At 43.8% G+C, this 61,122-nt stretch overlaps 1 protein-coding gene across 12 annotated transcripts; it reads left to right on the forward strand.

Annotated features, from left to right (window-relative positions):
• The first annotated feature begins 14,824 nt into the window (after positions 1-14,824).
• LOC139376619 (calcium/calmodulin-dependent protein kinase type II subunit gamma-like) lies at positions 14,825-55,223 on the forward strand. 12 transcript variants are annotated; one of them, XM_071119398.1, is made up of 23 exons: positions 14,880-15,053; positions 18,304-18,398; positions 21,755-21,814; positions 31,860-31,914; positions 31,995-32,060; positions 32,841-32,913; positions 39,359-39,461; positions 40,050-40,133; positions 40,655-40,749; positions 41,139-41,261; positions 41,914-41,997; positions 43,065-43,107; positions 44,658-44,717; positions 47,101-47,141; positions 47,353-47,436; positions 47,815-47,853; positions 47,948-47,993; positions 48,216-48,299; positions 50,299-50,448; positions 50,773-50,848; positions 50,945-51,039; positions 52,625-52,861; positions 52,976-54,442. In XM_071119398.1, exons 1-22 carry the CDS (start codon positions 14,986-14,988, stop codon positions 52,855-52,857), a joined length of 1,857 nt encoding a protein of 618 aa, XP_070975499.1. In that variant the 5' UTR covers positions 14,880-14,985; the 3' UTR covers positions 52,858-52,861; positions 52,976-54,442. The 12 variants fall into 12 exon arrangements, with proteins under 12 accessions (XP_070975503.1, XP_070975505.1, XP_070975504.1 ...); XM_071119402.1 differs by lacking the exon at positions 50,299-50,448 and having other exon boundaries at positions 14,825-15,053; positions 52,976-55,223; XM_071119399.1 differs by lacking the exon at positions 44,658-44,717 and having other exon boundaries at positions 14,882-15,053.
• Positions 55,224-61,122: the final 5,899 nt, after the last annotated feature.

Here is a 61,122-nt window from a genome sequence, read left to right on the forward strand (position 1 = left end):
CTTCAGCATCCTGAGGTTGAAGAGTCGCTGTCATGCCTTTCTCACCATGGTGTCCATGTGGTTAGACCATTTCAGCTTCTCTGAGATGTGGACACAGAGGAATTTGAAGTTAATGACTGTCTCCACAGTGGCCGCGTTGATAAGGATGCAACCTGGTTCCTCCTGAAGTCCACAATCAGCTCATTTGGCTTGCTAACATTGAGGGAGAGGTTGTTTACCTGGCACCACCCCGTCAGAGTGCCTACCTCCTCCCTGTAGGCTGTCTCGTCATTGTTGGTAATCAGGCCTACTACTGTTGCGTCGTCAGCAAAATTGATTATGGAGTTGGAACTGTGTGAGGCCACACAGTCATGTGTATACAGGGAATACAGGAGGGCCTGAGGACACACCCTTGTGGGGTCCCCGTGTTGAGAATCAGTGTCGAGGTGGTAATGTTGCCTACCTTCACCACCTGGGGGTGGCCCGTCAGAAAGTCCAGGTCCCAGTTGCATAGGGAGGAGTTCAGACCCAGGGCTGTGGGCTTTGTAATGAGCTCAGCCTTCAATACCATATATCTCTGTCCTCAAGGTTTAACCCTTTTAGGGCAGGTCTCTTCAACCCTGTTTCTGGAGAGCTACCTTTCTGTAGGTTTTCACTCCAACCCCAGTTGTAACTAACCTGATTCTGCTTCAGTCAGCTAATTATTAGAATCAGGTGCGCTAGATTAGGGCTGGAGCTAAAACCTACAGGACAGTAGCTCTCCAGGAACATGGTTGGAGATCCCTGCTCTAGGGACTGGAACTTGAGAATATTTTCATAATGTCCTCCCACAAAATTACCTGCCCTATCCAGTAGCCTTTACTGACAGCTGGAGCTGCAATTTCACTGTTATGTACAAATGCATTTGGAAACTGTTTTACATCATGATAATAGGAAGTTAGCTAGCTGATGAAATTTAATTAATTTAAGTAAACAGTGTATGAAGTTAGAAACCTAGCTAGCTAGCTAGCAGCTCAGTTGAGTTAGCCTACAAAGTGGCCAACTGTAGCCAGCTAGCTAATAATACATTTTTTAAATGTTAAACATTTTATTTACTTACTTGAATAGGTTATCCCACTGCCTCCGTTTTTTGGGGATCTTACAAAAACTAAATAATGGGCAATCTTCACAATATATTCAGTGGTTGCAAAGTGCAGCCAGCAGCCATGTGGACAAATGGAGAACTGGAAAAAAGTGTTCGTCATATCAAACCGGTGCACCTGGCACCTATTACCATACCCCATTCTAAAGCACATCAATCTTTTGTCTTGCTTATTCACCCTCTGAATGGCACACATACACAATCCATGTCTCAAAACAATCTAGTCATCTTTCATTGACTAGCTATAAGTGAATTATTGATGACTAGAGCTGGAAACCAATCAGATGGCTTCCACAACATGTGAACAATATCAGACAAAACAAATGGGATTGATAGACCTAACAACTAGAAATGGGCAGATGTTTTAGTGGTGGTGTCAGGTGTGGTCATGGATGTTTCCAAGTTTCTGAGCCAGGTAGCAATAGCTCGCATTACGGAGGTTTAGGCCTTGCTTTGTCCCACCCAGTTCAACTGCATGTCCCTGGAAAGCTTATCTCGTTGACTACAAGACTGTCAAGGTGCCATAGTAGCCAATCCCCTCTGTAATGGATGCCTACAGCGTGTAAGCAGGCAACATCATATTTTTGATGTACAAAGATAGTCACTCGGTGGACATTCAGTGTTGCCATTAAGTCATACATCATCAGATAACATTGGCAATAGACCAATAGTGTCACGTTCTGACCTTTATTTCCTTTGTTTTGCCTTTATTTAGTATGGTCAGGGCGTGAGTTGGGGTGGGCAGTCTACGTTTGTTTTTCTATGTTTGGTTTCTGTTTCGGCCTAGTATGGTTCTCAATCAGAGGCAGGTGTCGTAAGTTGTCTCTGATTGAGAATCATACTTAGGTAGCCTGGGTTTCACTGTTGGTTTGTGGGTGTATGTTTCCTGTATCAGTGTTGGTGGGACTGTTTCGTTTCCATTTCACGTTGTCATGTTCAGTCTTTTCTATTAAAACATGGACACTTACCACGCTGTGTATTGGTCCGATCCTTGCTACACCTCTTCAGATGAAGAGGAGATCTGCCGTTACAAATAGACCAACCTAAGAATTCATTTTATACCCCCCCCATGTAGCTATAGCTCAAACACAGACCAAATCGAAGCTTACCTTTGCTGTTTGGTGAAAATGTTGTGTAAAATAAACATTTTGACTCTAGGGGCTGGTCAATAATGGTAGGTCACAGGCAGACAAATAAGATATCCTCATGATCTGTGGAGGCCCGGCTTTCGGTGTGTATCAGCGTATTCTGTGTTTATTTAGTTTATACTTCACAGTTGAAATAAGCTCACGAGGCATTTAATTTATTCAGAAGTCCAAAAACGAACAAAGCAACTGCATATTGCCCCTTTAAACAGTATATTACTGTAACCCCACAGCATTGTGGGATTGGCAACTTGCAACTTTTTCAAAACAATTCTGAGTAATAGGATTGAGAGACATCAAGGTCTGGAGTGAACCAACCGAACAATGTGTATAGGTGTCATAAACGTGTGTAAAGGTGGCAGGGAAGTCAGGCGCAGGAGAATCGAACTTGGTCAAATGGAGTAGTTTAATAACTTAAAAACATAGCTCCAAAACCATGACAATAATCAAAACAAAGTGGGTACGAGGACCCGTTGCGCACCAACACAAACAACACGATAAATGAACAACAAACAATCTCTGACAAGGACATGAGGGGAAACAGAGCGTTAAATACACAACAGGTAATGAATGGGATTGGAACCAGGTGTGTAGGAAGACAAGACAAAACAAATGAAAAATGGATCAATGATGGCTAGAAGACCGGTGACGTTGACCGCTGAGTACCGCCCGAACAAGGAGAGACATCGACTTCGGCAGAAGCCATGAGAGTCTCCCCCCTGGCGCGCGGCTCCAGACACCGACCTCAGGGACGACCCGGAGGACGAGGCGCAGAGCGATCCGGATGGAGATGGTGGAAGGCTCGCAGCAGGGAAGGATCTAACACGTCCTCCACCGGAACCCAGTACCCCTCCCAGTCCAAGAGGTACTGAAGGCCCCTCGCCCGATGTCTCGAATCCAGGATGGATCGAACAGAGTATGCCGGGGCCCCCTCGATGTCCAGAGGGGGTGGAGGAACCTCCCGCACCTCAGCCTCCTGGAGCGGGCCAGCCACCACCTGCCTGAGAAGAAAGTGCTTGTGCACATGGGCCAGCCACCACCGGCCTTTGTTTGTAAGTGCTTGTGCACATGTTGACTGGTGCTTGTCGGGTTTTGTAACCAAGTTGTTATTTTCTTGATGCTGTTGGTTTTGGAATTAAACTGCTCCGGCTATTACCTAGTTCTGCTCTCCTGCGTCTGACTTCCCTGCCACCAGTTACGCACCCCTTACAATAGTGTTGGCCAGTAGTGTAACTTGTTGCCATTTTTTTTGTCTTTTTCCTTTTGTGTGTCATATTGGAACATGCTAATCATGGGATTTATACAGAGCAAGGGCCAGAGTCAGTGGCTATCCATGAGTATCCAAACTTTACTGCTGGGCCATGTCACTAGGAGAGATCCCCCAGGGGAAATCACTTCCTTTCTTATTACCTTTAACACATCTGATGATGATAAAAATGAAGAGGATGATGATGAAAATGTTAAACAGGCCAAAGCAGATGCTGCAGCGGATCTGGTTCTGTTACAAGCACAGGTAGCTTCTCTTACTGCCAGTGGCATCTCTGAAGAATGATTACAAAGATTCACTAGACAGTAACATTAACAGAGAAGAGAGCTACAGGGACTATGTAGATCAAAAGGCGATATCTCTTGGATGGGTGTCCTCAATTATCTTATCAATGATGTAGTAAATTGTTTCTTATACAGAGATGAGTAAAGTAAAACAATCCAGCACCACTACCGTCCCACAGTCATTACTATACACCCCTGGTCTGAGTCGTATCCCAGTCATGACTCCCAGTAACCTGGCCGGTGCCGACCGTCTATATACTTACCCTCCGATCAGTCTTGAATTCCCTACCTTTGGAGAGTCTAGTGAAGCAGGTGCTCAACTTCATAGAGCAGTGTGATAACTTTCTCCATGTAAGACTGCTCGCTGATGCTGAACTAATGGAAGCACTTTCTGCTGTATTAAAGGGGCCAACACGCAGCTGGTGGTTGGCTGAAAAGACTAAAGTCCACAACTGGGACACTTTCAAAGAGGCTTTCAAGTCAGCCTTCTTGCCCACAGACTATGTGACAGAAGTGGAGGAGAAGTTGAGAAACACAGTCGAAGAGCCTAACCAGTGCCTCCATGTTTTCACCTATGATTATAGGGTTCTCTGTCTCAAATGGAAGCCAGACATCTCAGAAGATGACCTGGTGAGATACTGAATAACTGCAATACACAAGTGGCTGGCTGTTTGAGAGGTGTCGTGAAGACTGTGGATCAGCTGGTGAAGGTAGGAACCATGGTGGAGAAAGACTGTTCAGCTTCTAAAAAGTACTGGCAGAAAGTGGGCTACCAATGGGACAAGGATAGAGGGGACAAAAAAGGGGAGAAAGAACCAAGAAAAGGGAGGACACTGTAGACCACCAGCAGATATCAATATGGTGCATCAGGGGAGAAGTACCCAAAGTAGGACCGTAACTTTTATTGGTGCCTATGGATATGGGTGGATTGAAGGGAGAGGCTGTCTTGGACACTGGTCCACTCATACAAGAGTGCCTGTTGAAGAAGATGTCCACATACTCACTATCTGATGACCTGTGAACAAGAACTTTGTTGTGGAAAAGTACATTAAGCGCTAGGCAAGAAGAAGCTGATTAACGATGGATGTATTGGTCTATGGGTACATACATCATGTCTGATGTCTGACTTCCTCTCAAAGACTGGAGCCATAATCAACATAGGGGAGCATACCTATGGGGGTCAAGATGGATAAAGGGCATTCCTTTTTCACTTTCATCCAAAAGAGGCTGATGAGTGCAAATGGCAGGTGGAAAAACCCAAGATTCATCATCCCAATGTAAGTCTGTACATAGCATTGCCGTGTGAGAAAGGCCTTCCAACACTGACCCCTGTGGGTGTTACAGAGACGCTGCACCCCTGGGATGTGGACCAGCCAGATGAATTACAAGAGCTCATCAGAACATGGTCCACAGTGACCTCAGGTGTTCTGGGAAAGACCTCAGTGCGAAAGCACAAGATCTTCACCTTTGATGAAGTCCCAGTAAAGCATACAGGGTCTCTCTACTCAAGAAGAAGATCATCAATGAACAAACCAGACAGATGTTGCAACATCGTTGAGACATCCAACTCAGCATGGGCTTCGCCAGTAGTCCTGGTAGAAAAGCCAAATGGATCATACATGTTTTGTGTGGACTACTGCCGGGTCAACGCAAAAACGCTCCAAGATGCCTATCCAATGCCCATAATCCATGACATCCTAGAATCGTTACATTGCGCAGCCTGGTTCAGCTCACTGTATCTAAAATCCGGTTACTGGCACGTCACCATGTCAGAAGAAACCAAAGCTAAAACGGCCTTCATTACTTCTGACAGCCTATTCCAATACAAATTGATGCCGTTTGGATTGAGGAACACCGGAGCCACCTTCCAGCGCCTAAAAGAACGAGTCCTGGGTAAACTATGAGGTAAGAATTGTTTGTCTACATAGACAACATTATCATCTACTCCAACAGCCTCGACCAGCATATGGACCTGAATGCAATGTTATGCAATGAATGCAATGTTATTTAGCCTGAACATGAAAAAATGTCACTTCTTCAAGTCTCAGCTGAAGTTCCTTGGACATGTAGTGTCAGGGAAAGGGGTTGAGATTGACCAAGACAAGACAGAGGCAGTGAAAGACTATCCAAACCCCAAAGACATCAAGTAGACATCAACAGGCAGTGGCTCGGGTGGTTGTTGTCCTTGATGATCTTTATGGCCTTCCTGTGACATCGGTGGTGTAGGTATCCTGGAGGGCAGGTAGTTTGCCCCCGGTGATGCGTTGTGCAGACCTCACTACCCTCTGGAGAGCCTTACGGTTGTGGGCGGAGCAGTTGCCGTACCAGGCAGTGATACAGCCTGACAGGATGCTCTCGATTGTGCATCTGTAAAAGTTTGTGAGTGCTTTTGGTGACAAGCCGAATTTCTTCAGCCTCCTGAGGTTGAAGAGGCGCTGCTGTCTGTGTGGGTGGACGAATTCAGTTTGTCCGTGATGTGTACGCCGAGGAACTTAAAACTTACTACCCTCTCCACTACTGTCCCGTCGATGTGATGTTTCCTGAAGTCCACGATCATCTCCTTTGTTTTGTTGAGGTTACTTTCCTGACACCACACTCCGAGGGCCCTAAACCTCCTCCCTGTAGGCAGTCTCGTCGTTGTTGGTAATCAAGCCTACCACTGTAGTGTCATCCGCAAACTTGATGATTGAGTTGGAGGTGTGCATGGTCACGCAGTCGTTGGTGAACAGGGAGTACAGGAGAGGGCTCAGAACGCAGCCTTGTGGGGCCCCAGTGTTGAGGATCAGCACTACCCTCACCACTTGGGGGCGGCCCGTCAGGAAGTCCAGTACCCAGTTGCACAGGGCGGGGTCGAGACCCAGGGTCTCAAGCTTGATGACGAGTTTGGAGGGTACTATGGTGTTAAATGCTGAGCTGTAGTTGATGAACAGCATTCTCACATAGGTATTCCTCTTGTCCAGATGGGTTAGGGCAATGTGCAGTGTGGTTGCGATTGCTTCATCTGTGGACCTATTGGGGCGGTAAGTAAATTGGAGTGGGTCTAGGGTGTCAGGTAGGGTGGTGGTGATATGGTCCTTGACTAGTCTCTCAAAGCACATCACGTAGTCGTTTAGCTCAGTTACCTTAGCTTTCTTGGGAACAGGAACAATGGTGGCCCTCTTGAAGAATGTGGGAACAGCAGACTGAGATAAGGGTTGATTGAATATGTCCGTAAACACACCGGCCAGCTGGTCTGCACATGCTCTGAGGACGCGGCTGGGGATGCAGCCTGGGCCTGCAGCCTTGCGAGGGTTAACAAGTTTAAATGTTTTACTCACGTCGGCTGCAGTGAAGGAGAGTCCACAACTTTTGGTAGCGGGCCGTGTCAGTGGCACTGTATTGTCCTCAAAGCGAGCAAAGAAGTTATTTAGTCTGTCTGGGAGCAAGACATCCTGGTCCGCGACGGGGCTGGTTTTCTTTTTGCAATCCGTGATTGACTGTAGACCCTGCCACATACCTCTTGTGTCTGAGCCGTTGAATTGCCACTCTACTTTGTCTCTATACTGACGCTTAGCTTGTTTGATTGCCTTGAGGAGGGAATAGCTACACTGTTTGTATTCGGTCATGTTTCTGGTCACCTTGCCCTGGTTAAAAGCAGTGGTTCGCTCTTTCAGTTTCGCACGAATGCTGCCATCAATCCACGGTTTCTGGTTTGGGAATGTTTTAATAGTTGCTGTGGGTACGACATCGCCAATGCACTTTCTAATGAACTCGCTCACCAAATCAGCGTATTCGTCAATGTTGTTGTTGGATGCAATGCTAAACATATCCCAATCTACATGATCGAAGCAGTCTTGAAGCGTGGAATCAGATTGGTCGGACCAGCGTTGAACAGACCTGAGCGCAGGAGATTCTTGTTTTAGTTTCTGTCTGTAGGCTGGAAGAAACAAATAGTAGTCGTGGTCAGCTTTTCCGAAAGGAGGGCGGGGGAGGGCCTTATATGCGTTGCGGAAGTTAGAATAACAATGGTCCAGGGTTTTACCAGCCCTGGTTGCACAATCGATATGCTGATAGAATTAAGGGAGTCTTGTTTTCAGATAAGTATTTTTAAAATCTCCAGCTACAATGAATGCAGCCTCAGGATATGTGGTTTCCAGTTTACACAAGAGTCAAATAAAGTTTGTTCAGGGCCATCGATGTGTCTGCTTGGGGGGGAATATACAGTGCCTTGCGAAAGTATTCGGCCCCCTTGAACTTTGCGACCTTTTGCCACATTTCAGGCTTCAAACATAAAGATATAAAACTGTATTTTTTTGTGAAGAATCAACAACAAGTGGGACACAATCATGATGTGGAACGACAGTTATTGGATATTTAAAACTTTTTTAACAAATCAAAAACTGAGAAATTGGGCGTGCAAAATTATTCAGCCCCTTTACTTTCAGTGCAGCAAACTCTCTCCAGAAGTTCAGTGAGGATCTCTGAATGATCCAATGTTGACCTAAATGACTAATGATGATAAATACAATCCACCTGTGTGTAATCAAGTCTCCGTATAAATGCACCTGCACTGTGATAGTCTCAGAGATCCGTTAAAAGCGCAGAGAGCATCATGAAGAACAAGGAACACACCAGGCAGGTCCGAGATACTGTTGTGAAGAAGTTTAAAGCCGGATTTGGATACAAAAAGATTTCCCAAGCTTTAAACATCCCAAGGAGCACTGTGCAAGCGATAATATTGAAATGGAAGGAGTATCAGACCACTGCAAATCTACCAAGACCTGGCCGACCTGGCCGTCAGCTCATACAAGGAGAAGACTGATCAGAGATGCAGCCAAGAGGCCCCTGATCACTCTGGATGAACTGCAGAGATCTACAGCTGAGGTGGGAGACTCTGTCCATAGGACAACAATCAGTCGTATATTGCACAAATCTGGCCTTTATGGAAGAGTGGCAAGAAGAAAGCCATTTCTTAAAGATATCCATAAAAAGTGTTGTTTAAAGTTTGCCACAAGCCACCTGGTAGACACACCAAACATGTGGAAGAAGGTGCTCTGGTCAGATGAAACCAAAATGGAACTTTTTGGCAACAATGCAAAACGTTATGTTTGGCGTAAAAGCAACACAGCTGAACACACCATCCCCACTGTCAAACACAGTCCTGGTGGCAGCATCATGGTTTGGGCCTGCTTTTCTTCAGCAGGGACAGGGAAGATGGTTAAAATTGATGGGAAGATGGATGGAGCCAAATAAAGGACCATTCTGGAAGAAAACCTGATGGAGTCTGCAAAAGACCTGAGACTGGGACGGAGATTTGTCTTCCAACAAGACAATGATCCAAAACATAAAGCAAAATCTACAATGGAATGGTTCAAAAATAAACATATCCAGGTGTTAGAATGGCCAAGTCAAAGTCCAGACCTGAATCCAATCGAGAATCTGTGGAAAGAACTGAAAACTGCTGTTCACAAATGCTCTCCATCCAACCTCACTGAGCTCGAGCTGTTTTGCATGGAGGAATGGGAAAAAATTTCAGCCTCTCGATGTGCAAAACTGATAGAGACATACCCCAAGCGACTTACAGCTGTAATCGCAGCAAAAGGTGGCGCTACAATGTATTAACTTAAGGGGGCTGAATAATTTTGCACGCCCAATTTTTCAGTTTTTGATTTGTTAAAAAAGTTTGAAATATCCAATAAATGTCGTTCCACTTCATGATTGTGTCCCACTTGTTGTTGATTCTTTACAAAAAAAATACAGTTTTATATCTTTATGTTTGAAGCCTGAAATGTGGCAAAAGGTCGCAAAGTTCAAGGGGGCCGAATACTTTCGCAAGGCACTGTATACGGCTGTGATTATAATCAAAGAGAATTCCCTTGGTAGATAATGCGTTCGACATTTGATTGTGATGAATTCTAATCCAGGTGAACAGAAGGACTTGAGTTCCTGTATGTTGTTATGATCACACCACGTCTCGTTAATCAAAATACATACCCCCCCCCCTCTTCTTACCAGAAAGATGTTTGTTTCTGTCGGCGCGATGCGTGAAGAAATCAGATGGCTGCACCGACTCTGATAGCGTTTCTCGAGTGAGCCATGTTTCCGTGAAGCAAAGAACGTTACAGTCTCTGATGTCTCTCTGGAATGCTATCCTTGCTCGGATTTCATCAACCTTGTTGTCAAGAGACTGGACATTGGCGAGTAGTATGCTACAGAGTGGTGCAATGTGCCCGTCTCCGGAGCCTGACCAGAAGACCGCTTCTTTTGCCCCTTTTACTGCGACGTTGTTTAGGTTCGCAGGCTGGGATCCTCCGATCCATTGTCCTGGGTGGTGGGCAAAACACAGGATCCGCTTCGGGAGAGTCATATTCCTGATCGTAATGATGGTGAGTTGATGTTGCTCTCATATTCAGTAGTTCCTCCCAACTGTATGTAATGGAACCTAAGATTACCTGGGGTACCGATGTAAGAAATAACACGTAAAAAAACGAAATACTGCATAGTTTCCTAGGAACGCGAAGCGAGGCGGCCATCTCAATCGGAGCCGGAAGTATTATGGATGTGTAGATGTTCTGAATGGTGTCTTGCAAGTGTAAAAGATGTGAAATGGCTAGCTAGTTAGCGGTGGTGCGCACTAATAGCTAATATCGGTGACGTCACTCGCTCTGAGGACCTTGAAGTAGTTGTACCCCTTGCTCTGCAATGGCTGCTTTTTTTTTGTGGCGCGATGGGTAACGATGCTTCGTGGGTGCCAGTTGTTGATGTGTGCGAGGAGAGGGACGGAAGCAAAACTGTTACATTGATGCTATTGACCAGGATCACTGGTTGCTGCGGAAAAGGAGGAGGTCAAAAGGGGGATGAGTGTAACCGATGTGAAATGGCTATCTAGTTAGAGGTGGTGCTCGCTAATAGTGTTTCAATTGGTGACGTCACTAGCTCTGAGGCCTTGAAGTAGTTGTTCACCCACGATGCTTCGTGGGTGTCAGCTGTAGATGTGTGCCGAGGGTCCCCGGTTTGAGCTCAGGTAGGCGCGAGGAGAGGGACGGAAGCTATACTGTTACACAAGACCCAACTGTGTTGACTCAGTTGAACCTCAAGTGCATACTGACGCAAGTGAAGTGGGGCTGGGGGCCATCTTAACCCAGACCACACTAGAAGGAGAGAAGGTGATCGCCTACGCCTCCAGAGGTAGCCGTGGAGCGGAATGTAACTATTTTACCTCTGAAAAGGAGTGTTTTGATGTTGTCTGGGATGTAGAGAAATGGAGGCACTACCTTGAAGGAGTAGAGTTTGAGGTGTATGCTGCCCTCTCCTGGGTGTTCAACTGCCCCAAAACCACATCTCGCTTGACTCGATGGATCCTAAGGCTTCAGCAGTTCCACTTCAAGTTCCACTACCGGAAAGGTTGCCTTAACCTGGGCCCAGATGCTCTGTCCAGAGCCTTTGAACCCGCAACTGGGGCTGTCTTTCCATGTCTGGCTGTCGTCTCCAACAAATGTCGCTGTGATCTGCCCAACACACTAATTGAAATCAAAACAACAACCCAGAAGTGTGTGACATATGTCAAAAAACACCAAGATGGACAGCAGACCAGAATGCATTGGGTTTGAAGACCACCAAGGCATCTTCTATCGTAGAGTTCATTTGAAGGATGATGGGGCAAAGTAACAGTTGGTTGTTCTCCAAGCACTGATCTCCAGTTCTCTACACTACTGGTGCACCTCTCAAAACAGTGAGAGTATACACATTCTAAGGGGGATTTCCAGTTGAATACATTGTTGGATAACTGACTAGGTACCCCCCTTTCCCTTTCTTATCTCATGGTGAGATCAATATTTTTTTCCTTGTTGATTTTATTGCCACACTGATATTCTTTACTTTTTAAGGCTGGTTTGTGTTAGATTATAACGACTGAGTCTCTCGCTCTTGCAACCGTGTCACGGGGCGGATCGGGTTTCTATTGGACTGAGTTGTGTACAGGGCGGGATTTGGGATTATAAAAGGACAATTATTGGGTGTTTTTAGGGTGCGCTCGTAAATTCAGACTGGCAATCTACTCCGAATTCAGAGCAATCGATCTGAGTGTGGCAGAGCGCAGAATAACTGATGCATTTACGAACGCTCAAAACCGGTGGATATGGCCGGTGTCAGTAAACGTCGGCAAGAAAGCGTAATTAAATTCTTGCCAGCAGCACAGTTAGTCACCAATGCTCTGGATAACATGAAAGCAGTCTAAATAGCTCTGCTTAGGGCGCGTAAACTGGTCAGAGTGAGGCGTTCTCTCATTTGTTTCTGGAAGTAAGCCAACGAAAGCCAGTTTGCTTGGGTGCTTGACTGACGTGAGGTCAGAACGCTCAGATCAGCCCCACTCCTCCGCCAGAGCTTCCAGGGTGCGCTATGAACTCTCCGAGAGCGAAACACTCTGAATTTACAAACAATATTAACAATGCTTTGAATTTACGAACGCCCTGAGCGCACTCTTAACACGCACTCTGGCACTCCAGATTGAATTTACGGACACAACCTTAGTTATGGACTCACAGGTTTGGGTCATTGTGAAAATAGTGTTTTTTTGTTGTCTTTGCCTGAACGTTGATACAATATAATTTTGATTTTTGCTCTATACTGTTTGAATTTCTTAAGGTGTACAAAGAAATAAAGGCTTCAGTTTCTCTAGTTATTTTCAGTTTTTAATAGTTTGAACCTGTTTTATCTAGCTTTTTATTGCTGTGAATCAGACAACATTACAGGCTTATTAACATATTTTGAGGCTTAATTTGTGCAACCTGTTAGTGAGAGTGCTGTACCAATTTCACTGGTATGTGGTAGTAGTTCCCCAACAATTAAATGTGTATAGGGGCAGTAGCACGTAAATCTTGGTGGAGCAAACGAAAAAAAACGAATGTTTAGATGCATGCCAACAAAGCCACAACATTAAATCAAATCAAATCAAATGTATTTATACAGCCCTTCTTACATCAGCTGATATATCAAAGTGCTGTACAGAAACCCAGCCTAAAACCCCAAACAGCAAGCAATGCAGGTGTAGAAGCACGGTGGCTAGGATAAACAATATATTAATTGCACTACAACGGTGATAAAGCTGTCCCAACAGCAGAGTCCCAACAGCAGTCCCACCACCTTACCATTAGTACATCTGGCTACCAGCGGAGCCTTGTCTGGCAGTGAAACAGTTCAATCAGCCACATTTACTGCCTTTGAAAAAAACATAGCTGATATGGCTGACTTGCTTAAACAAATGTGCTTTCTACTAACAATTGAGATGTACAAACTATGGCATAAGGGGACTCCGAGCAGATAAGGGGCTATCCATAATTTTGATTAAGACATTTCTCTAAAACGTGTGCACCACCAAGTCAGAACAGTAGGCTAAGTTATGAGGGGAAAGGGACCAAATGATAAGGGTGAGGCACATGTGTAGTAAGCTGTTACTAGCCCAACAGACACTTAGTGTTACTTTCTTAGCTACAGTATACATATCTCCCTGGCATATTACATCATTTATGCAGCAGCATACAAGACATTTTTGGTCTCACCTATGATCGGTCCAATCAAAGCTATGGTATATATAATTTGATTTGACATAATTTTATCTGTGGCCAATGACCTTGAGCCTTCTTGGATGGCCACTTCTAATGTAACTCTATGGCAGCACCCAAGGGGCTTGAATTTTAAGCTCTCCCCATTGATTTTGCGGTGATGTAGTTTACCCTTGACTGACAGAACAGTGAGCCAGAACACTGAGACAACTAGAAAATATTACCAACCCCTACGCTCTGTATTTTCTGCTGGCTGCCCCACCACCACAGAAAGCACTGAGCTAGGCTGAAACACCTGCATTTTGGAGCTGCCTTATTCAAGAAAGCAAAAAAAGATAATGTTTGTATGCGGCTTTATTAACTAAATGTTTTAATATTTACTTATATTGTTTGCAAACTGATATGTGACATGTATTAATGACAAAATAACATGCAAAACAGGGAAAAATAAATACAAATGACGGGTTCCCACTAGAAGTGCACGTGATATAAAATACCAACATGTTGTATTTTATTTATATCACTTGCACTTGTAAAAGCCTTTAACAAAGGCTTCCAAACTGGCCTTCATGCTGTAATATGCAAACACATTACCTAGCAGCCAACCTGCTTGCACCAATCCCATGCAGTTATGGTAACATATTGTAAAATACAAAACCCCATCCCCCCTCAATGAATTTCATTAATCCATCCATTCATTAATTTGTTACAATTACTGTAAAAATGCCAGTTGCCTGCCTGTAAGTTACTGTAAAAACAACAATAAAAAATATTAGTGAGTATTGGACACCATAAAATACAGTATGTAACATACTGTACCTATTTCACAGTAATTTACAGGCAACTGGCTGCCTATAAGTTACTGTAACAAGAACAGGAAAGGATTTACAGTGCATGTAATTATTTTATGGGTAGACATTCACCGGGACTTGGGAAAAATATTTGGTAAAGACATCCATCTGCAAGTTTATGATGTTCTTTTTATGTTTGATAATCCAAGATTCTTCACTAAAGAACAGCATGTAATTCATTTGTTTAATACTTGCTAAATATTACATCTATAAAATGAAATTAAGAACACTATCAGTCAATATTTTTAAAGGTTTGAATTAAATTACTTTGCCACATTGAATAATAAGGTCAGTAAGAAAAATAATGTTGTTGATACTCTTAAGCTTTTCAAATGTTGGTTCTTTGAATGTAAAACTGTGTTCTTGTGTTTATCGGTTTGTGATGTTTTGTGTTCATTTTTAAGGATGTATAGATTTTTTTAACATTTGAATCCTTCAAATTTTGTACTGAGTGTACGAAATATTAAGAACACCTTCCTTATATTGGGTTGCACCCAAATCAAGGCGGGAGGGGAGGGGTTGTTATGTCTTCAAACGTTTTGCTAGAGCTCGCGAACCGCTGAATCACCGAATACTGCCCCACTCTGATTTACATGACTCCGCTCAAAAACCCTGCTCACATCTCGCGTGGTTCTGTCTCTGGCAACCCCTCCCTTCTCGCTCTCTCTCTCTTCCAGCCTGTCAGTGCCGTAGCTAGTACAGGAGGGTGACAGTCCTCCCCTAGACCCAGCCTGCCGTACCCTGACCGAGGCTTGGAGACCCTTCCCCCCCGCTCAGCCATGGCTACTACTATCGTTACATCCACACGCTTTACAGATGAATACCAACTCTACGAGGAGCTTGGGAAGTAAGCGACTGTCGCCGTTTGTTAACGTTAGCTTGCTAATGCACAGTGCCTTGCTCTCTGTCTTTCCTTCTCCCCACCCCCGTATGCTAACTTTCTCCTTCTTTAGCCAGCTAGCTAGCTGCGATAGCTTGACCCTATTGTGTTTTGCTGGTTGTTGACAGAAGGTAGCTAGCTTGCGTGTCGTAGGTTAGGGACAGAGTTTACAATGTATGTATTTCATGCACTTTGTGTGTATATGCGATAGCACAGCTAGCTAACAATGTAACGTTGGTGTGTCAACGCCTTGTCTTTTGGTCTGCTGAAAATTGCCAGGCAGGAAGCGTTTGAGCGAAAACACTGACATTTGCTGGCACGGCACGTTGCGTTAGCAGCCTGTTTGACTGTGCTGAATGTTAACATGTATGATTACTAGCTGTCTGTGGCTGTACAATATTAGGTAATTTGTCTAAACTGCGGTTTTAGCTAGCTGTGTATAAGTCTGCATCTGATGTGTCGAACATAGATCTATAGTTATAGCCCACACGGACTCCTCCGAAAGCGATATTGTTGGCACATTATGTAAAACCCTGCACCCCTTCATACAGCAGCCGTAAATATAAATGCCATAAGTAGCATTATAAGCCTCCTAACACACTCTGTCGCTGTGGCTTAAAAGTGCAAGGGTGAGCGTGATGCGGTTTCTCAGAATCTCGATGGCTTTTTTTTCTGAGAGAACCGGGACGTTTTATTATTATTATGGGCATCTGTCGGTGGCTCGATCCTCTCGACTGATGATGGTTGTTTTGTATTCCTATCTCTTTAGCCCCAGACCCTGGCTATAGTCGCAGTGTCTGGGCGTCTCCGGCATTCTATTGATCCATGATTGGTTTATCAGTTCACACACCTGGGCCGCGTTGAGTAGTTCAACGTTGTGGAACGTTCAGATAGCAGTGTATGTAGAACAGTTGCTTCTCTGACACGTATGCTACTCTTATCATGATCAACATAAACAGTCTAGCCATCTAGGAAGAACAACCAGAGTTGGCCACACTGCCATAAAGCCCCAGACCTCTTGGTACATACTATTATAATATAGCTATAAACATATGCCACTTAAGAGATTTGATCTACAGGTACTGCGCACATACATTTCTTATCGGTGTCCCTAGTGGGAATCAAACCCACATCTGGTGTTATGTTCATCATGCTGTACTAACTGAGCTACCCAGATACTGTAGCACTAACACAGGTAGATACTGGGCTACAGAGTGGCTGTTTCCAGTGAGAGCTGGGAGAGTAGTTAAACCTGCTTCTGTTTGTCCTCTAATTTAGGTGTGGCCAACCCTCCTGGAGGGCTACTGGCTTGGGTCTGCAGGGTTTAACCTGGTTCCAGCTCTGCTCTAACACACCTGCTACATTTTTAACTAGCTTGTATCCTAATCAAGACTGAGCTGCTGTGTGATAGAGCAGGGTTGGAGCAAAAGCATGCTCACCCAGTAGCACTCCAGGAGAGAGTTGGCCATCCTTGCTCTGTTGTCAAGTTAGGAGACACCTACTCTTTCAAGGGTTTTTCTTAATTTTTTTTTGAACGATTTTCTACATTGTAGAGTAATAGTAAAGATGTCAACTATGAAATAACACATGGACTCATGTGGTAACCAAAAGTGTTAAACAAATCAAAATATTTTATATTTGAGATTCTTCAAAGTACCCTTCGATGACAGCTTTGCACGCTCTTGGCATTCTCTCAAACAGCTTAATGAAGAATGCTTTTCCAACCGTCTTGAAGGTGTTCCCACAAATGCTTCTCCTTCCCTCTGTGGTCCAACTCATCCCAAACCATCTCAATTGGGTTGAGGTCAGGTCATTGTGGAGGACAGGTCATCTGAAACATCATCGTCACTCTTTCTTGGTTATATATCCCGTACATAGCCTGGAGGTGTCATTATCCTGTTGAAAAACAAGTGATGGTCACACTAAGTGCAAAACAGATGGGTTGGCGTATTGCTGTAGACATGCTGGTTAAGTGTGCCTTGAATAAAATAAAAAAATCACTGACAGTGTCACCAGCAAAGCACCCCCACACCATCATGTGCTTCACGGTGGGAACCACGCATGCAGAGATCATCCGTTCACCGACCCTGCGTCTCACAGACATTGTGGTTGGAACCAAAAATCTGAAGACAGATTTCCACCGGTGTAATGTTCATTGCTCATGTTTCTTGGCCTTGACCCAAGCAAGTCTCTTCTTCTTATTGATGTCCTTTAGTAGTGGTTTCTTTGTAGCAATTCGACCATGAAGACCTGATTCACGCAGTCTCCTCTGAACAGTTGATATTGAGATGTCTGTTACTTGAACTCTGAACTCTGATTTGGGCTGAAATTTCTGAGGTACGGTTAACTAATGAACATATCCTCTGCAGCAGAGGTACCTCGGGTTCTTCCTTTCCTGTGGCAGTCCTCATGAGAGCCAGTTTCATCATAGCGCTTGATGTTTTTTGCGACTGCACTTGAAGAAACTTTCAACGTTTTTAATTTTCCGTCTTGATTGAACTTCATATCTTAAAGTAATGATGGACTGTTCTGCCATACTGGTCTGCACTACTACTGGTTTTCTCTACTAGGCCTACCTAGTAGTTAGTTGATTTATTGACTAATCTAATTCCATTAATTAAACAAAGTCCTCTTGCTCACCAGGGATGTGTTCATTAGGGAACAAAGTATCAAACTTTTTGCAATGGGAAACAAATGTATTTTCTTATTGGAGTAGATCCGATAGTAGCCTACCTTTTCGGTTCAATCTATTTTTGGAATATGTTCTTGTGCCGACTGAACATGACCTCGGCGTCGTAGATCTGGATCAGTACCTGATTAGATGGGAAGGAACAACCAGCAGTGTTGTAGACCTGTATTTGAGAGCGAGCTCTGCAATCTCGGCGTCCAAACCTGTTCCTGGAGAGCTACCTTCCTGTATGTTTTCGTTCCAACCCCAGTTGTAACTAACCTGGTTCAGCTTATCAACCAGCTAATTATTAGAATCTGTTGTGCTAGATTAGGGTTGGCGTGAAAATACCGAATGGTAGCTCTCCAGGAACATGGTTGGAGAGCCCTGCAGTACACTGTCAATTTCATTTGTATGGCTCCTTGCTGTGTATCAGTGTTGAGTGCCAACCCCTCTGTGTGTGTTTGTTTGTGTGTTTGCCTGGGCGTTAGTATACTAAATGTCAACCCCCCCCGACCCAGAACTGATCATTGCTTGCCTTGTTTTCAGGGGAGCGTTTTCAGTGGTCCGCAGATGTGTGAAGAAATCATCAGGTCAGGAGTTTGCTGCCAAAATTATCAACACCAAGAAACTCTCAGCCAGAGGTAACACACACACACACACACACACACAGCGGTCAGTGGTAGATTTGTGGGGAGGGGTGCGATGTTCATCCCTGTGAGCTGTCAGTGATCTGCTGTACAAATTGGTGACTGTCAGATGTCTTCAGTTGACCATGAGTAGCTAATGTGTCATGTTTGTGTAATCTCTTGTGACAAATGTTATCATACATTCTAACTTTGATAAAATAGTCTGCTCAATACTCAAGATTTTGCTTCTGAGATTGTGTGGGGGGAGGGAGGGGGTGGTAGGTTATGTGGGAACTATGTTTACCAAGGAGGCCGAGCTCCACTGTGGGCTGTAGGCATACGGGGTCACGACTTTTCTAAGCATACAGACTCTCTCTCACACACACACATAGACAGTGTGTCTGGGGACTGTGTGCTGCCTCAGCTCAGAGCTGCCCTCCTCTGCAGTCAACACGCATTCTCGCTCGCCCGTTCTTTTTTTTTTTCTGTTCAGTTTGAGCAGTCCTGGCTTTTTGCTCGATACCCCTCCTGCTCTCTCTCACTTCCTCCCACCCGTCAGTAGCTAGCGGATTGGTCAGTATCGAGGCTAATCCAGTTAGCCCCTGATGAGATATATATTTAGTCTAAGAACCCACGGATCATACACACCTCCCTGTTAGCCCCTTCGTTCTCTGTGCCTGCGTGTGTGTTAATAGTGTCACATTAGGGAAGGTATTTGGTATTCTGAAACAATCTGGTCATGGTAGCAGTGAAATGATAAGCTTTGTACAGAATTTAAATGTGTGTGTGTCAGGATGGGAGGGACTCAGACAGTCTTGCAGTGATCTGTGTCTAGAGACGGAGAGGAAAGGTGGAGGGAGATGCAGACAGAGAGTGTAGGGAGGAGGAGGAAAAGTGAGAAGGGAAAATTTTAGAGATTATAGCCATAGATGGTTGGGTTGTTTAGCAACAAAACCGATGCGTGCGCAACCCTTGGGGGAAAACAGATGGGGTAGGCTTAGAATCAAAGGATTGTTGACAACATGTCAACTATTTCCTCTCAATGAATATTGGAAACGTGAATACGCTTTCACAATGAGCCCTTGTCTCTCAAATACATCATTACAGTTCTTGGTTAGCTAGCTAGTGAATTTGAGCCATATTAGCGTAGACGTGACATGAGTCAAAACAAGACATGTAATCAATAACAAGATACGACGAGCTACCCAAGATTCACCACGTCAGCTTCTTGCCGTCGTTGCTAGCTATCTGACCGTTCAGAATCATAACGCACAGCCTAGTGCCTGTGCGTTGCGCGGCCATCGTTTTTGTGACGACGTCAGGCAACCCGTCTATACGTAGTGTGTGTACACCGGTGGCAGTGTGCCTGGTAGGATTTAAGGATTTAAGTGTCGTTTTTAGCACCATTGGGCCTGTTTGACCTAGCGCACTGCCCCATGGGTAATAAGTCTCTTAAAGCTCCGCTAAACACTGTCATAATCTGAGGCGGGCTAGTGGTGTGTGTGTGTGTGTGTGTGTGTGTGTGTTTTGCCTCTCCTTCTCTCCCTGATGTAACATGGCTATAGGCCCGCCTCCCGGTGGAGCAGATGGCCAATTAGAGAACAGCAGGAAGTGCCAGTAATGAGTTAACCCTGCAGCACTCTCTGTCCCATCTACTACCGCCATACACACATGCATTGTGCACGCCCATACACAGACATGCACACATCAAGAAATAATCGAAAGAATCAGCAAAAGCTGTAGTATGCCGTGCTGAACACGCACCACACATGCAATGGGAAGTTGTGATCCTTTTTTCTAGGGCTGGGTGGTAAACTGTAAACTATATCCCGCTATTCATTCATTCATTCACAGACCAGATTGGAGTTTTACTTTACCGTCTACAATAGTTTTTTAATGTTTCATATTTTACGTTACATTAAATAATTCACTAATGACTCTAAAAGAGGACAGAAGATTGTCGCCAGTTAAAAAAACTTTAAAAAAAAACTGCTTACAACTGAGGGCTGCTAGCTAACACAAGTTAACAACTTCTGGAGGGCAAGCGTGCCAAATGGATCCCAGAAAATCGTCTGACTACCCCTAGTGACAGAAGTAAGAAGTGAAGTTGAAGCAAAAATGCCTTCTGAGGAGAATAATTATTCTGTCAAATAGAGGCATACAAAGACAAAAGAAGAACCTGACGGTGTGTAAATGTTAACAAATTAGTGCAGCAAATGAAGACATTTATTGAAATGCTTGAAGTGAATGCTGGAATTTAAAAAACCATTGGTTCAGTACCAGAGTTTGAGTCGTCTCCAAAAGAGGATTTTGATTCCTATGCAATGTTCTGCAAATAGGAGTACTTCACTGTCAGTTTTGTCCTATTTGTTTTTGGTTGAACAGTATAATGCAGTCAGAATGGAGAAAGCCCATTAACCACTTAGAATGAATTTGTTACCATGCAATACCCATATTCAGAAACACCAAATACCGTCAAAAATGAGAAACGCAGTGATGATATTTTGGCAATTACGCCCAGCCCTTACCTCTTTTCACAAATGAAAAGTTCATATAATTATTTCTTGCTCTCTATGCGCCAGTAGTGAATTGAGACAAGTTTCTGTACTTTTTCCCTTTGCAGAAGGGGGAGAGAGAGAGTCTATAGCCTACATGGGGAGGAGAAAAGGGAGAGGGGTAGTGGGAAAGATGGTAGGGGAGAGAGGCAATCAGGAATGGAAGAAGGCAGAGCAGTGATGGGGGAGGTGGAAGGCTTAAGGAATAGTAGGGGGGGGCGGAAAGGTGGGGGAACTGTGTGTTTGGCTGTAAGGCTGGTTAGCAGCAGTATAGGAGTGCCGCATTTGTTTGGCTGAAATGTATAATGTGAAGAGAAAGCAGGATGGGTGTGCATTGCAGTGTCTGTGCGTGGGTCTAATGTGTGTTTGTTTGTTAGACAGGGTTTCAGATGAAATTGGCAGTTCTTGAGTTTAAGATATTCAGTGTTGCAGTATCAAATACTCAGATTTAATTAATGCAAATAAGTGCTGTGTCTGTGCATGCTCTCCTTCTGTTTTGGAGCCCTGTAGCAGTCACACTTCTGACTCACTCTCTATGCTAGGTTTACCCCAGATTACCTCTGACCTCTCGCAACCTCCTTGCTAACAGTGACGACGAGGGGCGTGGGTGTGTGTGTTCCAATTTCATCATGTTTCCCCTGCTAGACAAAGTGCTGGCATAGCAATGTTCCACAGCTGGAGCTTCCAAAAAATTGGAGTCACCTCCACAAACAATCACACCTTACACACATACATACACACGACTGTATATTAGAGAATCTTTCTTTTACGTGAAATAAGATTCCCTAACTAAGTTTTTTTTGGTCTTCTCCACAGATCACCAGAAGCTGGATCGAGAGGCTCGCATCTGCCGTCTTCTCAAACACTCCAACATAGGTTTGTCGTCTCTATCTCTCTACACTCTTATTTTATTTTTGAATTATACCCCTTTTTCTCCCCAATTTCGTGAGTTGAAATTCATGCGTCCTCCGATACACAACCCAACCAAGCCGCACTGCTTCTTAACACAGCGCACATCCAACCCGGAAGCCAGGCACACCAATGTTTCGGAGGAAACACTGTGCACCTGGCAACCTTGGCTGGCGCGCACTGCGCCCGGCCCGCCACAAGAGTCGCTGGTGCGCGATGAGACAAGGATATCCCTACCGGCCAAGCCCTCCCTAACTCGGACGACGCTAGGCCATTTGTGTGTCGCCCCACGGACCTCCCGGTCACGGCCGGTTAGAGTCTCTGGTGGCACAGCTGGCGCTGCAGTACAGCGCCTTTAACCACTGCGCCACCCGGGAGGCCCCTCTCTACACTCTTAAAGGTGCTAAAAGTAGAACCATATAGGGTTCTTTGACTTCCTCATAAGATAAAATATTTTTGGTACTTGGTAGAACCGTTTACATAGTGTTCTACCCCTCTATGAAGGGTTCTACAGAGAACTTTCAGCTTATCTTTCACAGTAAAGTCTTTATGACATTACATATAATATAAGGCTGTTCTTTGAAGGCCAAGTTATACCCTAACACGGTGGTCTGAAGCTCCTGGTTTATAGGCCACATCAGGCCTGCAAGTCACGTCATGCTGGCTTGCAAAGTGATGTGTAATTCCAAATTGGAATCCAGCCAAAGTAAGGATATCCAACAAGTGGAACTTTTTAAATGTAGAGTCAGCGATATTATGTAGATGCACAAAGTAAGCCAACATTGTGGGCCAATTTCTGCAACGACTGAAAGCGTTGGAGTGCGATGCTAATCTCCTCCACTTGCTCAAATACTGTGTTTGACTGTGAGAGCGAAGTCTTGCATCTTGCGCATCGCAATAATGTTTTGCTGACTACCTTTAATCACCCGCAACCTGCATTCAGAATGACTGCCAGAGGGCAGATTGATTACTGAGACTACCTAAATCATCTAAACTGGAACAACTGTCTCAGTAACGGGTTTAATAAATAAAATTGCTAACAGATTGGATTAGAAAAAATCTATGTTATTGATCTTTGTGTTTCATAAGATGACTCAACCAATAAATGTACATGCAAAAAAAAAGATATTGAAAGAAACAATTCTGAAAATCAACCTGCAGTAGAGCATGCTGGGTAATATGATAATGCATGTGGTTTTGAGTGTATTACTCAATTCAGAGTATGGATGTTACCCGTTAATCCATTAGTCGCTTAAAACACATTTGACCAGTCATGCTTATCAGTCTATAGGTTCATTTTGCATAATTTTGTGGAATAAAATTGCTGCTTGTGTATTTTTGAAACCGACTTTTATAAGCCTAGTCATTGCGCAGCCAGTAACAATTCTAAATGCAATCGTGTGTTAACGTTGGTGGCCACCAATTTTAAAAGGAGCTATTTTTATTTCTCAATCTCCGCTCGTAATTAAGGCGCGCCTCCCATTCGCCATATGGGTGTGTAGGCTATAGTCTGCCTACTGTTTACTATCAGCGTGTCAACCACCACTTTACAATGTGAGCTAGAGACAGTATAATTGTTTGAAACGTGAACAGTTGACTTTACTTCAAATAATGGGGCATGTCTTGTCTTTGCTTCAGAGTAGCCTGGCCAAAATCCAACTAGAAATGTGGAGGCAATTATTTTATCAAGACTTCCTCCAGCCATTAACCAGCGTTTCTCTCCTTTTCTATTGGTTTTCATATCAACTTTCTTTCATTGTCCAGAAGCCAAAGGCACAATCCTTGTCATATCAGCAACACATCCTAGTTGCTGCGATTCGATTCCCTGTCTTTAGAAGTTTCTAACAGAGATTTATCTCTCACAACTGCTCGCATTAGGTGTGCTGTTTATTTTTTTTATTTAACCTTTATTTAACCAGGTAGGCTAGTTGAGAACAAGTTCTCATTTGCAACTGCGACCTATGCTATAAAGCATAGCAGTGTGAACAGACAAGAGTTACACATGGAGTAAACAATTAACAAGTCAATAACACAGTAGAAAAAAATAGTCTATATACATTGTGTGCAAATGCATGAGGAGGTAGGCGAATAATTACAATTTTGCTGATTAACACTGGAGTGATAAATGATCAGATTGTCATGTACAGGTAGAGATATTGGTGTGCAAAAGAGCAGAAAAGTAAATATAAACAGTATGGGGATGAGGTAGGTAAAATTGGGTGGGCTATTTACAGATAGACTATGTACAGCTGCAGCAATCGGTTAGCTGCTCAGATAGCAGATGTTTGAAGTTGGTGAGGGAGATAAAAGTCTCCAACTTCAGCGATTTTTGCAATTCGTTCCAGTCACAGGCAGCAGAGAACTGGAAGGAAAGGCGGCCAAATGAGGTGTTAGCTTTAGGGATGACGGCGCGTGCGACGGGTGGGTGTTGCCATCGTGACCAGTGAACTGAGATAAGGCGGAGCTTTACCTAGCATGGACGTAGATGACCTGGAGCCAGTGGGTCTAGCGACGAATGTGTAGCGAGGGCCAGCCGACTAGAGCATACAGGTCGCAGTGGTGGGTGGTATAAGGTGCTTTAGTAACAAAACGGATGGCACTGTGATAAACTGGATCCAGTTTGCTGAGTAGAGTATTGGAAGCTATTTTGTAGATGACATCGCCGAAGTCGAGGATCGGTAGGATAGTCAGTTTTACTAGGGTAAGTTTGGCGGCGTGAGTGAAGGAGGCTTTGTTGCGGTATAGAAAGCTGATTCTAGATTTGATTTTAGATTGGAGATGTTTGATATGAGTCTGGAAGGAGAGTTTACAGTCTAGCCAGACACCTAGGTACTTATAGATGTCCACATATTCTAGGTCGGAACCATCCAGGGTGGTGATGCTAGTCGGGCGTGCGGGTGCAGGCAGCGAACGGTTGAAAAGCATGCATTTGGTTTTACTAGCGTTTTAAGAGCAGTTGGAGGCCACAGAAGGAGTGTTGTATGGCATTGAAGCTCGTTTGGAGGTTAGATAGCACAGTGTCCAAGGACGGGCCGGAAGTATACAGAATGGTGTCGTCTGCGTAGAGGTGGATCAGGGAATCGCCCGCAGCAAGAGCAACGTCATTGATATATACAGAGAAAAGAGTCGGCCCGAGAATTGAACCCTGTGGCACCCCCACAGAGACTGCCAGAGGACCGGACAGCATGCCCTCCGATTTGACACACTGAACTCTGTCTGCAAAGTAGTTGGTGAACCAGGCAAGGCAGTCATCAGAAAAACCGAGGCTACTGAGTCTGCCGATAAGAACATGGTGATTGACAGAGTCGAAAGCCTTGGCAAGGTCGATGAAGACTGCTGCACAGTACTGTCTTTTATCGATGGCGGTTATGATATCGTTTAGTACCTTGAGCGTGGCTGAGGTGCACCCGTGACCGGCTCGGAAACCAGATTGCACAGCGGAGAAGGTACGGTGGGATTCGAGATGGTCAGTGACCTGTTTGTTGACTTGGCTTTCGAAGACCTTAGATAGGCAGGGCAGGATGGATATAGGGCTGTAACAGTTTGGGTCCAGGGTGTCTCCCCCTTTGAAGAGGGGGATGACTGCTGCACCTTTCCAATCCTTGGGGATCTCAGACGATACGAAAGAGAGGTTGAACAGGCTGGTAATAGGGGTTGTGACAATGGTGGCGGATAATTTCAGAAATAGAGGGTCCAGATTGTCAAGCCCAGCTGATTTGTACGGGTCCAGGTTTTGCAGCTCTTTCAGAACATCTGCTATCTGGATTTGGGTAAAGGAGAACCTGGAGAGGCTTGGGCGAGTAGCTGCGGGGGGGAGCTGTTGGCCGAGGTTGGAGTAGCCAGGAGGAAGGAATGGCCAGCCGTTAAGAAATGCTTGTTGAAGTTTTCGATAATCATGGATTTATCAGTGGTGACCGTGTTACCTAGCCTCGGTGCAGTGGGCAGCTGGGAGGAGGTGCTCTTGTTCTCCATGGACTTCACAGTGTCCCAGAACTTTTTGGAGTTAGAGCTACAGGATGCAAATTTCTGCCTGAAGAAGCTGGCCTTTGTTTTCCTGGCTGACTGCGTGTATTGGTTCCTGACTTCCCTGAACAGTTGCATATCGCGGGGACTATTCGATGCTATTGCAGTCCGCAATAGAACGGTGTATAACTCGAATTGCATTTTCGCAAATGGTTAAATTACGTTTTAATTTGTTGCTTCATTACAGGAGTTGCATGTTCAATAATAGTTTCCAATAAGCTCTTAATGAAAAATGTCTGGCCCTTGTATGCATGCATGTATCAGAGAGGAAGAGGCAAGGCGAGAGGTTTCATTCCCACCAAAATAAGCCCAATGCGTTTCTATGGGCTTATTTTGGGCCTAAACTTGTCGCCTGCCTTCGCCTTGTGACGACTCCCATTGTTAGTGCGGAAACATTAGCATCTCGTCATCATATACAGATCTCTGTTGATCACGTCATTTTACTATTTGAAAAAATGTGTTTGTTGACCGGTTAATGAGGGTCAGTTAGACGGCAGCAAAATGTACCAGAATTTGCATCCCTAATTCAGAGTAAAAATGTGTTACACTCAACTCTGGTTATTTACATCCACACTCTAACACCACGCAGTCACCTGAGTGTTAAATTAACTCCTGAAACGACACTAGACATGTTACACTGATAAACTGTTGGTAACACTGGCCAATTTGGTGTCTACCAAAAAATACACTTATTTATTTATTTCACCTTTATTTAACCAGGTAGGCAAGTTTAGAACAAGTTCTCATTTACAATTGCGACCTGGCTAAGATAAAGCAAAGCAGTTCGACACAACACAGAGTTACACATGGAGTAAAACAAACATACAGTCAATAATACAGTAGAAAAATAAGTCTATATACAATGTGAGCAAGTGAGGTGAGATAAGGCAGGTAAAGGCAAAAAAGGCCATGGTGGTGAAGTAAATACAATATAGCAAGTAAAACACTGGAATGGTAGATTTGCAGTGGAAGAATGTGCAAGGTAGAGAGAGAAATAATTTCTTGCAAAGGAGCTAAATAAATACAGTAGGGGGAGAGGTAGTTGTTTGGGCTAAATTATTACACTGCTGGGTCACTGACTCCCTTCTATTCTCCTACTCTCTGCTCAATAAAATTACAGTAAATATTTAAAGAGAGACATCATGACAAAGATATCAACTATGCCAGTACTGTCTGTATATGTAAAATTATTAACAGAATACCAGATATACCCATAACATAGATGTGTCAATGTTTTTAAACTACCTATCATTTTAAACTTATCAGAATACTTTGCCTCAATGATTAAACTCTAATATCAGGAGTTTAACACTAATGCTTAAGCACTATTAAAAAAAAAATATCTACAATTTAAAAAAACTGATTCCAAACGTTATGTAGAACCCTTTCTTGCCTTTCCAAGAATCATCAAATAACCCTTTCTTCCAAAAACTGTTCTTAGGATGAAAAAGGGTCTTGGTACAAACTAAAAACAAATGGTTCTATATAGTGCCAAATAAGGGTTCTTGACTTGTGACCATAGCAGAACCCTTTTTGATGCTATATGGATTTTCTTTTAAAGGTTCTATAAATAACCATGCTCATAAAGTTCTAAATGGAACCTGTATGGTGCTATAAACAACCATTTAAAAAAAAAAAGGTTCTATATGGCACCAAAAAAGGGTTCCGCTATAGTTACAACCCATACTTAGTCAAACGACCTCAATTGACCCAAGGCCATTCGTGAGTCTTTCACAAGACACCATCACATAGTCATATACAATGCATTCGTGAAGTATTCAGACCCCTTCCCCTTTTCCACATTTTGTTACGTTACAGCCTTATTCTAAAATGTATTTTATTTTTATATACACAACCCATAATGACAAAGCGAAAACCAGGTTTTTAGAAATATTTGCAAGTGTATTAAACATAAATACCTTATTTACATAAGTATTCAGACCCTTTGCTCAGAGACTCGAAATTGAGCTCAGGTGTATCCTGTTTCCATTGATCATCCTTGATTCTACAACTCGATTGAAGTCCACCTGTGGTGAATTCAATTGATTGGGCATGATTTGGAAAGGCACACACTTGTCAGTAGGCCACCGTTGACAGTAGAGGTCGACCGATTTTTCAACACCGATAGCGATTATTATTTTATTTTTTTGTAAGACTGATAATTTCAACAATGCAGAATAAACACTTATTTTAACTTAATACATCAATAAAATAAATGTAACCTCAAATAAATAATGAAACATGTTCAATTTGGTCTAAATAATGCACAAACAGTGTTGGAGAAGAAAGTAAAAGTGCAATATGTGCCATGTAAGAAAGCTAATGTTTAAGTTCCTTGCTCAGAACATGAGAACATATGAAAGTTGGTGGTTCCTTTTAACATGAGACTTGAATATTCCAAGGTAAGAGGTTTTAGGTTGTAGTTAATATAGTATTTATAGGACTATTTCCCTCTATACCATTTGTATTTCATATACCTTTGACTATTGGATGTTCTTATAAGCACTATAGTATTGCCAGTGTAACAGTATAGCTTCCGTCCCTCTCCTCGCCCCTACCTGGGCTCTAACCAGGAACACATCGACAACAGCCACACTCGAAGCATCGTTACCCATCGCCCCACAAAAGCCGCGGCCCTTGCAGAGCAAGGGGAATAACTACTCCAAGTCTCAGAGCGAGTTACGTTTGAAACGCTATTAGCGCACACCCAGCTAACTAGCTAGCCATTTCACATCGGTTACACCAGCCATTAGGCTGATAAGCTTGAAGTCATAAACAGCGCTGTGCTTGCGAAGAGCTGCTGGCAAAACGCACTAAAGTGCTGTTTGAATGAATGATTACGAGCCTGCTACTGCTCTATCAAATCAGACTTAATTATAACATAATAAGACACAGAAATACGAGCCTTTGGTCATATGGTTGAATCCGGAAACTATAATTTCGAAAACAAAACGTTTATTTCAGTGAAATACGGAACCGTTCGGTATTTTATCTAACGGGTGGCATCCCTAAGTCTAAATATTCTTGTTACGTTGCACAACCTTCAATGTTATGTCATAATTACGTAAAATTCTGGCAAATTAGTTCGCAATGAGCCAGACTGCCCAAACTGTTGCATATACCCTGACTCTGCGTGAAATGACACAATTTCACCTGGATAATATTGCCTGCTAACCTGGATTAGTAGTTGTAACTAGTGATTATGATTGATTGTTTTTTATAAGATAAGTTTAATGCTAGCTAGCAACTTACCTTGGCTTACTGCATTCGCGTAACAGGCAGTCTCCTTGTGGAGTGCAACGAGAGAGAGGCAGGTCGTTATTGCGTTGGACTAGTTAACTGTAAGGTTGCAAGATTGACAAGGTGAAAATCTGTAGTTCTGCCCCTGAACAAGGCAGTTAACCCACCGTTCCTAGGCCGTTATTGAAAATAAGAAAGTTAAGAACACAGACTTGCCTAGTTAAATAAAGGTATAAAAAAAATTACAAATCGGAAATCGGCGCCTAAAAATACCGATTTCCGATTGTTATGAACTTGAAATCGGCCCTAATTAATCGGCCATTCCGATTAATCGGTTGACCTCTAGTTGGCATGTCAAAGCAAAATTCAAGCCATGAGGTCGAAGGAATTGTCCGTAGAGCTCTGAGACAGGATTCTGTCTGCATAGATCTGGGGAACGGTATCAAAATAAATTCTGCAGGTTGAACACCGTGGCCACCAACATTCTTAAATGGAAGAAGTTTGTAACCACCAAGACTCTGCCTAGAGCTGGCTGTCTGGCCAAACTGAACAATCTGGGGTAGAAGGGCCTTGGTCAGGGAGCTGACCAAGAACCTGATGGCCACTCTGACAGAGCTCCAGAGTTCCTCTGGCGATGGGAGAACCTTCCAGAAAGACATCCATCTCAAGAACTCCGTCAATCAGCCCTTTATGGTAGGGTGACCAACACGTAAGCCACTCTTTAGCCCGCTTGGATGTTTGCCAAAAGGCATCTAAAGGACTCTGACCATGAGAAACAAGATTTTCTGGTCTGATGAAACCAAGATTGAACTCTTTGGCCTGAATGCCGAACGTCATGTCTGGAGGAATCCAGGCACCGTTCATCACCTGGCCAATACCATCCCTACGATGAAGCATGGTGAAGAATCATGCTGTGGGGATGTTTTTCAGCGGCAGGGATTGGGGGACTAGTCCGGATCGAGTGAAAGATGAACGGAGCAAATTACAGAGATCCTTGATGAAAACGTGCTCCAGAGCGCTCAGGACCTCAGACTGGGCGAAGGTTCACCTCCTAACAGGGCAACGACCCTAAGCACACAGCCAACACAATGCAGGAGTGGCTTTGGGACAAGTCTCTAATTGTCCTGAGTGGCCCAGCCAGAGCCCGAACTTGAACCCCATCGAACCTGAAAATAGCTGTGCAGTGACGCTCCCCATCCAACCTGACAGAGCTTGAGAGGATCTGCAGAGAAGAATGGGAGAAACTCCCCAAATACTGGTCTGCCAAGCATGTAGCGTCGTACCCAAGCTTCAACAAAGTACTGAGTGAAGTGTCTGAATACTTATGTAAATGTCATAGAAAAGGCTGTAATGTAAAAAAAAATATGGAAATAGTAAAGGTATTTTCGAAAACACTATGTAATAGCATAACAGATTAGTTATACTGGAATGACTCTCACTGTTGCACAAAAAAAGCTGTGCGCAAACCACGGGCCAATATATTCTCAGTCAGCGCCCCTACATTTGAATTATCACTAAAATAAAATAAAATTCTAACTGCGAAGAACCGTTGAAGGGCTTTTCGTTGTGTAGAAAACACATCGCACAGATTTGACAGTCTGACGTTCATTCGCTTGCTGACGACGCGGTGTGTTTTAGGGACCACCCGCCAGTGGGCGACTGACAGCCGCCATTTTCACCTGTGTGAGTTTCCTTTTGCGAGGATGGAGACTTCGTTTTTGATTGTACTCTCAATTTCTAAACTGTATAAACACAAGTTAATCAGGCTGCTGAGCAAATTACACTATTTTACTTCTTTGCAGTCTTCTTTTAGTGGTAATTAAAATGTAGGGGCGGTGACTCAGAATATTTTGGGCCATGCTTTGTGCACAACTCTTTTTGGGCAACTGTGAGTTGAGTCATTCCAGTTGAACTAATCTGTTATGCTATTACATACACTGCAGAACCTTATCCCTCTGCAAATAACCCTTCGGAACCCTTTTTTTCTAAGTGTCTGTCAATCTGTATGTATATACAGAGTGTATATCTCTCTGTCTGGATGTCAGCCTCTGTATTTGTTTGTCTACTGGTTTTATTTTCAAATTGAGGACTAGAAAAAGTAATCGATTTGAGGACAATAATTATTGTTAAAATCAGTTCGGGGTTAAACAAAAGATGACCAGGAGGAGAGAACAAAGGAGGTAGAGGAAGAGAACATATGAGAGCGGGTGGAGGCCTTACCAATGAGTCAATGACAATTTTGTCCTGTCTCCTTCATTTGTATCCCTCTATCATGTCTCCCTCTACCTTCTTTCTGCCTCCTTATTTATTATTATTTTATTTTTTTCTCCAGTGTCCCAGATTGCTCTGCCCCTCAGGCATGGTCTCCTTCCTTTTCTCACACTCTCCCTTTTCGTTCTCTTTTTTTTTAATATATACTTCTCCCTCTCTCACCCCCTTCTCTCATTTGGCCTATAAACTTTTGATAAAGAGAGCGGGACAGATAGAGGGGAGAGACGGAGGGGATAGTGATATGAGCACATGTACTGTATTTGCTGCAGGGTCAACCTGCTGCTTTTTGCACAGCAAAATGTACCTTTTTACATCACCTTTAACCTTGAAACCTGAACCCTTAAACAAACCATACAGTAGGTCAGATTTAGAATCACAAAACTGAGCCCTAGCCACTAGCCTGTAATATTCCACTTTTTAAAATCTCTCAATTCTTTCTCTCCCTCTTCTCCACCCTCTCTCCCTTTCTTTTCTCTAGTGAGGCTACATGACAGTATCTCAGAGGAAGGCTTTCACTACCTTGTCTTTGATCTGTAAGTATAACACACGTGTACATTTCAGGCTTGTGAATGAGCTTTATTATGTATGATAACAGTCATGTTCTCTCTTTCAGGGTGACGGGAGGAGAGTTGTTTGAGGACATCGTTGCTAGGGAGTACTACAGCGAGGCTGATGCCAGGTGGGCAATCCCTATTTACTGTTACCATGGTTACTGTGCCGCACAGCGCGGGTCAAAACCGTGGGAGAGTGGCGTGATTTCACGTGGCGTGCGCACACACACAGGCTGACTATGGGTTTCCTTGTATTCATGTCTGCTGCATTGTCATGTCTTGTTATCCCTCTCTCCTCCCTCTTCCTATATATCCTATAACCCATTCTCTTCTTCCCCTCTCATCTCTCCCTCTTTCCCTTTTGTTTCCTTCCTATTTCTACTCCCTCTCTCTTCCCTCCCTCTCACTCTCTTCTCCTCAATCTTGCTGTTAGGTGATGCTCTTTGTTGCATTAAGGGAAGTGTCCATGAAATAATTTGATTAATGCTGACCAGGGCTTTAGACACACACACACACACACACACACACACTCTACAAGCCACATGGGGTCAGCAACACGCCCTTCCCAAGACTGATTTGACCTTTCACCTCTGGGCCTCACAACCAGTCTTAACAGTATTTTTGCTAGCTGGCTTATCCATTTGGGGTACTTGGGAAGTCTCAAAAGAACATAGGCCAAGTTGGTCAAATGCTTATGAGGGGGTACTCCAGGCATAGCAAAATGTGATATGGGTACAGTAATGAAAAGTTTAAAGCAACTATTGTTATAAATCTGTCTCGTTACTTTGTCTCTTTCTTTGTCAGACCTGTTGAGCTTTCTGTACAAACCAGGCATGTGTTTAGTGATGAAAAGATGACTGATTGTTTTCTCATTTTCTCACGCTCAACCCCCTTCTCTCCCTCTCCAGTCAGTGTATCAACCAGATCTTGGAGAGTGTCCAACATATCCACCAGCATGACATCGTCCACAGGGACCTCAAGGTGTGTGTGTGTTTCTCTGTGGTGTGCGTGTGTGTTGCTTTAACTACCACACACACCTCTGTTCGTGGCCATGGCAACGCACTGCTCTCATCTCCCTTTTTATCCCCCTCTCTCTCTCTCCACTCGCTCCCCTCCCTTTCACAAAGGCCCGCTCTCTCTCTCTGTTGACCTCTTTAGCCCTCGTCTTTTCTCACTGCCTCTTTTTTTCACTCTCTCTTCTGCACTAGGGGTATGAACGTTTAAAATGAAATTGGGTTAACATTAAGAAGAAATCCTTAACAAAATTACATTCACAGTGCAGTTATCACAAAACTCCCACTAACAGGTCCCCATCATCATCATAAAGGGAAAATAAGAATGTAACATACGTAATGCAACAATGCTGTAATGTTATTAGAAGTTATTTGTATTTCTTTGCTGCTTTATTAACTGGATCTCTACTGCAGGGAGAGAAGCAACTCATGCAGGGAGTGGGGTAGGGGGCAGTGTGTATCTGAAGGACAAGGGGAGCAGGGAGATGGCAACCAAGTCCACTCGCACCGGTAGACTAACTTATTGCTAGTTATTTATCTCATCTTGTTACATAGTGCCCGTCTTGACTACATCAAATCGAGAGAAGCTAGCTAACGTTAGCTTCCGACCTACTGTTAATATCAACCACTCCATTCAGATTATTAAGTAGCAGCCTACCTGTTGGCTCTTGGTGTTGTAGCTTGTCCTTCTCTTTTAGTTAACTTTTAGTTCTGTCATTACAATTCCATCTTCCATTTATTAGCCTAGATATCGCCTAATAACTTGCCACACCGAGGCACTAGCTCTGACTGTAGCCTAGTGCTGGGTTAATGACTTGTGATTGGATGATAGAAAGCGGCACTCGTGAAAAGCAAGCGCAGCAGCATAAATTATAATGTTCTCTCTCTGCGTGAAGGGTGATAGAAACCATCTGCATTGTGAATTCACTGTGCTTGGAGAGTGAGTGCAACCTTGTGGTGTACTCTCTCCAATTTTGGAGTTTTTTTTAATTTTTTTATCCTCCCCCTCCCCCCTTTCTGCCATTTGGCAGTACGTTCAACTGCAGACCACAGGTAACCACGCCAGCCCAAGACTTCCACATCTGGTTAATCAGCTTCTTGGCAAAAGGATAAATGCTCACTAACAAAGATGTAAACAACCGGCCTCACAACCGCAGACTACATGTAGATGAGCAGTTTGCCAATGTCAGAGTTGTGATCAGAGTGCCCCATGGTGGGGTTATGGTATGGGCAGGCATAAGCTATGGACAACCAACACAATGCACAGAAATACCATGAGATTCTGAGGCATATTGTGAAGCACAGCTATCTGTATTCCCAGTTGTGAAATCCAAAGATATGGGCCTAATTAATTTAATTCGATTGATTTCCTCATATGAACGTTAACTCAGTAAAATCAATTAAATTGTTGTATGTTGCCTTTTTATATTTTTGTTCAGTGTGTATTTGTGTGTGTGTGTGTGTGTGTGTATATATATGACAGCTTGAATCGCTCTACTGAGGTTAGCTGTATTACCTATTGTGTGCTGTCTGCTTCGTTGGCCTTTTTTCCTGAGTGGGCTTTTACTGCAGTCCTTTACACACACACGCATGCGCATGCAGTCTGCAGTGCTGTCTAAATGACTCTCAAGTGGTTTCTATGGCTACCACCATATGTCAATATATGGCTGCAGAGATAATTGTAGGAGAGATGGAGACCCACACACTTTCAAATGTGGACAATTCCAAAACGGCTTAAAGGAAAAATCCACTCAAAGGGCTCTATATTTGGTTGGCGTTAAAGGGGCGCTGGTGTCAAAACGCACGTTAGTTTACAATTTCATCATGTAAAATCAGGCGTTTTCCAGCCCTAACGCCAGGTTTGGCAATTTTACATCAGCCCGCTTCAGCTCAGCTGGAAAAACATGATCTCAAGTGATAATTTCAGGCAGCACTGATAGCAATATTTAAGACTAACCAAAAGCGGGTTTTAGTGATAACTCAGCTGGTTATGGCATGGATTCAGCCGTGACACACACTGCCCATATGTGCATGAAACGAGTAGCCTAAAGTGCTTTTGGTGCACGTTTACTTCGTATTTAGAAACATAAAAACAAATGTTTTCCTACTTTTTCTTTCATTCTAAAACCAAGCATGGCCTCCCCTCTCGATGAAGGCTTCTTTATTTGTCTGCCGAATGCCAAGTAGTCAAGACTGTCGATTAACAGTTTGACTCCTGAGACCGCTTGGAAATAGATCTTCATCACCAAAGCTTTATTAAAATATCAAGTTTGAGAGGAGTACAACGGTGAGCTGACATTCCCTTTTTTTTAAATCTATGTATTGTAGGCAGGCCCACATTTATTTTAGGCATCCAGGTAAAAAAAATGTACGTGCATTACACCCTCTCCATGATGTAGACTATGTGTCCATGCCCACCGTGAAACGAGAGATGAGAACCTGAATACCGGTGAACCTCGTATTTAGAAGTTACCTGTAAAAAAAAATATATATATATATATATATATATATGTTTTTTTTAATTGCTTGTTTTCATATGTAAAACACCCAAGACTTGCCCTAGGCCTGCTATGGCAAAGGCTGGTTCAACAGCAATGTGTATTTTTAACATGTTTGTTTGTTTAAAAAAAAATGTATTGCTTGTTTTTCATTAAATTTGTATTACAATCCAACTTAGAATGATTCACCTTCATGGCGACAATGTCCGTGGCACGCTTGCAATGCCACTGCTGGAGATTGTGTGAATGTGATCTGATCTGTGAAATGGTTCTGATTTATGTTCATAAAACACAGGCCTATTTGGGAAATGTAAAGGTGAGTGGACATTCTCCCTTTCTCTTCATATTGGATCTTTGTCCAGCTCCTGTGAAAAGTTTGGATGTGCGTAAAACCCTCCATAGTCTGTGTTTTAATATTCTATGCCCACGGGGAGAAATGATGGTGCCTGTAAGTGTGACACAGGCTTTTTTTAAAAACAAGTTGTTGTGTTGTTTTTACATGTAACCTTTTATTTAACTAGGCAAGTCAGTTAACAAATTCTTATTTACAATGATGGACTACAGGGCAACAGATGGTTTACTGCCTTGTTCAGGGGCAGAATGACAGGTTTTTACCTTGTCGGCTCGGGGATTTGATCCAGCAACATTTCGGTTACTGGCCCAACGTTCTAAGTAATTGCATGGCTTCAATTCCATTCACACTGATATAGGGGCCTACTGTAAATTCCATTCACACTGATATAGGGGCCTACTGTAAATTACATTCACACTGATATAGGGGCCTACTGTAAATTACATTCACACTGATATAGGGGCCTACTGTAAATTACATTCACACTGATATAGGGGCCTACTGTATATTACATTCACACTGATATAGGGGCCTACTGTAAATTACATTCACACTGATATAGGGGCCTACTGTAAATTACATTCACACTGATATAGGGGCCTACTGTATATTACATTCACACTGATATAGGGGCCTACTGTAAATTACATTCACACTGATATAGGGGCCTACTGTAAATTACATTCACACTGATATAGGGGCCTACTGTAAATTACATTCACACTGATATAGGGGCCTACTGTATATTACATTCACACTGATATAGGGGCCTACTGTAAATTACATTCACACTGATATAGGGGCCTACTGTAAATTACATTCACACTGATATAGGGGCCTACTGTAAATTACATTCACACTGATATAGGGGCCTACTGTAAATTACATTCACACTGATATAGGGGCCTACTGTCAATTGCATTCACACTGATATAGGGGCCTACTGTAAATTGCATTCACACTGATATAGGGGCCTACTGTAAATTGCATCATGGCTGAACAAATAATTTGAAACAAATTTGGGGCGGCAGGTGTGGTTATGTGGACTACAAATGTTCAAGTTAACGTATTTAGCAAAGATAGGTCTACATTTTATTTTGTTTCTGTAAGCCATTTCACAAACTTAAACTAACATTGGAGTTGATTCTAAGGCAATGCATAAAATACCGTAAATATACAATTTGAAGCAAACAGATATTTCGCCGTGAAGCACGTTCTGATTGGCAAGTGAGGGCTAAGCCTCGACTTGTTTGTTCATGAAAACCCAGCCCTTTCACGCTAATGCTAGCAAGTGCCAGTGGTGAAAAAAGTACCCAATTGTGATACTTGAGTAAAAGTATAGATACCATAATAGAAAGTCACCCAGTAAAATACTACTTGAGTAAAAGTATTTGGAGGGAGGGAGAGAATCTCATGCCACTGTATATAGACTTTCTTTTTGTTCTATTGTGTAATTGACTACGCTTGTTTTATTCCATGTAACTCTGTTGTTTGTGTCACACTGCTTTGCTTTATCTTGGCCAGGTCACAGTTGTAAATGATGGTTCTCAACTAGCTTACCTGGTTAAATAAAGGTGAAATAATTTTTTTACAAATTTTAAAAAATCTCTCTCATATCTCAAAAGTATAAATCACTTCAAATTCCTTTTATCAAGCAAAGCAGACCGCACCATTTTATTGTTTAAAACATTTCCGGATAGGCAGGGGCACTCTCCAACACTGACATCATTTACAAATGCATTTGTGTTTAGTGAGTCTGCCAGATCAGATGCAGTAGTGATGAAAGGGGATGTTCTCTTGGTAAGTGTGTGAATTGGACCATTTTTCTGTCCTGCTATGCATTCAGAATGTAACAAGTACTTTTGGGTGTCAAGGAAAATGTATAGAGTAAAAAGTACTTTATTTTCTTTAGGAATGTAGTGAAGTAAAATTTGTCAAACCCACCTTCAGTAAAAATACCCTAAAGTACTACTTAAGCACTTTACACCACGGGCAAGTGTGCCGATTTTAATTGTGGTAGTGAAAATGGCACAAATATTTCTTACACACCCCTGAACCTACAGTGCTACCGCTTGTGCTTAGAATTACCATTGCATTAGTTTTGGGGCTCTATTTAACAAACTTATCTTTGGTATTTTGTTCATTAGTCCAAAAAATGTTTTGCATGTCGGCAGGGAAGTTTTCAAATATATTGGACTTTCAAGAAGCAAAGTGTCACCGGCCGGCCTCATGATGTAAAATACAGGGGTCAGCAAGCCGCGGCTCTTCAACATCCCCCTTGCGACTCCCTGGCTATTTATTTACTGAACATAAAATATAAACACAACATGTAAAGTGTTGGTCCCAATATCCCCAAAAGGTACCATACGAACACAAGCGTAATTTCTCTCAAGTTTGTACGCAAATTTGTTTACATCCCTGTTAGTGAACTTTTCTCATTTGCCAAGATAATCTATCCACTTGATAGGTGAGGCATATCAAGAATTTGATTAAACAGCATGATCATTATACAGATGCACCTTGTGCTGAGGACAATAAAAGGCCACTCTGAAATTAGCAGTTTTGTCATACAACACAATGCCACAGATGTCTCAAGTTTTTGGGGAGTGTGCTGTTGCCAGAGAATTGAATGTTAATTTCTCTACCATAAGCTCTACCATAGAGAATTTGGCAGTACGCTCTACCGGCCTCACAACCGCAGACCACACGTAACCATGCCAGCCAAAGACAGCCAGATTCTTGGCAAAGGATAAATGCTCACTAAAGAAGATGTAAACAAATTTATGCACAACATTTGTGAAGCGCTTAGTTCATATGGAATGTTTTTGATATCTTTTATTTCTGCATGTGAAACATGGGACAAGTTGCATTTTATTTTTGTTCAGTGTAGTTAAAGCAGTATAATAAATATTGAGGACAATCAAACCTTCTGTTTCCATTATAATACTTGTGTATGTGTGTCGTTATTCAATTTCTTGCAGAGCGTTATGCGAATAATTCAATTAATCACTGCAGAACAATATTTCCTTTGTTGGTAGTTTAATTATTATTATTTTTAAATCAATGTATGTTCACAAGATTAAATTCTCCCTGCAACTTCACCAGTCAGATGCTACAACTGCTCTGTGACCCTGAATGCTAGATTTCGTGGTAATGTGATCCGACCGATATCCGTGGTGCTGAATATCATATATTGCCACTATTGCACATGCAAAGGACAAACATGTATTGTGCGGCAACCTCAACACTTGTCGCTTCCAGTCATTAAAGTTTGACCCCTGACCTAGTACAATGTAAGGCCTTGTTTAGGTAGCTACATAAGAGAATCAAAAACTTAATACTCCTCTCCCTCCTTCATTTCTCTCTCTTTTTTTTTTCTCTCCCAACTGAATTGAATAATAATCTTTATTGACAGGATATGGATGTATAAATGTTGGCAAAGCCAAAGAGTTCGAAGCACATTTAGGGTTTACATATAGACCAATGCATCTCTGTCCCTCTCCACCCCCCCCCCCCCCCCCCCTTTACACACAAACAAACACACTTTCTCTCCACCCCTTCAGCCTGAAAACCTGTTGCTGGCCAGTAAGATGAAGGGCGCAGCGGTGAAGTTGGCAGACTTTGGCCTGGCCATTGAGGTGCAGGGAGACCAACAGGCATGGTTCGGTAAGACCGCGCGCACACACACTCTTTATGGACAGTGTTTTGTCATAAACACACACTGAGTGTACCAAACGTTATGAACTCTCTCCATGACAGACTGACCAGGTGAAAGCTATGATCCCTTATTGATTTCACTTTTTTAAATCTACTTCAATAAATGTAGGGGAGGAGACGGGTTAAAGAAGGATTTTTTTTGAGCCTTGAGACAATTGAGACCTGGATTGTGTGTGTGCCATTCAGAGGGTGAATGGGCAAGACAAAAGATTGAAGTGCCTTTGAACGGGGTATGGTAGTAGGTGCCAGGCCCACCGGTTTGTGTCAAGAACTGCTGCGGTGTTGTTGTTTTTTTCCATGCTCAACAGTTTCCCCGTGTGCATCAAGAATGGTCCACCACCCAAAGTACATCCAGCCAACTTGACACAACTGTGGGAAGCATTGGAGTCAATATGTGCAAGCATCCCTGTGGAACACTTTCGACACCTTATATAGTCCATGCCCTGACGAATTGAGGCTGTTCAGAAGGCAAAGGGAGGGGTGGGTACATTTTGAGTAACCTTCATCAGACCTAAGTCTTCTTTTTCTGCCTGGCAGGTTTCGCGGGCACCCCTGGCTACCTGTCCCCTGAGGTCCTGAGGAAGGACCCCTATGGCAAGCCTGTGGACATATGGGCCTGTGGTGAGCCTTTAACCTCTAACTGTAGGTGAAGAACAAATAGACGTGTTGGCTGACAACGTCACGAAAATGATGCGCGCACATCGATGGGGCCTGAAGCCTGCTTTTTGATTCTGAACAGTCAGATACTGTAGCTAGCAACAATGACAAGAATCTGCCATGGGGGGAATCGTAGGTGGCTCGTTTAAGCTAGCTTTATCATGTTACTGATACAATGTCTTGTTTTTAGGTGTTTTTGACTGATTTTTATGTCAATACTAATGTGACAAAAAAAATCGCTAGCTATCCAACAACTGTTATGGTGTATTTGCGACAAGTGCTCGTTGTGCAACTATGTTTTCAATAAACATTTGGAGACAAAATAGAAGTTGCATGTCAACAGTCTAAGCCATCCCTGTCTGTTTTGACCCATAGTTACGCACGCATCTAAAGCTGGGCTATGGTGCAGAGATCATACATCTTACACCAGTTTTTACAGAAAATCTAACTGCTCTCTTTCTCTCGGTCTCTCTCAACCGCTCCAGGTGTTATTCTGTATATCTTGTTGGTTGGCTATCCTCCATTCTGGGATGAAGACCAACACAAACTCTACCAGCAGATCAAGGCTGGGGCCTATGATGTGAGTCGGTTTGTGTAGGGTACAGTGTAGAGGTTGGCTGCACAGCTGGTGACTTTTTAATAGTGTCCGATGGAGAGCTGCACCTCAGCTATTGATCCCGTCAGCCTCCTGACGCATTGCAGAGGGGGGTGTGTGTGTGTGTGTGTGTGCGTGCAAGGGGTTATCCTCTCCTTGTCTCTAGTATTCCGGTTACACAGTTAATGAAGACTGGTACTGAGATTTAACATGGCAGACATTCATATACACACACATTTTATGCGTCTTAGCGTTCTGGGTTATAGGAAGACATTGTTTACATGATATGAAACATGAAGAAGTACATTTGTGTTGCGTACATAATGCAAATGCTGGTCTCTGTATTTCTGTTCCTTTTCCTGCCTCATCTCTAGTTTCCCTCTCCCGAATGGGACACTGTTACGCCAGAGGCTAAGAACCTGATTAACCAGATGTTAACTATTAACCCTTCCAAGAGAATCACTGCTGATCAGGCTCTCAAACACCCATGGATCTGCGTAAGTACACACACAAACCTGTATATGGCAACACCAAATCACATTCGCCTCACATACTGCTTTGTGTATTGTGTATAGGGTTTTATTGTAGTTAACTTTCAAAGTTCACCTGTACTACCAATATTGTTTAAACTTTTATGGAGTTTTATCACATGACGTCTAGTGCCCTTTTTTGGGTACTTCAGATTATCACAGGTGTCTGTAATTATGTCTGGCACTCTGTGGCCTCATCACGTTTAAAATAATCAAATAAGATGCTTTTAGAAATTAAACGGAATGATAAAGATGTAAATGTGTCGGCATGAAATGTCCTTTATTGTACCATGTCTGTCTTTTGTAAATGATTTGGCTTCAAACTGGTGGCAGTTGTCAGTCAGAGTTAATTGAAAATAATGTCATTGTTGATTAGATGCTTTTTTTTTCTTTCAGTAATTAGGTTATTTTCTCTTGAACCATATGGCCTATTAGAAAACCATGGATAATATGGGCACAGATATAAAAACCTAATACTATATGTTAATACATTTTTCATAAATCTTCAGCTATACATTTCCAAAATTGTCGTAGACTATTATAAATTCCGCTAACTTTGGTAAATGACCGGTAGTTTTGCAACCCTAATTGTGTAATACTTCTCTGTCCCCTCCTATAGCAACGTTCCACCGTGGCGTCTATGATCCACAGACAGGAGACAGTGGAATGTCTGCGCAAGTTCAACGCTCGGAGGAAGCTCAAGGTACACTACTGCTACTGACCCCTACACGTCTCTTTTTCCTGCTTTTCTTTCGCTACCTCCACCCCTTATACTGTTCCTCCTCTTCTTCCCTACACCTCTCCACCTCTTTTCTCATCTCTATTCCTTCTTTATTCACACTCATCCTCCTGCTCCCTATATACCTCTCCCCCTAGACCACATAATTTTCTCCTTATTACCCCCCCTAGACCACATCCCCTTTCTCCTCATTACCCCCCCAGACCACATCCCCCTTTTTCTCCTCATTGCCCCCCAGACCACACCCACCCTTTTCTCCTCATTACCCCCCCAGACCACATCCCCCTTTTTCTCCTCATTACCCCCCCTAGACCACATCCCCCTTTTCTCCACATTACCCCCCCTAGACCACATCCCCCTTTTTCTCCTCATTACCATCCTAGACCACATCCTCCTTTTTCTCCTCATTACCCCCCCTAGACCACATCCTCCTTTCTCCTCATTACCCCCCTTAGACCACATCCTCCTTTCTCCTCATTACCCCCCCTAGACCACATCCCCCTTTTCTCCACATTACCCCCCCTAGACCACATCCCCCTTTTTCTCCTCATTACCCCCCCAGACCACATCCCCCTTTTTCTCCTCATTACCCCCCCTAGACCACATCCCCCTTTTCTCCTCATTACCATCCTAGACCACATCCTCCTTTTTCTCCTCATTACCCCCCCTAGACCACATCCTCCTTTCTCCTCATTACCCCCCCTAGACCACATCCTCCTTTCTCCTCATTACCCCCCCCTAGACCACATCCTCCTTTCTCCTCATTACCCCCCCCTAGACCACATCCTCCTTTCTCCTCATTACCCCCCCTAGACCACATCCTCCTTTCTCCTCATTACCCCCCCTAGACCACATCCTCCTTTCTCCTCATTACCCCCCCCAGACCACATCCTCCTTTCTCCTCATTAACCCCCCCCCCCAGATCACATCCTCCTTTCTCCTTTTCTCCTCATTAACCCCCTCTTTTTAACTGCCCTTTACATATCATCTGTCTTTAATACTCATCTCTCCTGTCTGTCTTTCTCTCCTAGGGAGCGATCCTCACCACCATGCTGGTGTCCAGAACCTTCTCAGGTGGGTGTGTCTCCTCCCTCGCTCCAGTTAGAGTGAGGGGGGAGGACAGATGGAGCTCTACTCCCTCCTTCCCTCTCCTCCTCGGTGGAGTCCACCTAATGTAGGTTTTTAGGCCGAGTGTGTGTGTGTGAGTGAGTACTCAAAGAAGTGTGTGTTCAGGACACATGTTCTGAAGGAGAGGAAGAGATGAAAGGAGCTCCTCTGCAAGTTCTGAGCAGGATGTCATAAGGTGTCAGTGCACCGAGGTGCTAGAAGGAGGTCATTGATTCTAGAATTGCAGACTGTTTTCTAGATTCTAGAATTCCAGCAGTACTGAGTTTTAGATTCTGTGTGTTCTGTATCTGTCTCTAACGTACCTCTCTCTCCCCTTGTCGGCTCTGGAGTGTGTGCGTGAGCGGTTTACTCAGGAGTGGTGGATGTCTGTGTGGTGTCACAAAGGGCACTATTTTAAAGGCTCTACTTTCACTCTTCTGCTACTTAAGATGATTAGGAATATAGGCCATCAGTCCCCGATTCAAACGTTTAAGATTAGACTGCATCGTTCCGCGGACTCCAAATGAAGCATGCATCGGTCAGAAAAAAAACGATTCTTGTGTTACGCATTTCTTTCTCATATTAGTTTATTTCTGCCTTCTGAAAATACCTCCTATTTTATGACACCTGATGTGTCATCTCCTTCTGTGGAACTAAGCATGTAACTGCATTGACAGTCATTGATTTTACAAGTCATTTTGCGTGCCGAACAAGCCCAGGCAATGTCAGTGACCTAGTCAAACTGTGCCCAGCTTCGCACGGTAGGCGGCCTGTTCCTGATCTTGCACATCTACGCGGCACCTTCAGCATTCAAATGCTGAAATGGCTTGCCTGATATTAGGCTTTATTAGTTATGTGACAACCTTTTGTAATTTATCTGTGCGCTGTTAAAAGTAAGCCACCGGAGACTCATCTGGCCATAGGCTACCTGTTGAACGGGGCTTACAATAGATTTTATTTTGATTGTTCAGGTTCATCATCAGCAATAGTTTTGGTAGTTTGGTTTAAACAATCAGTGTTTCTGGTCGTTTTTAGATATACTGGGTGAAGGTGATGATTTCGATAAGAAGTCCTCAATCACTTCGAGGCGCTGCACGGCAAAAGCGGGAGGCGAAAAGCAGCTCACCAGACTTCAAATGGTCAAAAGCATTTGATTTTGAGATGAGGGTGGAATCCAAAGATGACTTATATAGTGATAGCTCATTCGTAAACTAATATTGATGCATTACTAGCTCAAACACTTAATCTGCAAAAATGGCAAGTTTAATTAGAGGGTGATGGTTATTTCAGAACCAAAGAATTGTCTTGAAATGGAAAGATGCTCATCCCTAGGGTGAAGACCTGGCCTTAAGGGAATAGGATTTTTGTGTCCTAAATGGCATCCTACTCCTCATATAGTGCACTACTTTTGGCTACTATATGGACAATAGGGTGTCATTTGAGATTGGTCACTGTATTGGGTTAGGCCAGCCCAGATTTGAATAGCTCCTCCCAACCTGAGTATTTCTGTCCAATAGTGGGCCGGCAGCATGCCAACCCTGCTGCTGTGTCCTCCACCGCCTCGCTGGCCCAGGAAGGTACGTCACAGAGACACGCCCTCTTACTTCCTCTACACACGCTTCCTGTCTAAGTCCCTCCCACTTCATTCTACAAGGGAGCACCATGTGCTTTTTTTTTTTTACTTCTAAAGAGGAGCACCAGGTTATCTGGACTCTTTATTTCCTGAATGCAGCTCACGTTAGCCTGAAACACATACACACTCATGTGAGACCATATGGATGTTTTTAAGGATGGCGCTAATACCATGGACACACAGGCTAAACACATCTAACTCTACACATTCTGTCAACAATACCACTTAGCCTCATGTCAACATCAGAAATCATCAAATTCATTAGCCTTACCATATCAACCCCCCTCCCCACCCTCCTCCTTTGGTTACGGCCATGAGGGGGTTGAGGGAGGTGGGGGGCGTGTATCTGTGGCGACTGACTGACTGGGGGATGGACAGGAGCAGGGGAGGCATGCTGCCATCGTCTGACCTGGGTAAAGAGGGGGGAGAGTGGGTGGACTAAGGTCAGCGATCCCATGCGGACTAGGAAACGGTATAATGTTTCTGGAAGGGTTGGATAGGTGCAAGCAACATAGCAAATTCCACCCAGCCCATCAGGCAAATTGGAGCTACTACCATATTATTTACACCTATCAGATCCTTTCAGATCTACACAAGTGTCTCTAGGAAGTAGGGTAATAGTAGTATTGACCCAATAACAAGGGTGGGGGAGTTAGTCTCCCCTGAGCATGCGATTGATGCTCTGGTTCTGCATGAGGATGGTTGACAGAGCTATACGCTAGAACCCTCCAATCACAGGTCTCTCCTCTGAGTGGACCAATCGCCTGCCAGTAAGTCCTGAAGACGGTTGACATCATCACCCTATGAAAGGCATCTGCAGCTTAGCCTCCCTGCGATTTCACTGCTTTCCCCTCCACTGTGTATGGCTGAGGCAGACTTTGCTCTCTGCTTATGACCCTCCGTCTTACCCAGTCACATCGTCACACTGTAGCCCAGATGAATTACAGTGTGAACAATGTTGCCTTGCTGCATGTGGACTTGTATTCCCTATACAATCCGTTTCCCTTCCATTCTCTACTCCCTGAAGTGTGCACTCGTTCACTTTCCCTCCCAGAGGTAAAAGGATTGGTATGAGTGCACACTTGGGACACTTACAAGTTACTTCCTGTCTTCCTTGAAATAGCCACTGATCTGAGGTGACTGGACAGAGGAAAGGGAAGATGTTAGACAATGGCCATGTTCTAGTTAATTGCATTGCAAATGCCTGTCTGCCAGATCTCAGGTTTTTAACATGTCAGCTAATCTGATGCCCGACTGTGAGGATTTGGCATGCAGCCATTGGTTGATGCAATGCACCATTGCAATGTAGTTGGCCTGTGACGTGACCGATATGTCCGATGAAGATGTTGGAACGGGGACAATGCTTGCCCGCCCTGTGGGTAGCTGGGTAGAAGACGTGGCAGGTGTCAAAGGTTAACCAATCAAGGCCCAGCTCTGTTTTGCTGTTTGCTGAATGGAAGCTATGCACCTTTGGAACCGTTGTTGATGTGGATGCTGCATGGCTGGTCCACTGCGTGTTCCAGCTGTTCCGCTGTGTGATATAAAGTGCATGGCATGGAACAGCTCTGATCAAGGCTGCAACCCCAAGTCGGAGCAGCTGTCTGCTCCGCCCCGCCGCTCCGATAGGGCGCAAGACTGTTCCCTGTCGATACTGCCACACAGTAAGAACACACACACCAGCAGTGCACGAACCACCACCGACAACTGATGCCTGCTGCCTAAAACATGTCTCCCACCCTCCCTCCCTCTCCTTGTTTCTCTCACTCTGATAATGCACCACTGAGACTTCTCTTTCCATCTATTTTCTTCGCCCTCTCTCCCACTTGTTAACGGAAGGTAAGGAAACCCAAGAGATTGCATGCATCCCAGAATTGCGTGCGTGTGTGTCAGTAATACTTAAAAAGCAGTTGGGACAGCAGCAAAGTGAAATGCTTTAGATGAGACCGGAGTGAGATGACTGACTGGAGCCTCCTAAAGGAAATCAATAGTTTACAGTAAGGTGACTAAACATCCGCCTCTTCTATAGCACGCTCATTCTCCCTGAAGTGTGCGCTTGTTCCCTCCCCTTCGTGGAATAGAATGCCTCTGGTGTCTGGAATATGGTGGGGATGCTCCCTTTAGTCCATGTTCACACCAATCCAATGCTTTTAAGTCCCTGAAAGGGTAGTTAAGTGCACACTGCCGGCAGAAGGCGTAGAGAAATCAGACTGCGGTCTAGGAGTGGTTGATGCTTGACTTGGACCAGGTTGGATGCATGTGAGGGAAGTGACTGGAGAGATGTTTGAAGTCCAGTGCAACTCTCTTATGTTGTATTCCCCTCTTTACAGCATGCAAAAGTTTACTGAACAAGAAGGCGGACGCTGCTAAGGTAATGGGTGAAATCTGATGTCATGTAGCTGTCACACACACTCCCTCTTCCTCTCTCTCTCTCTCTCTCTTTGGCTGACAGGGCTAGTGAAGAGATTGTTTGATTACTTGATTTAGAGGACAATTAAAGGCTGTTGTATTTATAGAGGTAAATGAAAGAGAAATGAAGAAAGATATTACTCTCTTCAGTTTGTTAATTTTGTGTGTCTCAGCCCACGACCAACAACAACAGTAAGAACAGCATCGTGAGCGCTATAAATGCCATGAAGGACAACAGCATGGCTGCCTCACAGATGGTACAGAACCTTAACCACCTCTCATCCCATGTTCCCCTCCTCCTAGTTCCCTAACCTTCTAGCACCCTAGCCTGCTCTCCTCCCTCCGTTACCCTCATTGTATCTCTCTTCCTAGCACCCTAACCTCCTAGCACCTTAAAGTCCATACTCCCTTCCTAGCCCCCTAACTCGGCCCCCTAACCTCCATTCTCTTCCTAGTGGTCTTTTGTCTCTGTTGGCTGGAGTCTTAAGATTGTTTCATGTTTGACCCTTCACAAACCTCTAACCCCTTCCCATACCGGCCTACATCTTAATATCAACTCGAACCCTAACCCCCAGGCACTTATACAGACCTGGGTGTGTAACCAGATTTGTAACTCTATGCTCCTCTTCTACCAGGAATCTCAAAATACAGTGGTTGCTACTGATGGGATCAAGGTGAGGGTGTTTGTGTGCAGAGTTAGGTTAACAACATATGAATAAGGCTCACTATGTGTTATTAACCCCCCCCCCCCCCCCCCTCTCTCTCTAGGGTTCTACAGAGAGTTGCAACACAAATGAGGATGAGGATATGAAAGGTAGGGAAATTACACTTATCTATCTTCTCCGCTTGCTTGCTCTTCTCTCTCTCCTTTTGCTTTGTTCTCTCTCTGTGATCTAACCATAGTTTCTGATAGATCTTCCTGTGCTCTATAGCTAGCAGTGTGTGTGTGTGTGTGTGTGTGACTCACCTGTGTATATGTGTGTACGTGTGTGCCTACGTGTTTGTGCATTATTTGCGTGTGTGGGTTCTAATCTAGGGGACAGCGTTGTGATGATGAGTCAGGGCAGTGCTACAGAGGAGATGCCCTCCCTTCTGACCTCGTCTGACAACTCGCCTGCCAGTAAGTGTTTTTCACGGCAACCACAACTTTTCGGGGATGTCCCTGACAAAGACCCCACTCTTCCTGACCTTTGTGCCTCTTTTCCGCTGTGTGTCTTCTGACCTGTGTGTGTGTGTGTGTGTATCCCTCTTTTTTTCTGAGCCTTCAACATTGGGAATCTCTCCTGTACCCCACTTTTTTTTTTTTTTTTTGCTGAATCCCAAACCATTCCCTTCCCCTTCCTCTCACCCCTCTGCCTTCCATTTGCACATTCACACTTGCCTACACCACATGCACAAGTGCTCCAAAGCTGAGTAGTTTTTCCACTATAGTCATTTAGAAAATAAAAACCTGCCGAGTCACTCTTATCTTAAAAAGCGTGACAAGTTACAACAAGTGACATATCTTCCGTAGATTTTCACCAGATTGTCAGAGAGAACTCCATTGGTAACTACCTAGCTAGCTTGTAATCCTTAGAAGTGTAGCCAGCCCTATGATAATAATTGTTAGTAGTGATGGGGAGAATCAGTACAGTTACATATCGCAATATTATTTTTGCATGATATATCGATGTTTGACTTTGGTGTTTTTCATCCTATAGCTTGTTTTCTTTTTTAAATCTTTTTGAATAGTGGGCCAACATGTTTTCATCACTTATTTCTCTGACTGATCAGAACTGGTTTTCTCATGGCTCTCTTGTCTCTCTGCAGCAGCCATATAGTGAGCATTATATTTAGAACTTCAAATTGCTAAAATTAAATCGCAGTATCGAATCGTAGTACATATCATATTGGCACCGAAGTCACTTGATAATATTGTATCGTGAGGTCCCTGGCAATTCCCAGCCCTAGTTGTCAGCTAAGAAACTGTAACGTTAGCATAAAAATGTTTGGGGTTAAGATGGAATTGGCTGATGTCATTGAGATGAACAGATTCAAATGAAACTCGATTTTCAGATGAGTTTCAAATGAAAATAACAATTACATTTATGCATTTTGGAGTAGATTTTCCTTTTTCTTTTTTTGTCAGCTGAAGTAACCTTCTCAGTCGTTCAACAAAAATAATCCCGGACCGCCCTAGGAAGCCCCCCCCCCCCCCCAATGACTGCTGTGAACCACTGCTGCTGAAATCAATCCTTGGGGAAACACTGCTCAGGGAGTGAGAATTATTGAGGATTTAGGGGCTAATTTGACCCTTAAGATGGACACTTCATGCAAAATAATAGAGGTGTCCCTAATCATGTCACTTGCATTTGTTTGCGTCCCATTTCAAGGCTTGGCACGTGACAATGTAATACCTCCCAAATGAAGTATTTTACTGTTACTGAAGTTTATATCTTGTAAAACGACAAGGGGAATTTATATGTATTTATTAATGCTTGATTATTATTTAAATGTAAAACATGAATTGCATCATTTAAGTCATGAGTGTGTCCGGAAGTTGATGGGTTTATTGGATTTCTCACCACTCTGAAAGTCACCCTCGCGTGTTAACAAAGGGCCCTCTGAGCGAGTTGGTTGGGGCGAGGGGCTGGTTTGATATTCAGTCTCTACTCTTATTTCTCATCTTCTCCTCTCTCGTCATCCTCCGGTGTTCTAGTGTTATCCTTCTCTCTTTTCATCTTCCTCCCACAGTGTTGCTCTTCCCCCCTCACAACGCTGCTCTCCTATTGGCCAGTGCTCGTGCAAGCGCTGAACCAATGGCAGGCATCGGTTCTGCTTCTCAAAGTGCTGCTTGGACATTCGTCCTTTGTGTATTGTCAGTTTTCATAGAGAAGTGTGTTTCTGCACTGTGATAGAGTATAATAGAGTGAAGTGGAGTAGAATGAAGGGACATGTAGTTTAATATCACGATCTAGTCAGTAAATTTCTTAATCAGCTGAGCTTCTCAGAGCCCCCCCCCCCACCCAACAGGCTGTCTGTTTCAATGTCTTAGCGAACTAACATCATTCATTACTGTTCATGTGTGCACGCGTCTGACTGCGTACGTGTGTGTGTTGACCGTGCGTTGTGTGTTCCAGCTGTTCCTCTGCATGATGTAAAGCGCATGGCGTGGAACAGCTCCGATCAAGGCTCCAACCCCGAGTCGGGGCACGCTCAATCTGCTTCCCCTGCTGCTCTGCTAGGGAGCAACACTGTCCCTGTCACAGTCAATACCACCACACAGCACAGTAAGAATACACACCAAGGGAGAGACACAGTTACATGCGCTCATACAAGGAAGATACTGTATGCACACCACATAGAACAGACACACAAACCCATGACAGAGTTGGAGCACCCACTAGTATGGAGTTGTCCATTGTTAGCTGTCAGAGAGAGAAAAGGGAGAGAGTGGAATACATAGAAAGAGTGAGGGAAGACCGTACAGCTATAGTGGAGGGTGAGTAGTGAAGTTGTTCCTATTTAGCTAAATCGCTGAACTTCCATCTCTCTTCTCCCATTTTTGTTCTCTTTCCCCCCCCCCCCCTTTCTCCCCCTCTCTCTCCCTCTAGCTCGTAAGCAGGAGATCATCAAGATAACTGAACAGCTGATTGAAGCTGTGAACAATGGAGACTTTGAGGCCTACACGTGAGTACAGCTATGTTGTTTCACACGTCTGACTACTGAATTACTAGCGTTAGTCTCTTTCTCTCTCTCTCGCTCGCTCTTCTCCTCCCCCATCAGGAGGATCTGTGATCCAGGTCTGACCTCCTTTGAGCCTGAAGCTCTGGGGAACCTGGTGGAGGGCATGGACTTCCACAAGTTCTACTTTGAAAACCGTGAGTCTCTCTCTCTCTTTTGTTCTGTCACACACAGTGCATTTGGAAAGTTTTCAGACCCTTTGACTTCTTCCTCATTCTGTTACATTACAGCCTTATTCTAAAACGGATTAAATCATTTTTTCCCCTCATCAATCTACGCACAATACCTCATAATGAAAAAGTCGAAAACAGGTTTTTAGAAAAAAATATTTAAACGGATGCCTTATTTACATGAGTATTCAGACCCTTTGCTATTAGACTCGAAATTGAGCTCAGGTGCATTATGTTTTCATTGATCATCCTGGTATGTTTCTACAACTTGGTTGGGGTCCACCTGTGGTCAATTAATTTCACATGATTTGGAAAGGCACACACCTGTCTCTATAAGGTCCCACAGTTGACAGTGCATGTCAGAGCAAAAACCAAGCCATGAGGTCGAAATAATTGTCAGTAGAGCTCTGAGACAGGATTGGGTCGGGGTACAGATCTAGGGAAGGGTAAAAACTATTTCTGCAGTATTAAAGGTCCCAAGAACACAGTGGCCTCCATTCTTAAAAGGAAGCAGTTTGGAACCACCAAGACTCTTCCTAGAGCTGGCTGCCCAGCCAAACTGAGCAATCTGGGGAGTAGGACCTTGGTCAGGGAGCTGACCAAGAACCTGATGGTCACTCTGACAGAGATTGAGAATTCCTCTGTGAAGATAGGAGAACCTTCCAGAAGGACAACCATCTCTACAGCACTCCTCAGTAAAATGCACATGATGGCCTTCTTGGAGATGCCCAAAGGCAAAGGACTCTGACCATGAGAAAAAATATTCTCTGGTCTGATGAAACCAACATTGAACTATTTGGCCTGAATGCTAAGCTTGTCTGGAGGAAACCTGGCACCATCCCTACAGTGAAGTGTGGTGGCAGCATCATGCTGTGGGGATGTTTCTCAGCAGCAGGGACTGGGAGACGAGTCGGGATCGAGTTAAAGATGAACGGAGCAAAGTACAGAGATCCTTGATGAAAACCTGCTCCAGAGCGCTCAGGACCTGACTGGGGCGTAGGTTCACCTTCAAACAGGACAACGACCCTAAGCACACAGCCAAGACAACGCTGGAGTGGCTTCGGGACAAGTCTCTGAATTTCCTTGAGTGGCCCAGCCAAAGCCCGGACTTAAACCCCATCATACATCTCCGGAGAGACCAGAAAATAGCTGTATAGCGACGCCTCATCCAACCTGACAGCTTGAGAGGATCTGCAGAGAAGAATGTCAGAAACTTCCCAAATACAGGTGTCCCAAGCTTGTAGCGTCATACCCAAGAAGACTCTAGGCTGTAATCACTGCCGAAGGTGCTTCAAAGTACTTATTTAAATATTATATTTCAGCAAAACATTTACACAAACCTTGTTTTGCTTTGTCGTTATGGGGCATTGTGTGTGGATTGAGGGGTAAGAAATGATTTAATCAATTTTAGAATAAGGCTGTAACCTGACAAAATGTGAAAGTCAAGGGGTCTGAATAATTTCCGAATGCACTGTACATGCAAACACACTTCCATACAACGAATGAGTTCAGCAGAAAGATCCAAACATGTTTTATCTTTGTGTTCCTACAGTGCTGAGTAAGAACAGTAAGCCGGTCCACACCACCCTGCTGAACCCCCACGTTCACCTGATTGGAGAGGAGGCTGCCTGCATCGCCTACATCCGCCTCACGCAATTCGTCGACGGTCAGGGACGCCCCCGCTCCAGCCAATCGGAGGAGACCAGGGTGTGGCATCGCCGTGACAGCAAGTGGCTCAATGTCCACTTCCACTGCTCTGGGGCTCCGGCCGCACCGCTGCAGTGAACTGGTACACACACACACACACACACACACACACACACACTTACTTACTTACACACTTACACACTTACTTTAGAACATTCAAAGGGTTAAAAGTTCTCGCTCTCTCGCTTTCTCTCAGGTGTCCAAACGCTCCAGGCTATTGGAGTGTGAGTTTTGGGGCGTGTTTTCGGCGTGTGTTTTGGGGGCATGTCCTCTTTGTGGGTTGACCAATGCCAGGAGCCCGGCCGGGCAAGACTGTACCCTCTCCACAACACCAACCAATCCAGTCTCTCCTTTGATCCGCTGGGGGCCGGCCAAGTGTGGATTCCGCCCCTGTGGGATGATGCATGCATCTGACGGCCAATAGGAGGGCTCGTCCTTTGACCTCTGACCCCTCCCACCCGGCAGCCATTTTGTCTCCCGTCCATGGCCGCCATTTTGAGAAGAGGAGCGGGGAGGAACGGGTTCATGAACTTGTGATGACAGTTATGAGAATGAGTATACAGTGTAATATATGACTAGTACAAGATAACACCCAACCCTAACAAGCATTTATATATACGATGAGAGGAGAGTGTGTGATGGTAGTAGATGACATGTTGGAAAAAAATTATCTCCGGAGCAGGAATTGCTCTCTTTCAAAGAGAATGTAAATGGAGAAATCCCAAGCAGAATTCTATATGGAAGGACAGTTGTTTCAATCAGAAATATGTAAGAACCTGATGCGAGAAACTTGATATCAAAAGGTGAAGCACCAAAGTGTAGAACTTTAGGCCTTGTACGAGTTTGTTTTTTTTGTGTTTTTTTTTTTTTTAAGAGAAGGTAGTGGTGCATTCGAGAGCACTGTTTCTGTTGTGTTTTTAGCCTTGTGTTTATGTTGCGTTTCTGTGGACTGAGTCTCATGTAGTCAATTTTAAGCGACTTGAGTTAAAAAAAAAAAAAAAGTTTTGTGAAAGTGAACCTGCAGTATGTACCTGCTGTCTGTTTTATCGTTCTGCAGTGGGAGATGGCAAAGGCATCTGCATTTTAAATGTTTTCCTTCTTCCTCTCCCCCTTGTCCTTTTTTTTGTATTTCTAAGACTCCTTTTTTTTTGTCCCTCCATTCTCTGTTTCTCACTCCCACCCCCTGGCTGTGTTTACATGGCGTGTGTGTGTGATTGTACATAGCATGTACGTGTGTCTAGGAGTCACTCAGAGTGCATGACAAAGGGGTGGAAACTTGTCTAACACACATGTCCATGTTACTGACACCATTTTGACAACCTCTGACCTCCACACACACACACACATGGATACCAACACATACACCTCCCAAATTCTTATTTCAACCTGATGTCCTGAGCTGTCAATCTCATAATATCCTGTGTAAATACACACTGTGGCGTCAGGTTTTGTAACCGATCTTCACCACTGCAGTGCCCACGGTGAAACCCTGGCACTGTTGTTCGTGTTTTCGTCCCATCATTAGTAACTGTCTCTCCCTCTGTTTGAGCAGTCTGTTTATCTGTGTGAATGTGTGTCTCTGAGTGTGTGTGTGTTTATATATGTGTGTGTCTCTGTTTGTTGGTTTGGGTTTTCTTGACAGTAAAAAAAAAATGTTACTCTGCTTTTTGGAAAGTTCTGCATTCTATACATGCGCACACACTAAAGTTAGGCCAACTATTAAACTGATCAGACTAGCTGGTTCGAATATAACAGGGATGGAAGGGACTGAATTCAGATCAGTTGTTGAAAATATAAATCTGTTACACACACACACACACAGGAGGAAATGGAGGGTAAACGAGGAGACAACTGAATTTTTATTGATTACCAGTAAATACATTTTATTTCACTCAGACAGTGGGATTTTAGTCCTTATATTGCCCATTCAGGTGGAGAGAAGTGTTCAGAGATCAGAGAAGTATTTATGGAGTTAAACCAGAGAGCAATGTATGCATGTTTCAGTTTAAGCATCTCCACCGTGCACCTACCTGAACTAGGACGGAGGATAAGGGTATATATTAACTATCATATTTGCATATTTTGAAATGAAGAAAAATGAAAAACTCTGCCTCCGTCCAGCATATTAAATAGGTGACAGATAATAAAAGAAAAAAAAATACTATTTAATTACAAAAAGGATTGAGGAGCCTTGGCTTGTTATGAAGCTCATTGTCAGTACTCTCCCTGCGTTGTGATGTTAACCTGTCGGGCTGCGCTTTCTTTCCCCAGCAGTCGTTGGATGCTGGAGTTTTTTTGCATGATCATGATGTACGGTAAATTAAAACCATGAATTGAGGACGATCAAATGTTTGTCTAATTGTTAGTAGGTCCTTTATCATAGCTTTGTTATTCTTCAAAACTTGGATCTTGAAAGTATTTAATAAAAATACTATTTCAGCACAGTTTTGTCTCGGTGTCTCTTTTAACGTAAAACTAGGGGCTAGATGATATCAGGCCTGCGCTAGCCGCCACCCACACAGCGGATATTTTGGACATGTCGGAGGTGGATCTGCGTTAGAGCTGTAAAATCCACAAGCGCCTCCTAGCATTGGTTTTTCGCGGAAACTGCCATTGGATTCAACGAAACCACCCAATTTCATAATCCGACAAAATCCAATGCAGTGGCCTTAATTTGTGCAGCTGCATTACAAATTCAAAAACGGAATTGTATGATGTTCTGTTGTCTACACCTCGATTAGACTGATAGGCTATACATCCAAATGTACATGAAAGCATGCAGAAGTCTCCAATTTCTATCTCTGTTTTGAACTTCTAACTGTAGGGATAATAAGGGAGTGGTTTGTGGCGTGAGCAGCCACTCGCCTATTTGTCAGCTCATACCGCAGTTATACTTCCAAAACATTCACTATGTGGATGTCTGCTAACGATTTTTAAGGCTTGATCTGATTAAATCAAGGCCTAGGTGTTCCAATGTCCTGCGAACCCTAAGAATGCATGCCCAGTAGATTGCCTCAAAGTAGTGTGCTAGGGAGGGCGTAGTGTCTGCTGGTTTTTCCTTTCAATTAAGACAGAGACAATAATTAGTGACCGTCATTCATCAATCAAGTACAAGGGAAGAGCGAAACCCAGCAGACACTCGGCCTTCTGTGGAATGAGTTTGACATGTGCCCTAAAGCTATTGATAGTGTGTCTGTCTGGCCTTTTAAGTCTTATTTTAAAGCGTTCCTGTCCTGTTCTCATTGAGGTGACTCTAGCCCATGCCTATTTAGGGCAGTATTGGAACCTTATTTAAGGCAGACTGTATACTCCTGTGTGTAACCTTATTTAAGGCGGACTGTGTATTCCTGTGTGTCTGAGATGTAGGACAAGTCTCTTGGCCCCTGTCTTTCTCTGTGATTAATGAGGACACTGCTGCAGGTCAGCTTCCAACACACACACACACCACCACCATCAAATACACACGTTCATGAACACATACGCGTATACTAGTACTGACACACAGGTTTACCAACCAACCTACCATCACCTTTCCAGCATGCTATTTATCTCTCTGGCCATCTGCCTCTATCGCTCTTGTTCTCTACCTTTTCTGTCTTCTCAAAGGTCACAGACATGTAGACATAGCCGGCGCTCATTCTCAAGTCTTTCCTCAATTCCTCATGCCTCTCATCTCGTCGTCTTCCCGCCTCCTCCAAATGTCAGAGGGAAAAGAGAAGGTCCGAGGGTCCTCCTCCACCAATCTTGACACTTAGCTTGAATACTCTCCTTGTTCACTGACTAGATCGTGATATTAAAGTACATGTCCCTTCATTCCACTCCCTGCTCTACTTTACTCTTATTATATTCTATCACAGTGCAGAAACACACCGTCTCTCTATGAAAACTGACAATGCACAAAGGATGAATGTCTAAGCTGCACTTGAATGTCCAAGCAGAAGAGGAAAGACTATTGCGAATTACCCCTGGTCTCCAAAGGGAACTTCAATAGTCATATTGTCATTGTTCAATCTGACCTGGTGCCCTGGGCTAAGATACAGCTCTCAAGGTCAGCCACTGAAGAACAGTACTATCTGAGGCCAAAAGGGGGCGTTAGCGCTTCATATACTTAGAAGAACAGGGAACAGATTCGTGTCAATAAATGCAGAAAACCTGCCCTTTCTGTCAGATGAATGGTGTATGATTCGGTGGAATTAGATAACATATTTAGAGAGAGAACTCGATACCAGTCACTCATTCCTTCTTAGAGCTTAGTCAAGTATGTATTCTGTTTAACCTTCACATTAGATTAAACAGTATACCATGAACGTTAGACATCTTGATATACATTGAGAATACAAAACATTAGGAACACCTTCCTAATATTGAGTTGCGCTCCCCTTTGACCTCAGAGCAGCCTCAATTCGCCGGGCATGGACTCTACAAGGTGTCGAAGGCAGTCCCCAGGGATGCTGGCCCATGTTAAATCTAATGCTTCCCACAGCTGTGTCAAGTTGGCTGGATGTCCTTTGGGTGGTGGACCATTCTTGATGCACATGGGAAACTGTTGAGTGTGAAAAACCCAACAGCGTTGCAGTTCTGGACACTCAAACTGGTGTGCCTGGCACCTACAACCATACCCGGTTCAAAGGCATTTCAATATTTTGTATGGCCCATTGTCTCAATTGTCTCAAGGCTTAAAAATGATTCTTTAACCTGTCCTCTCCATCTACTCTGTTTAAAGTGGATTTAACAAGTGACATCAATAAGGGATCATATCTTTCACCTGTATTCACCAGGTCAGTCTATGTCATGTCCTTAATGTTTTGTACTCAGTGTACATAGCTAGGCAAACAGAACATGATGTAGGATGAACATTTTCAGTTCTCCTCTCAACAAGTTTACTAGGCCATGTGACTGACGGGGGAGACGACCAATGAGTTTTCATCATCAGTTAACCCAATTTCAAATAATGGATAGAGTTTCTCAGTGAAGGTGTAGCCAATGAAAGAGTAGATATGAGACCTGGCCTCCACATTATAGATGGAGATCTGACCCTCCTCATAATCCACAAACAGCCCCACCTTCTGGGGCTTCGCCAAGAAGAAAGTGACACGGGAAGAGCTGAAGGCCTCATACTCATCCCTCAGTCCCACATTCCAGTATCCATTCTTAGTGCTCTGTGTATTCATCTTCCTGTCAATGGACTCTCTGGCCACCCCTAACCTCCACCAAGTATTCCTCTCCACCTGCACCTCATAGTAGCATCTCCCCGAGAAGCCCTCCTTTCCCAGGGCAGAGCGATTCCAAACAAACCTCTCTGGGTTGTCAGGGAGATTATTTATTCTGCTCCAGTTCTCACTTGATTCTTGTCCTTAGATGGGATGATCCAAGTATTTGCTGTATCAGGGTCCAGAGTCTCCCCAAGCTCAAGAAATGCTCTCCTCGCCTTCCCCTCCAGCTCAGACACAGAGCTCCTCAAAACTCTCCGCACATTCACCACACACAGCTCACTGTGATTACTGATCTCAGACCAGCCCTTGGTGTTTGGAAGGGTACACTGGGATGGGGAACTTTGGTGAAGGTGGTCCTTAGTGTGTGAGAGCTGCTTCTCTTCAGTGAATCTAGCCTGGCATTTCTCAATAGAGTGCATCCGATCGGTGAAGACCTGCTTGCTATCTGTCCTCTCTCTCTCTCTCTGCATCTCTCTTGCTGAGCACTATTGAATGTCCTGATTCATCTGGAGACGCTCCTGAATCATCTGGATTCACTCATGGATCATCTGCTGTACTTGTGCCCCCGTCTTCCCCAGTTCAGCTTTCCTCTCGCCAAACCTCCTCTAGAAGGACAGTGTGGTGAGTCTTGTGGTCTGTCTCAGAGCAGAACTCTTCATGCTTGCGACTCTCTGATGAGGCTGCAGGTGCATTTCACAGAAAGAGATCAGACACTCCAGGTAGGAATTCAGGGCCTTGCACCTTGTTCCAGTGCAGATGTCACAGGACACTTCTCCAGGCTTGGCAAGGCTTTGGTCCGTGCTACTGTGCTAATCTCAGCAAAGCAAGTATATACACTGAGACCAGGGCCCGGTTTCCCAAAATCATCTTAAGTTTATGTTCGTCTTCAAACCAAAGGATGGTTTTAACGACAAACTTAGTTTTAAGATGCTTTTGGGAAACAGGGCCCATGGTCTCTTGTTTGAAGGCCATTTACACAGTGGAGACTGGCACAAGTCAGTATCCACTAAAACGGGCCTTGCTGAAGTTGTGTCCACATGTGGTGACTGGCTCAGTGAACACATCCAGACAGTTGGAGCACTGGAACTGATCTTCAGACAGGAAACTGCTGGAGGACGCCATTTCTGCTGTGCAGGTTAATAATAAATGTTACATAGTCCACCTTTTTAACATGCAATATATCAGGATCCCTCAGTTGCTGAGAAACAGTCACTGGTGTAGGCTCTCCTACCATTGCGTCTTCAGCTCTACTCGCTCCTTCCACTCTTTTCACCTCCTCCACTGGAATCTCTTCCTGTCTGCATACACTTGACACGTGTCCAAATCTTTTGCATATATGACACTGAAGGGGTTTGTGCACGGAGGCTCTTACAGGCTATCTCATATAGCCCAACTCATACAGTATAGCCCAACGTGAGAAGGGAGAGACTCTTCACACAGTTGAAGTCGGAAGTTTACATACACAGGTTGGAGTCATTAAAACTGGTTTTTCAACCACTCCACAAATTTCTTGTTAACAAACTATAGTTTTGGCAAGTCAGTCTACTTTGTGCATGACACAAGTCATTTTTCCAACAATTCTTTACAGATTATTTCACTTATAATTCACTCTATCACAATTCCAGTGGGTTAGAAGTTTACATACACTAAGTTGACTGGGCCCTAAAACAGCTTGGAAAATTCCAGAAAATGATGTAATGGCTTTAGAAGCTTCTGATAGGCTAATTGACATCATTTGAGTCAATTGTACCTCTGGACGTATTTCAAGGCCTTCCCTCAAACTCAGTGGGAAAATGGGAAAATCAAAAGAAATCAGACAAGACCTCAGAAAAAAAGTTGTAAACCTCCACAAGTCTGGTTCATCCTTGGGAGCAATTTCCAAACGCCTGAAGGTACCACGTTCATCTGTACAAACAATAGTACGCAAGTATAAACACCATGGGACCACGCAGCCGTCATACCACACAGGAAGGAGAAGCGTTCTGTCTCCCAGAGATGAACGTATTTTGGTGTGAAAAGTGTAATCAATCCCAGAACAGCAGCAAAGGACCCTGTGAAGATGCTGGAGGAAACAGGTACAAAAGTATCTATATCCACAGTAAAAACGAGTCCTATATCGACAAGGAAGAAGCCACTGCTCCAAATCCGCCATAAAAAAGACTACGGTTTGTAACTGCACATGGGGACACAGATTGTACTTTTTGGAGAAATGTCCTCTGGTCTGATGAAACAAAAATATAACTGTTTGGCCATAATGACCATTGTTATGTTTGGAGGAAAAAGGGGGAGGCTTGCAAGCCGAAGAACACCATCCCAAACATGATGCACAGGGGTGGCAGCATCATGTTGTGGGGCTGCTTTGCTGCAGAAGGGACTGGTGGACTTCACAAAATAGATGGCTTCATGAGGTAGGAAAATTATGTGGATATATTGAAGCAACATCTCAAGACATTAGTCAGGAAGTTAAAGCTTGGTTGCAAATGGGTCTTCCAAACGGACAACGACCCAAAGCATACTTCCAAAGTGGTGGCAAAATGGCTTAAGACAACAAAAGGTATTGGAGTGGCCATCACAAAGCCCTGACCTCAATCATATAGACATTTTGTGGGCAGAACTGAAAAAGCGTGTGCGAGCAAGGAGGCCTACAAACCTGACTCAGTTACACCAGCTCTGTCAGGCAGAATGGGCCAAAATTCACCCAACTTATTGTGGGAAGCTTGTGGAAAGCTACCCAAAACGTTTGACCCAAGTTAAACAATTTAATGACAATGCTACCAAATACTAATTGAGTGTATGTAAACTTCTGATCCACTGGGAATGATAAAATAAAAGCTGAAATAAATCACTCTCTACTATTATTCTGACATTTCACATTCTTAAAATAAAGTGGTGATCCTAACTGACCTAAAACAGGGAATTCTTACTAGGATTAAATGTCGGGAATTGTGAAAAACTGAGTTTAAATATATTTGGCGAAGGTGTATGTAAACTTCCGACTTCATCTGTACATGGATAGAGTGAATAAATTCATTTTATCTACCATACGGGTCAGTCAGCATGCGCCAACCACTCCACCTACTTCCTTAGGTGTTACATCTTCACACTTTATAGGCCGGCCCAGAGAGAACCG

Source organism: Oncorhynchus clarkii, chromosome 20 (assembly GCF_045791955.1).
Source record: "Oncorhynchus clarkii lewisi isolate Uvic-CL-2024 chromosome 20, UVic_Ocla_1.0, whole genome shotgun sequence".
NCBI lineage: Eukaryota > Metazoa > Chordata > Actinopteri > Salmoniformes > Salmonidae > Oncorhynchus > Oncorhynchus clarkii.

What these genes read in the sequence shown, in the direction of transcription:
- LOC139376619 (XM_071119398.1), top strand. Translation starts at nt 14,986, where the DNA reads ATGGCTACTACTATCGTTACATCCACACGCTTTACAGATGAATACCAA. An exon ending in TCAAACACCCATGGATCTGC is followed by an intron (nt 41,262 to 41,913) that starts GTAAGTACACAC and finishes CCCCTCCTATAG; the next exon opens with CAACGTTCCACCGTGGCGTC. An exon ending in GTCTGACAACTCGCCTGCCA is followed by an intron (nt 48,300 to 50,298) that starts GTAAGTGTTTTT and finishes TGTGTGTTCCAG; the next exon opens with CTGTTCCTCTGCATGATGTA.